Source organism: Cololabis saira, chromosome 23 (assembly GCF_033807715.1).
Source record: "Cololabis saira isolate AMF1-May2022 chromosome 23, fColSai1.1, whole genome shotgun sequence".
NCBI lineage: Eukaryota > Metazoa > Chordata > Actinopteri > Beloniformes > Belonidae > Cololabis > Cololabis saira.
In genome coordinates this window covers 34,415,590-34,487,678 of record NC_084609.1, presented here as the reverse complement: position 1 = coordinate 34,487,678, position 72,089 = coordinate 34,415,590, and the positions used below count along the sequence as shown (strand labels likewise).

Sequence of the window (72,089 nt, the reverse complement as noted above, 5' to 3'; positions counted from 1 at the left end):
AAACTCGATGGAATCTGGAGGTAACGGAGTCGGGTCAAATGTGTGTTGTAAAGGCACAATATACAGGGTGCTTTTCCCTGTCCCCGTAACACTGCGAATCAGGGTCCCAGTGTATCCGTCTGAATCAGGAGGAATCGTCGTCAGTCTCCTTTTACCCTGACCACCTGTAAATGCAACATTGTTTAGACAATTTCAGTTGTGTTTGTTTGGGCAAGTTATTTGAAAAGCAGTGCATTACAATGGATGTTATATTACAAGTTTTCTCCACCTGTAGCCTTGTACAGTAGCCATCCTCCTGTCACCTCCTGCATCTTGGGATACTCATGTTTTAGGAGTGTGAAGAACTAAGGAAACAGTAACATAGGTGATGGTGGACTAGGTGATGTCTACATGTTTAAAGAAAAGACTAATACAAAGATAAAGTGGGATGCTTCAAATATAAACACTTAGGTGCAATTTGTAACTAATGTGTTTTCCTTTATGCAATACCTCTTCATGGCTCACATCCTTGGACAAGTTCAGATAGCGTTTTCCAAGTCCGGCCTGAGCAAGTTCAAATTCTTCAGGGGAGGTTGGGGTCATCTCTGAATTGATATTCAAAAGGTACACATAGAAGCTAAAAGGCCTCCAGGCTTTTCTAGATCCTGTGCCACATGTGTTCAGACCCTGATTCTTTCTTTTTCCAATTTGGCTTTTCTTCGTAAAAAACCCAGGGAAAGATCTGCATAATTAAAAAAAAAAATCCTATATTTGTTTAAAACATGATATTAAATATACATATTAAACATAAACAGTCAAATTACATTTAAATGAACATGAAAATAAAACTCCATAAAATATATAACCTGGCCATCTCCTGTTCAACAGAAGACGATCCCTGCTCCTGCTTCCTTTCTGGCACTTGCTGTCCCTGAGTCCTGTTCTGTGTGAGCACATTTATAAGGCTCTGTGCAGCTGCAGCCACTGTCCAGTTATGGTCGACATTCTGGCAAACAAACACAGATATTAATAACAAAGACAATACACATTAGAGACAAATACCCGAGCTGTACACTGTAAGGAGTGTAAAACTCATAACCACTAGCGATTAACATAAGGCTAGTTAATGCTAGCTGTAACTGTCTGTGAGACAGAGTTCGTTGTTTAGAATTCATTTTATAACATTTTACATGATATAAAAAACACAAATATATCCAAGTTCATAAAGTGTTTAAATTGATTAATAAGAGAGTTTAGGATATATTATTTTGAAAGGGTGTGGTCGCTTCCCCTGGTCTGTCGTGAGGGTCAACTGAGGGATTGGGGGTCAATAGAAAAACGCGGGACCACAGACAATGGAGGCAGGAAGGCGCGACACGGGATGAGAATAATTACACTGCGCTCAAGAGGCGCAAACGTTTTCACGCTGTTCTATGATTTTGCGGAGGAAAAGGAGAATAAAAGAACGTAAATCAAGACATCAGTTTGAATCGTGGCCTTTGTTGAACCGGTGTAGCTACACTAGCCCTATGTTTAATCTCCAGCTTTCAGAATCAGAAAAGGCTTTATTGCCAAGTCAGACATAAGTCAGACGAGAGAACTTGTTCACACCCATGGCATCATTAATACGGATGCTATACATATATATATATATATATATATATATATATATATATATATATATATATATATTATAACTTACATCATTCTAATTTTTAAGATATTTCCCCAGAGCATCTATTGAAAAAGTAACATTTCTTACCTGAGTGCTGGGGCCCGCGGCTTGTCCTGGCGGAACGGACGACATCGCAAACGATACTGAAATAGTATCGTAGTATGTGGAAGCAGAGATCTTTTAGAAATTGTATATACACTGTATACTGTATTTAAACTGTATAAAATGTATAACCCATGGATCTATTAATAAAATCGGTATAACCTGTATAGCTGAGGTGTAAGTTCTTCTTCTTCTTCTCTGTTTTATTGACGGATCACAAACAACTTTAAAGTTCATACCGCCACCTACTGTACAAGAGTGTGTAAAATCATTTCATTTAGCCTGTTTTAAATTCTATTTATCAGCCTAGTGTCTTTAAGAAATGAATGAGTGCCTTTCTGGTGATTCCAACCCCCTCTCCCTCTGTTCCCAGTATCTCCCTTTAATTCCACTCTGGTTCTGCCTCTCTCACTTTTTCCTGTAGCCTTTCTCTTTCTATTTCATCTGTTGCAATACATTAGAATATGTTCACTGTTTTCTTTTACTCCACAGTTCTCACACTTATCACCATCCCTTTTTCCCATAACATACAAAGTGCTATTTAATCCTGTGTGGTCCAGTCTGAGTCTTGGTATGACTATTTCATCCCTTATGTTCCTTTCTGTATAATCCTTTGTTATGATAGACTTCTGTATTTTGTGATATCCCTGTCCTTTCTGATCTTCCTCCCACCTTTTCTGCCATTTCCATTCCTTTCTTCTTTATTACTGCTTTACCTTCTCCTTTTCCTAGTACAACTGGTATTGTTATTTCCCTTTGCAGTGCCATTTTTGCTAGTTTATCAGCTCCTCGTTCCCTGTTACTCCCTCATGTGCTGGTACCAACAGAACTGTATGTCTATGCCACATCTCTGTATTCTTAATAAACTATGATAAATATCTATGAGTAAGTCTTCTCTGCACGTTTTTGTTGATTGTATACTTTCCAATACAGCTATTGAATCTGTGCAACCACCACCTTATCAGGACTAACGTCTTCCACCCACTGTAAACCAATATAGACTGCCACCATTTCTGCTGTGTATACTGATAACTGATTAAATAATCTTTTGGAGATATTTACATCAAACTCAGGGATAGATACACCTATTCCCGCATGATCCTTTAGATTTTTTGACCCATCTGTGCATATTTTCAGGTAATTGTAATAACTATTTCTCAAGTATACACTCGCTTTGACTCCTACTTCATTCATTCTCTATTCTTTTTTCTGTTCCAGTATGTTCATGTCTATCTTTGCTTCTGGGAAGAGCCAAGGGGGTATATTACTCATCAGTGTGTACTTATTGAACTCTAATGTCTCCATTCCATATTCCATATTCTCAGTCTTTCATCCCTTGACCACCCAAACCCATGTCTCTGGAATTTAGAGTATTCCCAACAGTCCTTTATTGTCATTGTTGCAAGGTTTTCTTCCCCACTCCCTTTTAATCTTACCCAGTATGTAAGTGTCAGTAGAAGTCCACTGGTAGGCTATCTCTCCTGCTTCTACTAATATTGCGTTAGTGGGGGTTGACCTAATAGCTCCTATGCATATTCTCAATGCTCTATACCGCAGTCTGTCTACTTTTTGTAATGATGTCTTTGCTGCTGCTCCATATACTATACAACCATAGTCTATTGTTGACCTCATAATTGCCTGTATATGTCAATTAATGATTTTTTATCTGCCCCCCAGTCACAGCCTGCCACAGCCCGTAGTAGATTTATAACCTTTTTGCACTTAGTTTCCAAATGTTCAATGTGTGCTTTCCATGTATATTTGTGATCTAGCCATAGACCCAGGTATTTAAACTCATTCACCCTCTCCATCGGCTGACCATATAGTGTTAGCTTCTCAATGTCAATCTTGCACTTATTTGTAAAAATCATGTAACATGACTTGCTTGTTGACACATTTTTTCCCCTTATCCATATGGCCCATCATCTGCGTACAGCGCTGATTTGATGCATCCATCTAAATTTGTAAAGATGTCATTGATCATTACATTGAACAATACAGGAAGTATGTGGAAGTGGGAAATGTCAAACTTTAAAGTGTGGCTGTTGAACTGTACAGTCTGGCATAGTTTATTGCTTTTATACTGCGATTGGTGCCAAGTACGGTCTAAAACAGCCTTTCAAACAGAAATGTGTCACTAATATCAGTTTTTTCCACTGCCAATCACGTGAATATGGTGTATATACAGTGTTGATTCAAACTTCTACTGATAACTTCTGCAACCTACGTTTCCTGAAGGCAACATGACTGAGGAACGTCCCCCGCCTTCTCTGTTATGCTGTCACTCATGATGCCACGCCCCTCTCAGTTGATGCCACGCCCCTTTCAGTTGATGCCACGCCCCTCTCAGTTGATGCCACGCCCCCCACGCCAGATCGGGGCCAAAAGTCTGAACCTGAAAAAAAAATTTGAAACTGAAAAAAAAGACGAGAAACTGAAAAAAAAAGATTTGAAACTGAAAAAAAGATTTGAAACTGAAATAAAAAGATTTGAAACTAAAAAAAAAGATCTGATACTGAAAAAAATAAAACTGAAACTGTAAAAAAGAATTTTCAGGTTCAAATTTTATTTTCAAATTAGCAAAACTTTTGGCCCTGATTTGGCTCCATACCGCCGCAGCTATTTTACATGTACTTTTGATTTATTTATTTTGGCTCACCGGCATTTGTGGGTTGTTTTTAAGAATTGTGTGTATGATACATGATTCAGGTTGGGCATTATTACTGTGTGTGTGTGTGTGTGAGAGAGCGCAGCAGTGTTTGTTTAGTGAGGTGCTCAGCACTAAAGATACTAAGCTACAAGCTAACACCAGCTACGGCTGTTGCCATGGTAACGCAAGACCGAGTTCAAAGCCAAAAGTTCAAGCTATCGGTCAGCTATGTATTTTCATTTGTGTTAATGTTGTATAACGTGAGTCAGTGACTGCAATAATTATTATTCTGTTATGTTAAGTGAACACTTAATTTACTTGATGTACTTTAGGTACAAAAATACTCTTTCAGTAAGAGACAGAAAAGTTTGTACATGATGGCTCAGATTACATGATTAGTGATGTGTGTTTGAGAAAAGAGTGTACAGTACATGATTGATGAGATTACATGATTAGTTATAGACATTTGTGCATGATTACAAAGAAAAATGTTTCTTTGGTTTAATGCAAAGGATATTGGTTATTTTGTTGTTTATTTCTGAAAGAAAAACATAAGATATACATTTCCTGGAAATGTGTCATATGGTTGATACCAATGCATCAGTATACAGAGAAAATTAATTGTTGCAGTGAACAGTTAAAGAAAATATGTGAATAAATATAATCCGTTGGACTGGAGAATGAGCAGAGGTGGTCCGGTGTCACTAATTTTATTTGTGTGTTTCCAGTACTCCGGTTCCAGGATTATCTTCTCTGCTAGCGGCCCAGCCGGGACCCGCTACAGATACCTGTGGGCTCGTCCTTGGATACTTGGGTGCAATTCTACTGGACCGGAAGCCGAGTGGTGATGACAACGCTGACCAGCAACAGGGTGTGAGGGCCACAGCAGCCAGCCAATTAGGGGTGGGTATTGGGAAGGACCTCACGATACGATACGCATCATGATACTTGAGCCACGATACGATACACATTGCGATATCCCAATTATGCAATATATCCCGATATATCGCAATATTCTCAGGGGTGATAGCGCTCCGGCGTCACGCCGGATTTCCGGCATACCGAGGTGTTTGCGAGAAAAAAAAAAATAAAATCAGGTTTGCCGTTTATTTTTCTTATGATATGAATTTTTCATATACCGTAATACCGGTGAGTAGCGCACACAACGTTGGGAACGCGGCGCGGCGGAACGTAGCGCCGCTGGACACCGTTTGTGATGGGACTGTTTAGCGAGTGAGCAGAGCCGGCAGGGAAAAGTCAACAGTGCTGCGTGTCCGGTTGTAACCTAAATCTAACATGGCCTCAGCGTTAGGGCTCGGCCAAGTGAGGCTTTATTAATATATAGGTTTTATAAAGTTATTAAATATATCAGCGCGGAGTCGGCGAGGAGTACAAGCCGGGCGCTGTGAAGCCTGATTTATGGTTCCGCGTTAAATCGACGCAGAGCTTTCGCCGTAGGGTACGCCGTAGTTCGCGTAACCCACGGCGTATGGCCTGCGTTGGTGTAACGCGGAACCATAAATCAGCCTTAAACCACAGCTGCAGCCCGTGGTTAGAGGTTAAAACAGCAGGGCTGCGAGTTGTTCATTGCTGGTTCGTTTTGTTAACTCTGAGAGCTTTGTTGGTTTGTTTGTTAGCTTGCTGGTGGTTTTTTTTTTCTCTCTGGGATTTTTGAGTTATTTATGAAGAAGTTCTGAGTTCCGTGTGAGCAGTATTCGAGTTGAGGGGGGATGAGGGGTCATGTGATGGCACCCCCCCCTGAAAATAGAACGGTCCAAATTTCCCCCCCCTGAAATAAAAACGGTCCAAATCATCCCCCCTGAAATAAAAACGGTCCAAATCATCCCCCCCCTGAAATAAAAACGGTCCAAATCATCCCCCCCTGAAATAAAAACGGTCCAAATCATCCCCCCCCTGAAATAAAAACGGTCCAAATCATCCCCCCCTGAAATAAAAACGGTCCAAATCATCCCCCCCCTGAAATAAAAACGGTCTAAATCATCCCCCCCCTGAAATAAAAACGGTCCAAATCATCCCCCCCTGAAATAGAAACGGTCTAAATCATCCCCCCCCTGAAATAAAAACGGTCCAAATCATCCCCCCTGAAATAAAAACGGTCCAAATCATCCCCCCTGAAATAAAAACGGTCCAAATCATCCCCCCCTGAAATAAAAACGGTCCAAATCATCCCCCCTGTCAAACTGCAATCCCTCCTTTCCATCCCTTATGTCATTTCATCAATGACTGTGGTTTTACTGCTATTTCAACATTTAGAGTCATCACCAGAAAAATAACTTATTTGACAATTTTCTGTTTCAAGTAAATTTTCACTTGAAATAAGTAGAAAAATCCGAGTTTTTGCTTCCGCGACCGCCCGAGCCGCAGTCCGCTTGGCCTGCCGGTACCCGTCAGCTGCCTCGGGAGTCCGCCGAGCTAGCCAGGCTCGGTAGGACTCCTTCTTCAGCTTGACGGCATCCCTTACTTCCGGTGTCCACCACCGGGTTCGGGGATTGCCGCCGCGACAGGCGCCGGAGACCTTACGGCCGCAGCTCTGGACGGCCGCGTCAACAATGGAAGTGGAGAACATGGTCCATTCGGACTCAATGTCTCCGGCCTCCCTCGGAATCCGGTCAAAGCTCTCCCGGAGGTGGGAGTTGAAAACCTCCCTGACAGGGGAATCTGCCAGACGTTCCCAGCAGACCCTCACGATACGCTTGTGTCTTCCAGGTCTGACCAGCTTCCTCCCCTGCCAGCGGATCCAACTCACCACCAGGTGGTGATCAGTTGACAGCTCAGCCCCTCTCTTCACCCGAGTGTCCAAGACATACGGCCGGAGGTCAGATGACACGACTACAAAGTCTATCATTGACCTCCGGCCTAGGGTGTCATGGATATTAAATCGTAATATTGAGGAAAAAAATCGCAATTAGATTATTTTCAAAAATCGTTCAGCCCTACATTAGAATCATAAGTGCTGCCACCTCATTGTAAACGGCATCATTTTGTGAGGCCATGCAAACCTGTATTTATACTAGTGTGGACATTAATGTTTTTCTACAATATTTCCTCCTCATGACAGTAAAATAGGGAACCATAAATCAACGCACACGTGGATGGCGGAGCCGCAGCTCCGCTTCCTCCCGGCTCCCGGCACCGAGGCTCGGCGTGTTCCTCCGCGGTACTGCGGTAACAGTCCTGGGGCCTCATCTATAAAGCTTGCTTGCGCAGAAAAAGCGTCTGAAAGTTGCGGAAGTCGCCATCTAGGCAAAGCCTCGGATCTAAAAAGAAAAAACTAACCGAAAAATCTGCGTATCCCTACGGCAACCCCGACCCTCCCGTAAGAATTTACTTAAGACATGGGGAACTGGCGACGCAGGCTGTGAGGTGGTGAAATGAAGCCAGATTCATGTCATACTCTTAATAATGTCATCACATATCACAACATATATCAGACTTATAATAAAATAGTGCTGATAACGGAGCAGGTGACGGTGGGGGGGGAGATGGCTGCCGCTCTGAGCCCACTACTCCACGCCGAAGAGGAAAAAAGAAAGTGTTCTGATTAAAATAAGGAAAGTTGGACTATATAACAATTGCGTTCATAAGGATAAAGTTTAAAAAAAAAAAAAAATTAAAGACATTGTCTCTTCTCCCCGTGTGTGTCTGCCTGTCATGCACGGGTACTTGCACGCATGCTGTTTACTTTTAAGCCGGAATTATGGTTCTGCGTCACACCAACGCAGAGCCTTCAAAGTAGGGTCTGGCGTAGGGTGCGCGTCGCTGCGAACACTACGCCGTAGGCTGTGCGTCGGTGCGACGCGGAACCATAAATCAACGCACAGGTGGATGCCGGCGCCGGTGAGTATTTTCACCAGACATTTTGACCGGAGAGATTATAAAATACCGGACTTCGGCATATTTTGGTTTCCGGCAATTACCGGACAACGGAAACCCTGATCCTGCCCCCTGATGGTTGAAATGACTACATTTAAACCACCGGGGGGGGAAGTCTGAAAACTTTCCGTCCTGGGATTTTCTTTTGCTTTAATCCCTGGGTATAGATAATGGATGGATGGATGTTAAAGGGGAAATATTCTGAAAACCAGGTTTTCTCTTGCTTTAACATTTATAAAGTGGTCTCCCCTCAGCCTGACAACTCAGAGAAGGAGGAATCAACCAGATTCTGCAGTGTCTGTACAGCCGCCCGGATGATCCGTTCAGTGTGATGTGACTTTTACGAGCCGTTCAGATTTTGCTGCCGTCGTTACGTAACGACAGGAGCAGAGGTTTGCTGCCACTTTATTGAGGTTTTTGTAGTGAAATGAGGAGGAATCATAGAGATAACTTCTCATTTCAACTAGCTTGATCAGCCGTTCCTCATCATGACCGTTTCCTTCAGCGCTTTCAACCGGGTTCAACGCGAGCGGCAGGAAGAAAATAGAAACAGGAAGTCCGACAAATGTTCAGCTCAAAACGGCCAGTTAGGACAGTCCAATAGAAAATAAAGCAGTGGAATTGATTTTTTCGCTTACGCTCGCTCGCATCGCATGCAGTTATGACGCGGTGTAAAGGCTGATTTATGGTTCTGCGTTTCAACAACGCAGAACCTACAGCATAGGGTCTGCATCGATTTAACACGGAACCGTAATTCAGGCTTAACTCCGCCGGCCGGAGCCTCCTCCATTTTATCGTAGCGGTGTATGGCGTCATTCAGGCAGCCAATCAGCACAGAGCCTCATTATCATAGCCCCGCCCACTCAGAATCCTGCATAGATAATGAGGTCAGAAACGGTAAAGGTAAAGACATGGCTCAGAGGCTGAATTTCTAATTCATTTAGCAAAAACAATCAAAAGCTTGTTTTTCAGACATTCAATACCAGTATCGGTATCGGGGCATCCCTACTTTAATCTTTTCCAGATAAATCAGATGTTATAATAATAAATTTTATTGAGCTTGTTAAAGTTTGTTTTTCAGACATTCAAGGCCTGTTTAAAATAGGTTTTAGATTCAATAATAGGTCCCCTTTAACTTCATTAATACGCCCCCTAACTTTAACTTTTATTTTGTTCTTTGCCTACCCGCCTTGGGATCGTTGCCGTGGCGATGGCCCTGGTCTGTGTGACTGGGGGGTCGTTGCCGTGGCGATGGCCCTGGTCTAGGTGACTGGGGGGTCGTTGCCGTGGCGATGGCCCTGGTCTAGGTGACTGGGGGGTCGTTGCCGTGGCGATGGCCCTGGTCTAGGTGACTGGGGGATCGTTGCCGTGGCGATGTTCCTGGTCTAGGTGACTGGGGGGTCGTTGCCGTGGCGATGTTCCTGGTCTGTGTGACTGGGGGGTCGTTGCCGTGGCGATGGCCCTGGTCTAGGTGACTGGGGGGTCGTTGCCGTGGCGATGGCCCTGGTCTAGGTGACTGGGGGATCGTTGCCGTGGCGATGGCCCTGGTTGGGGTGACTGGGGGTCGTTGCCGTGGCGATGGCCCTGGTCTAGGTGACTGGGGGTCGTTGCCGTGGCGATGTTCCTGGTCTAGGTGACTGGGGATCGTTGCCGTGGCGATGTTCCTGGTCTAGGTGACTGGGGGGTCGTTGCCGTGGCGATGTTCCTGGTCTAGGTGACTGGGGGGTCGTTGCCGTGGCGATGGCCCTGGTCTAGGTGACTGGGGGTCGTTGTAGTTTGTCTCCATGAACCCTCCAAGAGTAAATGCAGGTGTAATCAGTGTTTCCCCAGTTACTTTCAATCTGGATCTTCACGTGACTGAAAACAGTGTTGTCTGCATTATTCAGTTGGAAGAACTGGAATTCCCTACCGCCTCCATCATACTCCATCCTTCCCAGAAATGTACCTTTCCCATCAGCCGTCTCCATTCCATAGACAGAGAAGGTCCTGGGTGCACTTTCCATCCGTCCATAGAGGGCTTGACTTTCCAGGATGTGTCCAAGTGTCAGGTGAGTGATGGAAACAGGGTGAGACAGAGAGACGACTAAATGTCCACGGTTTCCTGGGAGACACCAGCAATCACCTGCCTGGAGTGTGGAACGCTCCTTGATGACTATTCCCTTTCTATTCTCTGAAACTGGAAAAATCCAGTGGAATAATCTCCACAACACAGAGTTTTTCTGTCGTGGGGGCAAATATGTGTCGGAGGACAAGTGTTTGATAACTCTGGCTCCAAGATAGGCAGAGGCAAAATTTGGTTTTGCGATCATCTGACCGTATTGTGGAAAACTGTCCATCTCCTTTTTTAATGATTGCACTTCCTCATTGACGTTTGTTAAACGATAAAACGTGAATGCATTTCCAAGACCCAGAACAAGGAAAAAGAGAAACCACATAATGGTCTTTAGCCATGACATTTTTTGTCCTCCAGTCCTCCTGGTTTTCCTACCTTTTCTCAATTCTTGCTGTGTATTTTTATTAACACATCTGGAGTAGGGGCCAGGATTATTTAAGAAGCTGCCGGGGTTCATATCGTCTTCCACACTTGTATCAATGTGAGGATCTTGCTGACGTCTTCCATATTTCCTATTGTCTTTATAGGAGAAAATTGGCTTTCCCTCTTCATTATAATAACCCGCTTCCTGCAGGCGCAAACCTCTTCTCAGTCGGGAACTTTGGGATCCTGTTGACATTTTTTGTTGTTTTCAGTTGATTCAAAGTCCAGAACTTAAGTTCACTGTGATCTTTCTCTTTTGGAATGAGCAACAAGTGGGTGGAATGCAGAATTTATAGACTCTGACTGGCTTTAGCCCCGCCCACAAGCTACTGATGTCATGAATGTGATGACATCATAACGGAATGTGTGATGATGCAATCAAACATGTTCTTTGATCTTCCTGAAGATCAGAGAATATGTTTGATTGCATCATGGGACATTCCGTTTTCAGTTTGGTTGCTAGAATTCCTCCACTTTCTTACTGGCTGGGCCTTCCTTTATCGTGGTTTAATATTTGTATGATTTGAATGAGAGTAGCGCAGATTTATTTTACTCTCAGTTCAGAAATCTAATCTGAAGTTTCTCTGAATTTATACTGAGATTTTAACAGTTATGTAGCGGGCCAAGTGCTGAGGTTACAAAGAAGTGTCTTTTCTGATTTCTGACACCGGTTTCTCCACTTGCAACTTTTTTAAGTATTTACAAATTCGTAGCATTACTCATTCACTCATTCAAAAAAAATAAATTACGACTTGGGTTATCGGAAATTGAAGAAACGTTGTTATTTTCAGACACAATAAAAGGAAAGATCAGTGAAGTCTACAACATCTCATCAGGGAAAGGTCGATCCACTTTTCAGTTATTAAAAAATATTTGGGAGAAGGAATTAGGCACAACCTTACAACAAAAAGCCTGGCTAAATATCTGTGAAACATTTCCCATTTACAAGCAATAAAATGAAGGGAGCTAATTTTAAATTCATCCACAAATTCTACTTAACTCCAATAAAAATGCATAAAATATCAAAGGATATTTCATCAAAGTGTCCAAGATGTAAAAAGATGGAGGGGACATTCATACAGATGTTCTGGGAATGTGACCGCTTACAAAATTATTGGAAATCAATTCACTCCCTAACACAACTAATCCTGGACAAAACATTTGATTTAAGCAGCAGTTTATTATTATTAAATGACACATATAATTTACAACTACATAACAAAAAATGCAGGATATTAATTTTGATAACTTACTTTGCAAGAAAATGTATACTTTAATTTTGGAAGAATGATTCCCCTCCATGTTTTAAGACTTTCATTGACCAAATCACAGCATTTCTACCATTAGAAAAGCTAACATTGGAAAAATATAACCGTGGCTTCATCTTTTTCAAGAATTTTGTTCCCATTATTTTCTGGCTTAGAGCTTCATTCATTTTAAACTTCATGGTACGCTGATTGCTGTTTTATTGCTGTCATTTACTTTATTTATCCTATGTATCTGTAGGTATTTGAGTTTTGATGTTACTGTTACTTTTTTTTTTTTTTTACAGTTTATTTATTTTTTATTTATTCCGTGTGTATGTTTTTGTGTTCTTTTGGGGGGGTGGTGGGAGGGGTGGGTTGTAGGCGAGATTTGGCTTGTGTGCACAAAAGAAAATTGTAAGACCTACTGTTATTTAGGATGTTTGTGATTGCCTTTCTTTTGTGAAATAAAAATATATTGAAAAAAAAAAGAAATCTAGTCTGAAGTTTCTCTGAATTTATACTGGGATTTTAACAGTTATGTAGCGGGCCAGGTGCTGAGGTTACAAAGAAGTGTCTTTTCTGATTTCTGACACCGGTTTCTCCTCTGGCTGCTTGTGTCCCAGAAATCCTTCACGCATGAGAAAACCGGAGCAGTTTACTGGTGAAGAGTTGACCAAAATACCAAAATACCTGTGTACAGGTGGAAAGTCTCAGTGAGAGTTACAGCCATCACCTGGTTGTGTAAATAAAGCTGAGGATACTAACTCATCCATCAAGGATAGTTTCATTAGTTTATTTATTTCATATGATTTTGTTGAACTATTAATCAAAATTAATGTCTGTTTTCTTGTCAGTTATTTTGGGATTGTTGCTTTCTCTTTCTTGGATCAAAAGGTAGCAACAAACATGTCCATGTGTGTACATGTAACAAAGAAAAATGAAGTGAAAGGATGTTTTATAACCAGATCTTACCTTTTCCAGGAGCTGTTTGGCAGCTGAATGTGTGTGTGTTAACCAGCATCTTGCAGCAGCTGATTTGATGGACTGAGTGACACATGAATTGGTAAAGGCACGCGGACTGCTCAGATAAAGAAATAGATTATATTTTACAGGACTAGGGTGGTGTGAATTGTTTTATTATATAGGGATTTAAACAGATAATTCCTGTTTACTTAGAGCTGTTAAATGTTAAAATGTTGTTAGACATTAAAATGTGTAAGATGCACTATTTACATTATTTACGGTTTATTTACATTTAGTATTTACAGTTTATTTACAGCTATTTACAGTAAAGTGAACACGAACATAAACGTTAAATGGATTGTATTGAAAATACGCTATTTCCGGTTTCGCTTTTATTTTGAAGTCCACAGGAAATGGTCTATCGTGTTGGTTTTTACCGTCAGCTTTAGACTAACTGACAGGTGAGGATGTCGGAGAAAGATCGTTTTTTTCCCGGTTTTTTTTTGTAAGCAACTTGTTTTGAGGAGAATAAATGTCCGTTTTTAAAGCCACACGTTCTGGTCATTTAACAGTTCCATGATGATTGCTCAGGTCTTCTGTTGCAGAGAAAACCCGTTTGGGTGGGGACTTTTACAGACATACAGATGAATAACATTGAAATAAAGGCCTGCCTTTACTTTGAGGCTGATTCTTTTTTTTTTTTAGTTGACAAGTAACAATTGTATAACTTATGGTAAAAGGGAGAAGCTTTCTACAGTGTCATTAGATGTACAATGTACTATTTCTCCGTTTTTAAACGTTCCTTTTCATGGTTTATGTCCGGGGTGCACCCAAAGGGTCAGGGCGGCATACAAACAGGGAAATAAAAAAGTGCTACAGCTGATACTGTTGTATTGCTCGACGTCATTGTAAATGAGGGCTCGCCCTCAATGATTTTCGAGTTTAAATAAATATATATATATATATATATATATATATATATATATATATATATATATATATATATATGTATATGTATATGTATATGTATATATATATATATATATATATATATATATATATATATATATATATATATATATATATATATATATATGTGTGTGTGTGTGTGTGTGTGTGATACTCACAAAAGTGTTTTTGTAGTAATTATTATTATTGTTATTATTATTGTTTTATCTCTGCTGAAGTCACTTTTTGGTTTATTGCTATCTTTGGTTTTTGTATCTTTTTATTTTATTATTTTATCCTGCTAAAATGAGAACAAGAAGGAAACACACAAGGACTTGTAGTACCAGAAACGGACACAGGGTGGCAGCACCAGCCCCGGCCCGCGCCGCTGGGACTCTTCACAGCGACGAGGACGGGAAGCTCATAATCCGTTGGACTGGAGGATGAGCAGAGGTGGTCCGGTGTCATTGATTTATTTGTGTGTTTTCAGGTTGGTTATTTATGTTTTGCTGTGACTTCAGATGTTTTTAAGTTAATATGAAAACCCCGGACGTAAAGTGGAAAAGTTACGAGTTCAGTTACTTACTTACTAACCCTGAGTACAGTGAATCCAAGCGTACGTGACAACTGAGTATGTGAAGATGGCGGCCGCCGCCGCAGCTATTTTACATGTACTTTTTATTTATTTATTTTGGCTCCCCGGCATTTGTGGGTTGTTTTTAAGAATTGTGTGTATGATACATGATTCAGGTTGGGCATTATTACTGTGTGTGTGTGTGTGTGAGAGAGCGCAGCAGTGTTTGTGTAGTGTCGTGCTCAGCACTAAAGATACTAAGCTACAAGCTAACACCAGCTACGGCTGTTGCCATGGTAACGCAAGACCGAGTTCAAAGCCAAAAGTTCAAGCTATCGGTCAGCTATGTATTTTCTTTTTTTTTTTTTTAACTTTTTATTTAGTATTTTCAGCTTATACAACAAACAGACAAACAACAACAACAACAAAAAAAAAACAGACAAAAACATGGGGGCTCCTATATAGATGATATGTCATGACAATGTCCAATCCAGCTATGTATTTTCATTTGTGTTAATGTTATATAACGTGAGTTAGTGACTCCAATAATTATTATTCTGTTATGTTAAGTGAACACTTAATTTACTTGATGTACTTTAGGTACAAAAATACTCTGATGTGTGTTTGAGAAAAGAGTGTACATGATTGATGAGATTACATGATTAGTTATAGACATTTGTGCATGATTACAAAGAAAAATGTTTCTTTGGTTTAATGCAAAGGATATTGGTTATTTTGTTGTTTATTTCTGAAAGAAAAACATAAGATATACATTTCCTGGAAATGTGTCATATGGTTGATACCAATGCATCAGTATACAGAGATAATTAATTGTTGCAGTGAACAGTTAAAGAAAATATGTGAATAAATTAGGGCTGCAGCTATCGAATATTTTAGTAATCCAGTATTCTACTGAAAATTCCATCGAGTAATCGGATAAAACATATATTTGTTTAGTTAAAGAGCAATTATAAATATACATAAGATGTTAGATGTTAATTGACATTACTAAGACTAAATTAAATAATACAGTAGGTTCATGGCTGTGCATTTAAAAACCCTGAACTTACACCAGTCGACCAAATTCACTGCCTTCACTAAAAAACTAAGGATCTTACCAAGAAATGTTCTTATTTCTAACCTAAAAATGCCATTACACCTGATATCAGACATAACTCAAAATGTTAGGTGTTTTCCCACGTGTTTCAATTGATCTTTCATTTGTGTCAAGCACATTTTAAGTTGTAGTTAAGTTTTAAGTTTGAGTTTTGGCAGTGTTCAAAATAAAATTATGAGACCTGCTGTATTGGAGCACCAGCGCTGCTTGTTTTATCCATGAATGACTACAGACCTAAAATTGAAAACTACCCAGTTAACTTTATTAAGTTTTTATTTTTCTGACATTTTCTGCCTTTTCTTTTAGTTAAAACTGTAGCGGGAACAGAGGTTTATGTACCGGGTAAATGCTGATTTATGGTTCCGCGTTACAACAACGCAGAATGGTGCGCGTCGCTGCGTACCCTACGCCGTACCCTACGGCGTAGCCGTGGCACCGCCAGCCGGACCGCCGGTCTCCGCCCTCGCCGGAGAGCACCGTAGGCTCTGCGTCGATCTAACGTGGAACAATAATTTTGGCTTTAGAGGGGGAACATATAGGAGAACGGACCAGAAGAATATAGCGTGGATTAAAAATAAAAGTTAAGCACTGAACTCCCGTCTGGGCCATTGCAGACTGCCTGAGCACGGCATGTTACTAAAACCAAACATACCCGCCGCCTCTTTCTCCCCCCTTTAACGTGCGCAACGCATGGATGTACGGCGCAGCGTCAGTGCGTTGTGTCGCATTAAATGTGGTCCGGGCGTAATACGAGGCTTTGAGCTGGTGAAATTAAACGAAAAAAAATAATAAATAAATACATTAAACGATTCCTAGAGGCAGAGAAAATTCCTCCATCATTTTTTGTAATCGAATTACTCGAATTATTCAAGGAATCGTTTCAGCCCTAGAATAAATATAATCCATTGGACTGGAGAATGAGCAGAGGTGGTCCGGTGTCACTAATTTTATTTGTGTGTTTCCAGTACTCCGGTTCCAGGATTATCTTCTCTGCTAGCGGCCCAGCCGGGACCCGCTACAGATACCTGGGGGCTCGTCCTTGGATACTTGGGTGCCATTCTACTGGACTGGAAGCCGAGTGGTGATGACAACGCTGACCAGCAACAGGGTGTGAGGGCCACAGCACCCAGCCAATTAGGGGTGGGTATTGGGAAGGACCTCACGATACGATACGCATCACGATACTTGAGCCACGATACGATACACATTGCGATATCCCGATTATGCGATATATCCCGATATATCGCGATATTCTACATAGTTCACCAAAAAATGTAAAAATGCATTACACATCTTAAAATCCAAGCTGTATATATGTACATCAGATGATAGTGATAATGTATTGGACAGACTGAGTCAAAACAATGTAATTCAAACTTTCCATTTTAATTATGCAACATATTTGCATGAAAAAACACACTGAAACACAATGAAAAGTGCAGTGTGTGCATTATTCTTAGTTACAAAATACTCAAAATAAATTGCAGTGTCTCACCCACACTGAAATTGAAATCACAAAAATACAGAACAGCTACTTGCCCCTGACTTAAAATGACAAAAATAAAATGCAGTGTCTCACCCACACTGAAATCACAAAATAAAGTGCAGCTAGGGGTGGGCAAAAATATTGATACGGCAATATATCGCGATACATACATTGAATATCGATATCGTATGAGGAGACTATGTATGGCGATATATTGCCGTATTAATTTTTTTGCCCACCCCTACAGCCGCCAGCCAACAGCCTATCCAGCCGTGGGGACTGCAGCCGTGGAGGAGTGGAGGTCCGTGATCCAGAGCCCAAGGTGCCATCATCAGACGGTGTTGCCAGCCGTGAGGGGAACGAGGAGCCATCATGTGGCACAGTGGGAGGAAAAGCCTGGTGTGGAGCATCAGGAAGAGCTTACTCACCTTGTCAGTTGAAGAGCTTCTTCGGGTCGCCAGTGCGGTGGATTCAACGTGGACCAGACGACCCGTCCGATACTCACATTGATACGAGTGTGGAAGCATTCCACCCACTTGTTGCTCATTCCAAAAGAGAAAGATCACAGTGAACTTAAGTTCTGGACTTTGAATCAACTGAAAACAACTAAAAATGTCAACAGGATCCCAAAGTTCCCGACTGAGAAGATGTTTGCGCCTGCAGGAAGCAGGATATTATAATGAAGAGGGAAAGCCAATTATCTCCTATAAAGACAATAGGAAATATGGAAGACGTCAGCAAGATCCTCACATTGATACAAGTGTGGAAGACGATATCAACCCCGGCAGCTCTTTAAATAATCTGGGCCCCTACTCCAGATGCGTTAATACAAATACATAGCAAGAATTGAGAAAAGGTAGGAGGTGGCCCGGGGGGGGGGTGGGGCCAGGTCCGGGGATCGGGCCTCCCCTGACCGGGGGGTGCAAGGGCGGGCGCGGCGGCGGGGTGGCACCATTCCCAGGTGTCTATGTCTTATGTTGTCAGTATGAATGGGGGGATGTTGGACCGTTTCCCCCTCCGTCTGGGGGCTCCGGCGGTAGAGGTACGGTGGGGCCCTGGCCCGGCTCGGAGGGCCGGTGGTGGAACTTGGGTGTCTTACCAGGGCCGGCTCTGCTGGTCCTGCCTCCTGGCTTCGGCCTCCGCTCCCCTTCCTTCCCCCCCTACACGATTCATACGCACATAGGCGAAGGGGCGGGGGGTCGGGGTCATGGGGGGCATTGTCCCGCGTGGCCCGGCACTCCCCGCCTCAAGGTTTTAACAGCAAAATAGACACTGCACATTCAACACTTAATAAATACATTTGACAAAGACACGTAGTTTGGGAGGGGGGGGGGTCGGTGTCAAATCGATACTTGGCCCTCCCCCTCCCTGTTTTTATGGCATTAATCACATGCACTCAACACCAGGGGCGGGAGGGGGTCCCACATCACCCGCGTTCCCTCGCCGGCCTGGGGTGGGCGGGGCGGGGTACCCGGGCCTGGCGGGGCTCGCCGTGCAGACTGGGGTGCCTTCTGGCGGTGCTGGACCCCCCAGGGGAGGGGGAAACGGGGCGTGATTGTGTGTCTGCGTCGGTGAGAATGCGGTATGGAAGGGTACTGCCATGGAGGATTTGGGCCTCCATTGGCAGGACAACGAAACTTAATAATTTATCAAAATTATATTATACAAAGATGGTTATTATTATTATTATTATTATTATTATTATTATTATTATTATTATTATTATTATTATTATCAGTATTATTAGTATTATTATTATTATTATGTATAATATATCATATTATTATTAATATAGGTATCGGATAGGTGAATGGATGAATGAATGGGATGCCTGGGTCTGGGGCCCTCCGTTGTCGGGCCTGCACGGGTGTCGCCTTGTTGGGGGGTTCCCTCTCTCCGGGCCCCTCTCCGGTCCCCCACGCTGCCGCTGCGGCGGGGAGCCCCTCTGGTCTTGGAGGGCCACTTTCGTGGGGGCGGGTGCGCCTGCCCACGTCGGCGGCCGGGGTGGCTCTGTCTCTCCGGGCAGGCTGGCCCCCTGCCGTGTGGGGGTCGTTGGCCTGAAGGGTGAGGGCCTCCTGGCCGCGTGTCCGGCCCGGACCGGGGGGCCGGGGATCGCCTGGGTCGCGATCCCTGGCTGCTTCTTCCCGCGCCGAGGGGGCCCCTTCGGCCACCGCCGGGGGGGGGGGCCTGAGGAAGTGCAGTCATTACAAAAGGACATGGACAGTTTTTCACAATACGGTCAGATGATCGCAATCACGGTATGATTGTACGTGAACAGAAAACAAAAAACGAACAGATCCTCAGCCTTATCCTGCTGTCCCACTTCAATTAATGGCTCCCCCTGTAAAGTAGATGATTTGGATTTATTACTGTAAATAGTTATATTATATGTTATAGCCTCAAAATGTTCTTTGGTTGGTCTGTTAAGTGCTTATTTTGTTTAACCCGTTATGCTTTAATTTATTATTATTGTTTTATTATTTTAGTTATTATTACTGTAAATAGTTCTATTATATGTTAAGACCTCAAAATGTTCTTTGGTTGGTCTGTTAAGTGCTTATTTTGTTTAACCAGTTATGCTTTATTAATTTATTATTGTTTTATTATTTTAGTTATTATTACTGTAAATAGTTCTCTTTATATAACCAAATTTGCCTCTGCCTATCTTGGAGCCAGAGTTATCAAACACTTGTCCTCCGACACATATTTGCCCCCACGACAGAAAAACTGTTGTGGGGGCAAAACTGTTTTGGAGATTATTCCACTGGATTTTTCCAGTTTCAGACAATAGAAAGGGAATAGTCATCAAGGAGCGTTCCACACTCCAGGCAGGTGATTGCTGGTGTCTCCCAGGAAACCGTGGACATTTAGTCCTCTCTGTCTCACCCCGTTTCCATCACTGGGTCCAGAGGGTCCTGGTGGACTTCTTCTGGGACAGGCTGCACTCTGTCCTGTTCCTGCCGAAGGAGGAGGGTGGACAAGGCCTGGTCCATCTGGCCAGTAGGGGCGCTGCCTTCCGCCTTCAGTTTGTCCAGACACTGCTGACCGGGCCCACGGACCTGCTGTGGAGACCTCTGTCCTGCTGTATCCTGTGGTGGTTTGGTGGACTGGGACTGGGTCTCTCTCTGTTCTCCGTCGACCTGAGGAAGACCAGCACGCCGTCGCTGCCGGCGTTTTACAGCAGCGTCTTCTCTGTGTGGAGCCTTCGTAGGAAGCAGAGGAGAGGAGAGGCCGACTGGCTGCACTGGCTCCTGCAGGAACCCGTGCTGATCGGGGGCCGTCTGGACTGTCCCAGCTGGGGGGGACCCAGCATCTTCCAGCGTCTCCATAGTGCAGGAGTGTCCACTCTGGGACGGGTGGTGGAGCTGGCTGGACCTGGGCTGGACGATCCCGTCAGACTGGTGGGTCTGATGGGGGTGAGGTCCACGCGGGTGATCGGCCGACTCCTGCAGCACTGGTCAGGCCGACTGAGCCGGCGTGAGACCTCTCTCCTGGCAGACTTCTGGTCCGGTGCACTGCTGCCGGACTCTTCAGACCCGTACCCAGCCATCGGACTGTTTCCTGACTTTAAAAACTGTTCCGGTCCGTTACTGGGGCCTGACAGCTCTGACGGCGTTTCCTTGGGGGACGCCTCGGGGAAGACTCTCTACCAGCTCATGGTAAAGACCCTGAATAAGGGAACCCTGAGTGGGCGCAGCGACACGCCGTGGAGGGCTCACCTGAGACTGGACTCTGGATATAAACCTGCATGGCGGTCATTGTACAAACCTCCCCTGACTAAAAAGCACACAGACCTGCAGTGGAGGATTCTCCACGGCAGCATCGCTGTCAACTCCTTTATCTCCGTTTTAAATGAGGACGTGCAGGACAAATGTCTGTTTTGTCACCACAGAGAGACTGTTTTTCATTGTTTTCTCGAGTGTTCCCGTCTCACTGCTCTGTTTTTACTTTTGGAGGATGTTTTTAATGGCTGCGGAGAGATTTTCCTGCAGCATGTTTTTATTTGTGGTTTTAAATACACGCGGCGTCACAGACACAAGTGTCAGCTCCTGAACTTTGTGCTGGGCCAGGCCAAGATGGCCGTTTACGTGAGCCGCAGGAAGAAGGTTGAGGAGGATGTCCATGTTGCCGTTGTGTCTGTTTTTAAAACGATGTTTTTAAAAGGCTGGTCCTGGAATTTGGCTTTTACAAGGCAACCCACGACCTGGAGACATTCCAGGAGGTTTGGGGATACGCTGGCGTTCTCTGCACAGTCACGGAGGGTCAGCTGAGGTTTGGCCTCGTGCTGGGTTGAGTGTTACTTTCCCTGCTAATGTTACTTTACATGTGGAGTTCTGCTGTTGTAACTGTCAGTATTGCTAAAGCACAAATGTACAGTCATGTGGATTTCTGTTAGGATGGATGTCGGTATTACTACAGTATTAATGCACAGTCTCCTGTTTTTCTGGTAGTTTGGGAGTTTCAGTGCGGTGTTACTTCTTTGCTGATGTGACGTAATATGTCCTAATAAACGTGTTTTTTTTTAATCTAAATGTTTCCATCACTCACCTGACACTTGGACACATCCTGGAAAGTCAAGCCCTCCATGGACGGATGGAAAGTGCACCCAGGACCTTCTCTGTCTATGGAATGGAGACGGCTGATGGGAAAGGTACATTTCTGGGAAGGATGGAGTATGATGGAGGCGGTAGGGAATTCCAGTTCTTCCAACTGAATAAAGCAGACAACACTGTTTTCAGTCACGTGAAGATCCAGATTGAAAGTAACTGGGGAAACACTGATTACACCTGCATTTAATGGGCGACCGCCGATTATCGAATTCGATATTCATAATTTTATTAATAAATGGTATCGGGCCCCCCAAAAAAAAATCGAAAATAATTAATAATAAATAATAAATAATTTCGATTTTTTTATTTTTTTTTTAAAGAAAATGACCTGATGACGTCATCTCTGTGCGCGCGTCCCAGACACAGCTCTGTGTACAGCTGGAGTTCCTACTGTTAATTTACTGTTAGTTATTTGAAACATGTCTGAATATTTGTCAAATTCTGAGGTTGTGGACGACGACTTTGAATATGATGGACGTCCTTACCGTTTTGAGCCAGAGTATACGGCTGAAGAGCTCACTGAACGGAGGACAGAGTGCAGCACAGAGATGATGTCATGCAGGTCAGAGGTCTTGTTTACAAACTGATTTATTTGTTACACACACAGCCCCGGATGTAGACAACAGGTCCTGGAAGCAGATCTAGTGATTCATAAAAGAAATGAACGAGTTTCGCGGCAACCATGTGTTATTTAGACGCTGCATCGTCTGTGTCCCGCTGTATGTGGAGAAGTGGCTCGCACAAAACTCCTAATATCTTCCCAAGGACTCCAAATGACACCAAACTTTTCTGGGTGAGTATACGACCATAAAAAATACCAGAAATAAGGTCCAGGTTGTAAAAAACCGAACTTTCCCTTTAACACAGAGGTCGGAAACTTGAGGATTGTTTTGAAGAGAGGCTTAGCAGCTGTTACCCTCACATTTATGATGTGAGATCGCTGCTGCACAGAGACAAACATGCGGATAAAAACAGCGGCGGCAGATCGTGCTCGTTATGTCCGTGCTCGTTATGTCCATGCTCGTCGGAGGAGGCATCTGTGATGATGCTGGTAGGGGTTTTTACCTACCGATCAATCGTCTGAGCAGGATACAGAGGTTCTTCAGTCAACGCTCCACCGACACTGACTTTGCTCCAGATATTTGGGTATTTAATCTCCTGATGACATGTGTGTGCTGCTCCACCTGGCTGCTGCAGCTGGACAGCTCGTCCCCGTCAGGTAGCGCAGGAAGACGACCAGCTCCCTGCTGGCGTCTGTCTGGTTTGGAGCTGAATCAGCAGGACAATCCCATGTAACAAGTTGTCAAACGAAACAGAGGAAATGCAGAAATATCGCCGCCGTTTATCTTCATCCGTTGCTGCATCGGCAGGACTAAGGCCCCGTTTCCATGTAGCAAAAACGGTGGTGTTTTCATGCGTTTTGGCTGTTCGTTCACATGAAAACGAAGCTCAAAGTCTCCAAAAACCATCATTTCTGAAATCTCCAGCCAAAGTGGAGATTTGCTTGTAAACAGAGGAAAACGGATATTTAGGCTTCAAAACGTCACAGGTGATTTACGGTTCCGCGTTACAGCAACGCAGAGCCGGTGCGGGTCGCTGCGCAACCTACGGCGTAGGCTCTGCGTCGATTTAACGCAGAACCATAATTCAGGCTTCATGCAACAGAAACGTCACCAGCATCATGAGTGCGACCTGTGTTTACAATTTGTTTGGCCACCGTCAATATTTTCTTGTATTCTACCTGTTTTATTTTCTAAAGTCCCACTTAAAAGTAACTCCACTTCTCTGTCACTCCAAACCAAAGACTCTGGTTCATCTTGGAAGTAACTGGAAGTTACTCGTGTCATTTGTTGATGTTTTTTTCCAGGATTCTGATTGGCTAGCATGACTTTATCTTCTCCTTACACTGCCCCCTGTAGGTTTGGCTGCTCATAGCACCTTAACAGATATTTATGCAGGTTTGTGTAAATAATGGTATTTTTCAAAACGTAGAGGGGGAAATATCCGTTTTTGTAAATACCCAGCTATGTGGAAACGTGGACTAAGAGCTCTCCAGTTTCCCGACGGCTCTGGTTGAACGGGTCGTCAAACCATCTCCAATGACGCTGTTTTCTTTACCGAGATCACAAGAAAAGCAGAGCAGAGATCTCCTCTTCATCTGTGTTGCCGTCTGGTTTATTTATCTTTATTCCACCAGCTGGTTTATTATACTATTACCAAATATTTTATTACTTTTGTAACTCTGACTCTGCTTACTGCCCCCAACCGGTCTGGTCTAAATGTGCTGAGGTGTTTTACACGTTACTGAAGTTGTAATTGTATCAGAATCAGAATCACTTTATTAATCCCAAAGGGCAATTAATTTATACAGTCGGCCTGTCCATAGCAACAACACACAATACACAAAACGGGCAACATCCACGACCACATCAGCAACAACAACCACAACCAGTGACAGCACAGCAGAGCAGAATGCAAATACTTTATGGTTCACAGTCGTTCATAGCAAGAAAACTTAAGTTTAATTTTGCATTTAGCAGCCTTATGGCAGACGGAACAAAGGAATCCGCATAGCGGTTAGTTTTCCGCACCGGCACATAATACCGCCGACCTGAGGGCATAATTACGAAGCGGTTGGCCAGAGCATGATCAGGGTGGGAGAGTATCCTGTCTGCTTTCTGCACCACCCGTACTTTCCAAAGAGAGCAGAGGTCCTTCAGCTGGACTCCAGTCATTTTTGAGCAAACCCTAACGATCAGTGATACAGTCGGCCTGAAAGGGTTTACTTCAGGTCACTTTTCTGGGTCTGATCTTATAAAACTCTTCTTTGTTTCAGTGTTTAGTCGTGTTTGTGTGTTTAGTCGGTGTTTGTGTGTTTAGTCAATGTTTGTGTGTTTAGTCGGTGTTTGTGTGTTTAGTCGGTGTTTGTGTGTTTAGTCAATGTTTGTGTGTTTAGTCAATGTTTGTGTGTTTAGTCGGCGTTTGTGTGTTTAGTCGTGTTTGTGTGTTTAGTCAATGTTTGTGTGTTTAGTCAATGTTTGTGTGTTTAGTCGGCGTTTGTGTGTTTAGTCGTGTTTGTGTGTTTAGTCGGTGTTTGTGTTTTTAGTCAATGTTTGTGTGTTTAGTCGGTGTTTGTGTTTTTAGTCAATGTTTGTGTGTTTAGTCAATGTTTGTGTGTTTAGTCAATGTTTGTGTGTTTAGTCAATGTTTGTGTGTTTAGTCGGTGTTTGTGTGTTTAGTCGGTTTTTGTGTGTTTAGTCAATGTTTGTGTGTTTAGTCGGTGTTTGTGTGTTTAGTCGTGTTTGTGTGTTTAGTCGGTGTTTGTGTGTTTAGTCGTGTTTGTGTGTTTAGTCGTGTTTGTGTGTTTAGTCGGTTTTTGTGTGTTTAGTCGTGTTTGTGTGTTTAGTCGTGTTTGTGTGTTTAGTCGGTGTTTGTGTGTTTAGTCAATGTTTGTGTGTTTAGTCGGTGTTTGTGTGTTTAGTCGGTGTTTGTGTGTTTAGTCAATGTTTGTGTGTTTAGTCGGTGTTTGTGTGTTTAGTCTCTGTTTGTGTGTTTAGTCGGCGTTTGTGTGTTTAGTCGTGTTTGTGTGTTTAGTCGTGTTTGTGTGTTTAGTCAATGTTTGTGTTTTTAGTCAATGTTTGTGTGTTTAGTCGGTGTTTGTGTGTTTAGTCAATGTTTGTGTGTTTAGTCGGTGTTTGTGTGTTTAGTCAATGTTTGTGTGTTTAGTCGGTGTTTGTGTGTTTAATCTCTGTTTGTGTGTTTAGTCAATGTTTGTGTGTTTAGTCGTGTTTGTGTGTTTAGTCAATGTTTGTGTGTTTAGTCGTGTTTGTGTGTTTAGTCGGTGTTTGTGTGTTTAGTCGTGTTTGTGTGTTTAGTCGTGTTTGTGTGTTTAGTCAATGTTTGTGTTTTTAGTCAATGTTTGTGTGTTTAGTCGGTGCTTGTGTGTTTAGTCGGTGTTTGTGTGTTTAGTCGGTGTTTGTGTGTTTAGTCGGTGTTTGTGTGTTTAGTCGGTGTTTGTGTGTTTAGTCGTGTTTGTGTGTTTAGTCAATGTTTGTGTTTTTAGTCAATGTTTGTGTGTTTAGTCGGTGTTTGTGTGTTTAGTTGGTGTTTGTGTGTTTAGTCGGTGTTTGTGTGTTTAGTCGGTGTTTGTGTGTTTAGTCAATGTTTGTGTGTTTAGTCGGTGTTTGTGTGTTTAGTCAATGTTTGTGTGTTTAGTCGGTGTTTGTGTGTTTAGTCAATGTTTGTGTGTTTAGTCGGTGTTTGTGTGTTTAGTCGGTGTTTGTGTGTTTAGTCAATGTTTGTGTGTTTAGTCGGTGTTTGTGTGTTTAGTCGGTGTTTGTGTGTTTAGTCAATGTTTGTGTGTTTAGTCGTGTTTGTGTGTTTAGTCGTGTTTGTGTGTTTAGTCGGTGTTTGTGTGTTTAGTCGGTGTTTGTGTGTTTAGTCAATGTTTGTGTGTTTAGTCGGTGTTTGTGTGTTTAGTCGGTGTTTGTGTGTTTAGTCGGTGTTTGTGTGTTTAGTCGGTGTTTGTGTTTTTAGTCAATGTTTGTGTGTTTAGTCGGTGTTTGTGTGTTTAGTCGGTGTTTGTGTGTTTAGTCAGTTTTTGTGTGTTTAGTCAATGTTTGTGTGTTTAGTCGGTGTTTGTGTGTTTAGTCGGTGTTTGTGTGTTTAGTCGGTGTTTGTGTGTTTAGTCAGTGTTTGTGTGTTTAGTCGGTGTTTGTGTGTTTAGTCGGTGTTTGTGTGTTTAGTCAATGTTTGTGTGTTTAGTCGGTGTTTGTGTGTTTAGTCGGTGTTTGTGTGTTTAGTCGTGTTTGTGTGTTTAGTCGGTGTTTGTGTGTTTAGTCAATGTTTGTGTGTTTAGTCGGTGTTTGTGTGTTTAGTCAATGTTTGTGTGTTTAGTCGGTGTTTGTGTGTTTAGTCGGTGTTTGTGTGTTTAGTCGGTGTTTGTGTGTTTAGTCAATGTTTGTGTGTTTAGTCGTGTTTGTGTGTTTAGTCGGTGTTTGTGTGTTTAGTCGGTGTTTGTGTGTTTAGTCGTGTTTGTGTGTTTAGTCGGTGTTTGTGTGTTTAGTCGGTGTTTGTGTGTTTAGTCAATGTTTGTGTGTTTAGTCAATGTTTGTGTGTTTAGTCGGTGTTTGTGTGTTTAGTCGGTGTTTGTGTGTTTAGTCAATGTTTGTGTGTTTAGTCGGTGTTTGTGTGTTTAGTCGGTGTTTGTGTGTTTAATCGGTGTTTGTGTGTTTAGTCGGTGTTTGTGTGTTTAGTCGGTGTTTGTGTGTTTAGTCGTGTTTGTGTGTTTAGTCGGTGTTTGTGTGTTTAGTCAGTTTTTGTGTGCACAAAGGCACTTACAAAGACAATCTAAAGATTTAAATTCCCCTTCTGGGTGTGTGAAAATCTATCAGATGATCAGATCATCAAGACTCTAGACCAGGGGTCGGCAACCCAAAATGTTTTAGAGCCATATTGGACCAAAATCACAAAAAACAAATATGTCCGCAAAAAATTAAAAGTCTTGTATCAGAATTAGAATGAACACATGCTGCATGTTTCTATATTAGTTATAACTGGGGAAAGATTTTTTTTTTCATTATGTACTTCGAGAAATGTCGAAATGTCGAGAAAAAAGTCGAAATGTCGAGAAAAAAGTCAAAATGTCGAGAAAAAATTCAAAATTTTGAGAAAAAAGTCAGAATGTCGAGATTAATGTTGAAGTACAATCTCGAGGAAAAAGTTGAAATGTCGAGAAAAAAGTTGAAATGTTGAGAAAAAAGTTGAAATGTCGAGAAAAAAGCCGAAATGTCGAGAAAAAAGTCAAAATGTCGAGAAAAAACTCAAATTTTTGAAAAAAAAGTCAGAATGTCGAGATTAATGTTGAAGTAAAATCTCGAGAAAAAAGTTGAAATGTTGAGAAAAAAGTCGAAAGGTCGAGAAAGTCAAAATTTTGAGATTGAAAAGGAAAGGAAAAAGGAAGAAAAAAAAGAGAAAAAAAGAAAAAAGAGAAAAAAAGAGAAAAAAAATAAAAAAGAAGAAAAAAAGGAAGCAAATTTAAAGAAAAAGAAAAAGAGAAAAAAAAGGAGAAAAAGAGAAAAAAAAGAAAAAAAGAAGAAAAAGAAGAAAAAAAGGAAAAAAAGGTCAAACATTTTTGAAAAAGCTCCAGGAGCCACTACGGCGGCGCTAAAGAGCCGCATGCGGCTCTAGAGCCGCGGGTTGCCGACCCCTGATCTAGACTGACTCGTCTCACGTAGACTTATCTAATATTATATTTACTGAAACCTGATAATGCTGCTGAACGTGTGTGTGTGTGTGTGTGTGTGTGTGTGTGTGTGTGTGTGTGTGTGTGTGTGTGTGTGTGTGTGTGTGTGTGTGTGTGTGTGTGTGTGTGTGTGTGTTATTCATGGATACATGACTGAAATCACGACACAGCTGTCAGTACTACCTACCAGGGTACAAAGGTACCTTCTCTTTCTCTACCTGACTTCACGCGTTACGGGAAGTGTGTCTTATGAGTCACTGGTTCAGCATCTCCCATAAGCCCTGCCCTTGTTTGCTAAAGCTCCCTACCACCTGACCCTGCGCTGACCCCGCCAGCACCTATTGTGTCCTTCTGCACGAGAGGCGTGCCAACATTAGTATCACTCTTTCACCAAAACATACCAAAAACCGTCAGCTGGTGGTGGCTCTTGATAAAGAAATACTGCCCCACGCAGCAACTACTTAGAACTTATTTTACCATGGCTTTATTAAAGAAAAATAAAACATCAACAACACAACGTGGGCACTGCTTCAGCGGGATCTAAGAGCGGAAACTGCAGCCTGCTTTTAAAAGCTGGGATGTGGGCAATTTGCAGCATTCAGGTCAGGTGTGTGTTAACACAATTCAGACAGAAAAGGATATAAGCACTTGTCTTAGAGAAGCAGTCCTGGACTCAGCCTGGAAATAAGACAATTTCCAAACAATTTGGAGTTAAAGGTTCTACAGGGAGAACGATAACTGACAAGTGGAAAACATTCAAGAAAGCTGGATGGGTAGACATCAAGGCCACGTTTACACGTAGCCGGGTATTTACAAAAACGGATATTTTCCCCTCTACGTTTTCAAAAATATCCTCGTTTACACGGACCCGCATAAATAGGCTGTTAACGTCATGCCAGCCAATCAGAATCCTGGAAAAACATCAACAAATGACACGTGTAACTTCCAGTTAAGGCTGATTTATGGTTCCGCGTTACACCAACGCAGAGCCTACGGCGTAGGGTACGCGGCGACGCACACCGTACGGCGCGCATCGCCGCGTACCCTACGCCGTAGGCTCTGCGTCCATTTAACGCGGGACCATAATTCAGGCTTTACTTCCAAGATGAACGAGAGTCTTTGGTTTGGAGTGACAGAGAAGTGGAGTTACTTTTAAGTGGGACTTTAGAATATAAAACAGGTAAAATACAAGAAAATATTGACGGTGGCCAAACTAATTGTAAACACAGGTCGCACTCATGACGCTGGTGACGTTTCTGGTGCATAATGTGACGTTCTGAAGCTTAAATCTCAGTTTTCCTCCGTTTTCCTCCGTTTTCCTCCGTTTTCCTCTGTTTAGACGCAAACGTGAAAACGGAGTTTTTGAAAATCTCCACTTTGGCCGGAGTTTTCAGAAATGATCGTTTTTGGGGGCTTTGACCTCCGTTTTCGTGTAAACCAACGGCCAAAACGCATGAAAACGCCTCCGTTTTTGCTCCTTGTAAACGGGGCCCAAGATAGATGTCTGGGCTGATAAACACTCCCAGAGGTTTATCACACCAAAGAATACCAATTTCCATGATACGATTAGTGGCCAGATTAAAAAGATAAAATAAAAAAATCTTTTTTTCTGTTGATTGAATTGAACTTTCTTATTCTGGTCACACTTTTAAGCAATAAATTGATGATTTTTGCAGAAAGAAACAGGGACTTTATTGTTTGCTTTGAACCACCACGCAGAACATGTCAAGCATTATAACCTCTGGTCATCTGTAAATGTAATGACACAAACAGATTTGTAAAATGACTGAGTACAAGCAAAGTTCCCCCATAAGAATACAAGCACCAATAAAGTTGCTTCCTGGGTGATATCAGCTTGTAAAAACGGTTTTACAGCTATCTTCTGAGCATGTGCTGAGGTTTATCATCCTGAGGGACTTTGTGGCAACATGTACAGCTAACATGTACAGCTAATATGTACAGCTAACATGTACAGCTAACATGTACAGCTAATGTATAGCTAACATGTACAGCTAACATGTACAGCTAACATGTACAGCTAACATGTACAGCTAACATGTACAGCTAACATGTACAGCTAACATGTACAGCTAATGTATAGCTAACATGTACAGCTAACATGTACAGCTAACATGTACTGCTAATATGTACAGCTAACATGTACTGCTAATGTACAGCTAACATGTACTGCTAACATGTACAGCTAACATGTACAGCTAACATGTACAGCTAACATGTACCCTGCTGTAATTCAATTCAATTCAATTCAATTCAATTTTATTTATATAGCATCTAACACAACAAAAGTTGTCTCTAGACGCTTTCCAGAGACCCAGAACATAAACCCCCGAGCAATTATTACATAAACAATGGCAGGTAAAAACTCCCCTAGTGGGAGAAAAACCTTAAGCCAAACAGTGGCAAGGATTTCTTAGAACTACAGATGGAAAACAACATATTACCTATTTCATGCACCCGTTCTCGTTTATAGTGAGATACAGACTTATGTAAAGCTATCCTCTAAAACAGACTGCAGCTAAACACATCATGGGTGAAAGTGTACTTAATTTCATTAATAAGTGCATCCTGCAAGGTTGTGCAATTAAATGTACAAAAGGAGCTGAGCTGGAGAAAGTCTTAAAACTTGCCATGAGGTCCAAAAGCAAGAACCAGAATAAAGCGATGATAGGTTTTATATTCTGAGATTAAATACTAATTTCTTAATTATTTCACAACCGAGCCATAAGCAAATGAAAAGGACAGCGTGAGAGGCCAAACACGGCCGGCACCTGGCCCTGTCTGTCCTCTGCCGCCATCTAGTGGGGACAGGACCCTACAGCAAATACAAACAAGACTAAAAGCTAGGAAAACATGCAATGTGTATAGTTTTAGCATTTAACTCGTTATTTGGTTCATGAGTTGTATCTCTAGAACATAGTGCAAATGTAATACAGCGTTCAGTAATTTACTGATAATGGGGTAAGTTACACAGTTCTGGCTCCTTTAAAACAATGCTCACGGATTGAGAGCAGAGGCCTGCTGTCACTACGGTTCAAATGCTGTTTTGATTTTAATACAGCTCCATTAAAATAAATAAAGCTCCATTCCGACTGTAAACAGTGGATAAATGACCCACCGTGTCTGCCCTCTGTTTTTCTCGAGGAGGAAACGAGGCCGGTTTTAGGGGGGGCAGGGGTGGGCTGTGCCCACACAAACGTGCGTCCTGCCCACCCAATCAAAGTTATGGGGATCCTTCATTTTTTTACAATTTTATTTTTTATAAATAGAAAAAAATATATAAATATAAAAAAAAAAATATCTGTACCGTTTCTGATTGGGTCGGCACTGCGCATCATTTTTAGACACAACAATGAACACATACCGCAAAAGTTGTCTCGGCGGAGGGACCCGGTGTTCAGAAAAGCACACACTGAAGGCTGATTTATGGTTCCGCGTTAACCAACGCAGAATGGTGCGCGTCGCCGCGTACCCTACGCCGTAGCCTACGGCGTAGCCGTGGCTCCAGAGCCTGCACGGCACCGCAGCACCGCCAGCCGCACCGGCGCTCTCCGCCCTCGCCGGGATGGAGACGCCTCTCTCTATTCATCAGTGGTTTTATGATCAAAGTTGGTCTGTTGTTTATTCGTTGTCCCTGAAGACGAAACGAGGGCTTGGACCTCTCAATTTTCCTCCATCTGAACCGTCATGGTTGGAGGGGTTTAACTAAAGTGCATAACACCGTAAATACATAACATTTATAACAACAATGGATCTATTCATGGAGGCTCGTGAATGTTTTTGAATATGGTGGAAATCCAACAATCGACCAATGAGAGAGGAGAAAAGTTGCCAGTTTGGACGCATTTGGGTTTTTTTGTTTTATTGAAAGTTTGCAATATACTAACATGCATCGTCAACAAGAAAATTAGAAAAATAAACAAATAAATAAAATTAAATAAATAAGAAGAACAAAATAACAAATAATAATAAGAAAACCTTGGTGTGATAGACTTTATAATATTTCGCATAAAATGAAAATTATATTTGTGACAGCTTAATGATTGAAAATCTCAGAATGGATATCCATCCATCCATCCTTCCATCCATCCATCCATCCATCCATCCATCCATTTTCCGCCGCTTATCCGGAACCGGGTCGCAGGGGGCAGCAGTCTCAGCAGAGATGCACAGACTTCCTTCACCCCAGACACTTCCTCCAGCTCTTCCTCCAGCTCTTCCTCCATCTCTTCCTCCATCTCTTCCTCCAGCTCTTCCTCCAGCTCTTCCTCCAGCTCTTCCTCCATCTCTTCCGAGGGGAGTCCCAGGCGTTCCCAGGCCAGCCGAGAGACATAGTCTCTCCAGCGTGTCCTGGGTCCACCCTCGAAGATAAAATAGGGGGACTTTGTCCTCAATAAACTGTCGATTCTTGCCAAGTTCTTTTTTCACACATGCAAATGGGGAAACAGAAAACCAAACTTTTCAGCTTTTAAAAGATACCTGATAAACAACCATCTCAAGCCTTAAGACTGATTAAAAACAAACATGGTAAACAACTCCTTAACGCCTATATAGATCTGAAGATACTTGAAGATGACCAATGCCCCTGCTTTTCACCATTTTTATCATATTCTATTATTATAAGTTATTTGTTTATCTGTAGTTGTTATTTACTTTTTTTTTTAACTTTTGTTTATGTCCTTGCTTTAGATCTTATCTGTTACATTTACTTTGCAGTCTTACAATGATGCAGAAGGTGTTGTGTGCCTTATTCATCTACAAGCTGTTTTATTTGTTTTATATGCCTCAAGGATTTGTACAGTATTCAAGTGTTCAATAAAAAAAAAAAAAAAAAATGTATATATATATATATATATATATATATATATATATATATATATATATATATATATATATATATATATATATATATTATGGCATGCCGTTCAGGAAATTAATATTTGAATATATTGAATGAAACTCTGAATATATTGAATGAACCTTGAATATATTGAATGAAACCCCGAATATATTGAATGAAACTCTGAATATATTGAATGAACCTTGAATATATTGAATGAACTTTGAATATATTGAATGAAACCCCGAATATATTGAATGAAACTCCGAATATATTGAATGAACCTTGAATATATTGAATGAACTTTGAATATATTGAATGAAACCCCGAATATATTGAATGAAACTCTGAATATATTGAATGAACCTTGAATATATTGAATGAACTTTGAATATATTGAATGAAACCCTGAATATATTGAATGAAACTCCGAATATATTGAATGAACCTTGAATATATTGAATGAAACCCTGAATATATTGAATGAACCTTGAATATATTGAATGAAACCCCGAATATATTGAATGAAACTCTGAATATATTGAATGAACCTTGAATATATTGAATGAACTTTGAATATATTGAATGAAACCCCGAATATATTGAATGAAACTCCGAATATATTGAATGAACCTTGAATATATTGAATGAAACTCTGAATATATTGAATGAACCTTGAATATATGGAATGAACGAACCTTGAATATATTGAATGAACTTTGAATATATATATACCTTGACTGACGTCATCATTAACGCCATCTTGGACATCATATTTGCTGCTGCTGCAAATATGAGCCAGTCAGCTCCAATCTAGCCACAGAAACCAGAGAAAAAAATATCAGTATCATGTTATAACATGAAACGTTTATTGTTAGAACAGTAAACGTTTCACGTTTATGTACTATTAATCACGTGATAGTGTGTTGTGGCTGGAGTCGGGCCGGGCTGAGTCTCATGTGTTCCGGTTGTGAACTGGCATCACCACGACCCAAAACATGGATAAAGTTACTCCACTGTTGAGCTTTCTACGAAATCGCGGTGTACCAGAAGAGTTCCTCTCACGCATGGAACAAGAACATGTAAGTGTATAAAACTTCTTGTGAAAACTTTATTTCACTGCTGTCAAGGCTCAGTCATGCAGCTAGTATAACCTAACTTAGTCAGCCAGCCAGGGTTACCGGGTAACACCGGTACTATGCACAGTTTTGCATCCCTGCCGCGAATTACCATGTGATTTCTATCAAACTTTGATTTTAAAGTGTCATTACTGAGTGTTAAGGGGTTGAGTTGCCGCGCGGTGACGCAATTCTAGCAGGGATGCAAAACTCAGCATAACACCGGTGCAGTTACAACAATTACCAGGAGAAAGAGATGCTGCTGCTTCAGGTCCTCTGTATGAACCGAACTGAACCTACATTCAACCAGAATGACCCAATTTATACAAGAAACCACATTTAACGTTACGTCAAAACAATCAACAGTTATTGGGCTACTTATAAACTGTTTATCCCATACATACACTCCAACATCTGCCAAGTAATCTGTATTACATCTACATCTGTATTACAAAGTGCACAGATTTAAGCTTCAGGCCCCAGTATAGTTGTGTATAGTTGTGTGTGTGTGTGTGTGTGTGTGTGTGTGTGTGTGTGTGTGTGTGTGTGTGTGTGTGTGTGTGTGTGTGTGTGTGTGTGTGTGTGTGTGTGTCCATAAGAGGGCATATCTGCATGTATCATATTGACTCATTACATTAATCTTTGTTCTTACTGGTATTTTCTTCTACAGGAAGAGCTACAGCAAGGTGCGCATTTATGGAATACCCACATTATCCGCAACAGCAGAAATGCAGTAGCTCCTAGTGGAAGTCCAATTCCTATGTACACCATCCCTCGTCTATTTGGAGGACAAGATCACCTGAAAGAGGTCTCTCAGGAAGCAGTGGAGGCTTGTAAACAAGAATGCCAACAAAGAGGACCTTACCCTTGTGATGAAACTATATTCAGCTTGTGTTGCCTTATAATGGCAGAGAAATTCTTACACCCTTCCTGAGAACATACATACTTAAAGCCTTATAAATTTGTCTGGAAATGTACTGGTTGTGCGGGAGCGTGTCTACATGTTCCCACAGCTCTATGTTCCCACAGCCCTATATTCTATATATCCTATATTAATTTTTTAAAGACATCTGTTTCTGCACCATCAATCACAGTGCAATAAACACCACTGGTAATGAAAAAGACACAAATTCCAGTTAAATTCAAAGAAATTATCAACCTTAAATAACCATGGACATTTGTTTGTTTACAAATATTTGCATTAAGTAGGAAAAAATAATAATTGGGTGACAACACATTTGCTGTCATATGCAACAACTTGCTGATAAACAGTTTGGCAGATGGAAAATGTATAAGACCAGTTTGCACGTCTTAATCTGTGCAGAAAAAGAGAATATCTAAATGGGTTTAACAAAATATTTTGCCTGCACTGCACATCTGCTCACTTAAAACTATCAAGAAGGGGCCAGGCTCCTGAGTCCCACGTGGCAGTAGAGTTCATCCAGAGCTGTGTCCTGCTCATCATGAGAAGAGGTTCTTCCTGCCCAAACTCTGAGACTGTTGTGTTGTTTGTATCCCTTTATTTTTGTTTTCATGATATAAAACAGACATTTTTTCACTGTTGATACCAAAAACATTTGTCAACCTTCATGTTTCCAATGTGGATTTGTTTTAAATCTTATTTGGATGAAAATAACCAGTGAAACTACTAACACTCACTGACAGATTTCTGTCAAATGCCAAAATATGAAAAATGTCAAAATCATTTAAGAATAAATAAAACATGTTATAGATCAAGTACATTTGTCATGCACTTGTCATTATTTTCGTTCATATAGAACGAGAGAGGTCTTAATTTGATATGGTTTCTATGAATACACATAAGAGAAAAAAATGAAATTTTATGAAAGACCAAAAATGACAGTGAACATTCACTTTGAAAGCTGAAACTATTCATTTATTTTCATTTAAGCATTGTAGCAACATGCATCTTATATCATATATAATATCACAAAATGACGTGTCTAAAACCATAGACTTAACCATATTGATTAATTCCGCCATTCTTAGTACCGTGCACAGTTCCCCAACTGTGATATTTTCATCAAATACAGCTTCCTCCTGATAGTTTAATATGTCATGACTTAATGTCTCAAATTTTCCAAATTTCTTTTTTCCGTGTGGGGAAAAAAGGTCTTTAGCATACTGTAACATGTCAGCTTTTATTGATTCTTTGGGTACATCAATGGCCCTTGTTCCGCCTCTTTTACATTTCCTCACTTGTTTACCTTCATGAATCCACCCTAACTCAACTTTTCTGGTCTTTCTTTTCAGCTGATCTGTTGTTTTTTCGATAACGTATTTTCTGCTTTGGAGAAGAAGTCTCCTCCTGATCAGATTTCTTATCATTCTTCCCATCAATGCCCATCTTTTTCTTTAGTTTTTCAAGCAGTGAATGTTTTTTTGGTTCTCTTGCACTTGCACCTTTGATTTTCCATACAGAAGCGTCTTCCTGATATCTGATCTCCATATGTTGGGATGTTCCAGCCAGAGTGTCATCATCCATACAGTCAATGACTGTGGCATCAATCTGTCAAGACAGATATAATTATTACAACTCAAGGACAAGACAACATCCTCCCACCACAGTTCCCACAGTTTTATCAATTAATTTGCTAAACTTTTCCATAATATTTGATGCCATTTCCATGATGTGATGGGGAGAGGAGGAGGAGGAGAGGAAGAGAAGAAGAGAAGGAGTGATGGGGAGAGGAGGAGGAGGAGGAGAGGAAGAGAAGAAGAGAAGGAGTGATGGGGAGAGGAGGAGGAGGAGGAGAGGAAGAGAAGAAGAGAAGGAGTGATGGGGAGAGGAGGAAGAGGAGGAGGAGAGGAAGAGAAGAAGAGAAGGAGTGATGGGGAGAGGAGGAGGAGGAGGAGAGGAAGAGAAGAAGAGAAGGAGTGATGGGGAGAGGAGGAAGAGGAGGAGGAGAGGAAGAGAAGGAGTGATGGGGAGGAGGAGGAGGAGCAAGAGAGTACAAGGAGAGGAGGAGAAAATGAGGGGACACTGTGGGAACCCTGCCATGTGCATGCTCTCTCACACACACACACACACAACTATACACAACTATACTGGGGCCTGAAGCTTAAATCTGTGCACTTTGTAATACAGATGTAGATGTAATACAGATTACTTGGCAGATGTTGGAGTGTATGTATGGGATAAACAGTTTATAAGTAGCCCAATAACTGTTGATTGTTTTGACGTAACGTTAAATGTGGTTTCTTGTATAAATTGGGTCATTCTGGTTGAATGTAGGTTCAGTTCGGTTCATACAGAGGACCTGAAGCAGCAGCATCTCTTTCTCCTGGTAATTGTTGTAACTGCACCGGTGTTATGCTGAGTTTTGCATCCCTGCTAGAATTGCGTCACCGCGCGGCAACTCAACCCCTTAACACTCAGTAATGACACTTTAAAATCAAAGTTTGATAGAAATCACATGGTAATTCGCGGCAGGGATGCAAAACTGTGCATAGTACCGGTGTTACCCGGTAACCCTGGCTGGCTGACTAAGTTAGGTTATACTAGCTGCATGACTGAGCCTTGACAGCAGTGAAATAAAGTTTTCACAAGAAGTTTTATACACTTACATGTTCTTGTTCCATGCGTGAGAGGAACTCTTCTGGTACACCGCGATTTCGTAGAAAGCTCAACAGTGGAGTAACTTTATCCATGTTTTGGGTCGTGGTGATGCCAGTTCACAACCGGAACACATGAGACTCAGCCCGGCCCGACTCCAGCCACAACACACTATCACGTGATTAATAGTACATAAACGTGAAACGTTTACTGTTCTAACAATAAACGTTTCATGTTATAACATGATACTGATATTTTTTTCTCTGGTTTCTGTGGCTAGATTGGAGCTGACTGGCTCATATTTGCAGCAGCAGCAAATATGATGTCCAAGATGGCGTTAATGATGACGTCAGTCAAGGTATATATATATTCAAAGTTCATTCAATATATTCAAGGTTCGTTCATTCCATATATTCAAGGTTCATTCAATATATTCAGAGTTTCATTCAATATATTCAAGGTTCATTCAATATATTCAAGGTTCATTCAATATATTCGGGGTTTCATTCAATATATTCAAGGTTCATTCAATATATTCAGGGTTTCATTCAATATATTCAATGTTCATTCAATATATTCGAGGTTTCATTCAATATATACAAATATTAATTTCCTGAACGGCATGCCATAATATATATATATATATATATATATATATATATATATATATATATATATATATATATATATATCCAATATGGCGGTCGCGGTGACGTATCACACACAGCAACGAGCCTCCCTGCTCAATGAGGCGTCTTCGTTTATATGTCTATGGTGGTGAGTGTCCATTCTGTCACCTGGTGGTGACATGTAGTAACTGCACAAAGTGTAAAGTTAGAAGAATTACATTACAAAATGACTTCCTGTTACTTCTTTCAAAATAAAATAAAATACAAGAGCACGACGCTAACGAGTCTCTTTCTAGTGGAACTAGTGCAAAAACAGTCTTCATCTGTCCTCCTCGGTCATTAATATATGTAATTGTCTGTAATTGTCTGTAATTGATGAATACTTCTGTTATTAAGATGAGTTACACACTGTGATAAAATGGAACAAACGTAGTGTCTAGTGTCACCACAAGGGGTCTTTTCTCATCATCACACCAGTCATCAAACTGTCTGTAGAAAAATAAACAAAAGCTACAAAATGGTTTCTGTTTTGTTTTATTTAATCTTATTTGTAATAATATTATACCTGCTGCCCAAGTTTGAACAAGATTCCAGAATATATAACTGGATAACAGTCTGCTGTGAAGGGCAGTGTATATTATGGTTTCTTCACTTTACTATTTTATTATGTTATTTTACTTCTGTTATTTTTATTACTCAATCTACCTATAAGCTACACCAAGACCTGAATCTAACTTTCCTTTATCCTGTAAATGGGTCAAATGATAATGAAGAAGTCTGAGTCTGAGTTTTGATAACAACGTTTTAATGGCTGAACACCACATGTAAATAAAAATCACAAGAAAAGTTACAAGTTGGTTTGATCTATTAAACAGAAGAATGAAGAAGATAATCGGGAAATATAAAACGTTAAACTGTCACCAAAGGAGGATCTTCCAGATTTGCCGCCGTCCTTGGCTACCTGAGACCCCGGTCAGTGTCATGTGACTGACGGACCATGATTTGATTGGCTGGAAGCCGGTTTGACGTCATCATGGTTGATTAGTTATCCTAGTGGCCTGGATGTTAAAAGTGATTTTCTAACCTCTGAATTCTGAATGACTTTGACAATCTGAATTATTTTACTTTGAATTTCTCATCTTCAATTCTTGAAATTTAAAACACTGAAAAAATAGCAGAGAAAATAAAGTGTTGAAAAATTGAGGTGTTTAATTCAGATGCAGAAAAATTCACATGTATTAATTTGCTGTGTGAAATTCAAAGGAAAGACTTTAGATTCACCGGCTACGTCACATCCAGCGCTGCCAGAGACGTGCAAATGTAGAAAAAAAATTAGCTGACAAACCACTTCCAGGAAGCGTAAAAAGGTTTATTGGATATTCTGGAGGTTTTTGAATTAGTGCCGTCTCCATTACAGGATTTCTGTTTGGATATCTGGGTTTTCTCCTGAATTTCAAGATGAAAGAAACAAGCCTGACTGGCATCCTGCAGTTGTGGTCAGCAGCAAAAAGAGGTGAAGACACAAAAGTGGTTTCAAAAATCTCTAGTAAAAGATAACTGCACAAAGAGATGTATTATTTTGTTATTTAAGCTTTAAAATGGTATGATTATGATCTGTTAACTGCAGGTCTGGATCTGGACCCTAGTGGTCAGCAGAAGAACGGCTGGTCTGGATCTGGACCCTAGTGGTCAACAGAAGAACGGCTGGTCTGGATCTGGACCCTAGTGGTCAACAGAAGAACTGCAGGTCTGGATCTGGACCCTAGTGGTCAACAGAAGAACTGCATGTCTGGATCTGGACCCTAGTGGTCAACAGAAGAACGGTTGGTCTGGATCTGGATCCTAGTGGTCAACAGAAGAACTGCAGGTCTGGATCTGGGCCCTAGTGGTCAACAGAAGAACTGCAGGTCTGGATCTGCCTGTTTCCAACATTTATTTGGTCATAAATATGTTACAGTCAAGTTGTACATAGGCTGACACCAGGACTTGTTCCCCTTTTGCATCTTTGGACAGTAGTTGGCATCGATGTTGATGGTTGATTTGTACGGACAAGATGGCAGCAACCAGAATGACATTTATCTAAGCGACTTAAAGACAAACCAACACTCATGTGATGACATCATAAACACTTTAATATTGTTCAGTAATCCACTAAACTACCTCCCGGAGCTGCAGTCTGCACTCTAGATGCTGAAATAGCTTTTGATAGAGGAAAACAGCTGATTATATTTGGTATCTACAGAAATATAGATTTGGTATCAATCTGATCCAGTGGACGATGGAACATAAAATCTGTGGTTGCCTTGACTCACTGAATCATTAGGTGAGAAAATGAGAGCTGAAAACAACGTTACAGATGACATCATGGAGGGGTTGTCCAGTTCTTCTTCTACAGTCTAGGAACCATAGAAGAACATTATTATTGTTGATTTCTCCTTCTACTGACAAATGTACATAAAAATCATCATAGTACATTTAAAATCAACAAGGTCGACCCCTGGGACCCTGAACATGAAGAAGCAGTTCTAGATAATGGATGGATCATCTTATTCATCTTGGTGAGAGCTCACATATAAACAAACACTTTACCATGACAGAGACCTGACAGTCCAGTAGGTATGTCATGGCTGGAACAGGAAGTGGTGTGAATAAAGACCAGGATGAACCCTGGCTGCACAGCAACCTTGTGCTCAGATCTGACAGTAGGTTAACTATCAACTGAATGTCAACAAGACCATAGAGGTCATCATGGACCCCAGAAAGAACCAGCCTACACACACCCCTCTCCTCATAGGTGGAGCTGCTGTGGAGATCACCCAGAGAACAAAGTTTCTGGGCATTCACATTTCCAGTGACTTGTCCTGGTCCACACTGTCAAAGAAAGCCAACCAGAGGCTGCACTTCCTACGTCGGCTGAGGAGAGCACACCTACCACCGCCCATCCTCACCCACCACCAGGGACACAATCGAAACCATACCGACCAACTGCATCTCCATCTGGCATGAAAGCTGTACGGCAGCCGATCGAAAGGCCCTGCAGAGAGTGGTGGATGCTACAGCCAAACTCACCGGCATGTCCCCTCACATCCATCAAGGACATCGCACACAGTCGTTGCCTATCAAGGGCAAACAAAAGGTTTCTGAGCGACAGGTGCAGAACAGCCAGGCTCCATGACAGTTTTTTCTCCCACTCCATAAGACTTTTAAATAAACAGTACCCATTTCCTGTTTCCCCTTAACAACAACTGTCTACAGTATTTAGTTTTAGTTTTTAGCCTAGTGTTCTTATCCTTTAGTGTTTAGAGTTTTTAGTGTTTTAATTGTTTCCAGTGGCAACAAAATGTCGTTCTACTTGTACTTGGACTTTTAGTATGACAATAAAGTGAACCTTGAACCTTGAGGTTGTAACTTCATCTTGGCTGATTGCAGCTCAGTGATTCCTCTCTGACATCACAGTTGGTCACATGCGCAGCAAACTACCTGCAGCTGAAATGCACTGGATGATCTCAGCTGAACTGAGCTGCAGTGAAACAACATGCTGCTGTTCACTGTGAAGCTCTGACTGGAAACAGACAGAAGAACAACATGTGGATCCTGGAATACCGGCAGCTTCCACCTTTAAAGGACTGGAAGAGGAAGAAGTTTCTGAGGAATCATTCAGAACAGTTTCAGCAACATATGATTCAGGTGTTCTGATGGAAACAGAGACAGACATGTACAGACTCAACTATCTGTTCAACAGAGACAGTTTCTCTGACAGGAGGAAACTCTTGAGACTGGACTCAACACAGAGACACTGAAGAACCAGAACCAGACCAGAACATGAACCCAGGATAAAGAGGTTCAGTGAATGTGGTGTTGAAGGTGTGGAGGTGGATCAGTCTGTCAGAGGAGACGCTGTAGAAGGACAGAGTTCCAGCAGGAACGTCCACATACACTGCTACTCTGTCAGAGACTGAGGAAGAGGAGGAGGAAGATGTTACTCTGTCATTGTGACAGACAGAGTACCAACCATCACCAGAACATTCCAGACTCCAGGAATGATCGTTCCTTCCAAACACACAGTCACCAGAGAATCCTTTCCTGCTGATTCTTCTGTAACTCACTGATACAGAAACTCCTCCTCTCCTCTGGAACTCCCAGTAACAGCGACCCTTCAGAACTTCTCTACACAGCAGCTGAGGACAAGAATCGAACCTGTCTGGATGATCAGGATATGACTGATCCTCCCCCACACACATCATCTTCCTGTTGTTGTCAGACAGTTTGATGTGTTTGTTGACTGTGTTTGTGTCGATGGTGAGTTGACAGCAATCTGATGGAGACAACAAACAACCCAGCTGCAGTTATTATTGATCTGTCATTGATCATTGATGGACTCATGAATGAGTGATGTGTCAGTGTGAAGATGGTTGAATGGGTGAATGAAATAAAAACACACTTACACTTCCTCAGACCTGGTGTCAACCATCGTTGTCCAGCAGGCTCCACCCTGAAAGGAGGAGGGGGGTCAGACCAGCACAGTCTCTTTCAGCAAACATGGACATTACATGGCTCTCACACACTGATGAAGGAACAGTCCAACACTGGGGCCGATGCACTTGAATGCAGCATCTCTGAAGTCCTGTCTTGTGGTCGTCACCTTCCAGCACAGTTTCAACACATTCTTTTCATCTGATTTCATCTCTGCTGAATCAGCAGCAGGAGGAGACCGTGTCATGGATGAATGAAGGTGCAGCTGTTATTGTGCTGTGAGGGGCCTGAAAACCACACTGCTGTGGTTCTGGGATGTTTACTGGGTCAAGAACGGCTCAGAGTTGTGAACTGCATCTATCAGCTCTGCTGCAGCACCAGATGAGCTGCAGCAGCTCCATCTGCTCAAAGATCTCTGCTCAAAGCCAGAGAGCCACAAAGATGATGTCCACAACACCACGAAGAGTCCAGCACACTGATGTCCTTCTGTCTTCCTACCTGAGAGTGTCCAGTCTCCAGCGGGGATCCTCCAGTCTAGACAGAAGCTTCCCTGCTGACTCTCCTGGATGGTTGTAGCTCAGGTCCAGCTCTCTCAGGTGGAAGGGGTTGGAGCTCAGAGCTGAGACCAGAGAAGCACAGCCTTCCTCTGAGATCAGACAGCCTGACAGCCTGCAGACACACAACACAACACACATGCAGAGACTCTGAGAGAACTGCTCTGAGACTAAAGCTGACTCTGTCCTCGTGTTCACCTGATGATGGAGCTGAAGGACAAGTCAGAGGATCAGCAGAAGCACTGGAATTCACCCTGAATCCAACAAATGTTGCTGAGACGTTTCAGCCTGAACTAAACTTGTGGATGAACATCAACATACAAAGAGTCCCACTGCTGCTGAGGCTGACAGCATCCAGATGTGGAGAGAGACGTGTGAAGAGCATCATGTGACCTGAACATGTGACATCACACTCCATGACTGACGTGTCTGTCCTCAACACTTCAGTGAGTTTTACAACCAGATAAGTCAGCTGTGTTTAAAGATCACCTTAATGAGCTTCATATGAGCTGAATAAACATTTGACTTTCTGACTCTTTTCTCAACCAAACAGCGTTTGTATTTCCAGGGACGTCGTTTGGTCTGAAATGTTCTGACGTCTCCAGAAAAAATCTGCTGGTTTTTATTTAAGGTCAGATGATCAGAAATGGATCAATGACAGAATATTTATCAGTACAGCACCTTGTGAACATCCAGACACAGACTGAGTCGAGGTTAGAAGAACAGACACTGCTGCTGCTGAGGTCGTAACCATTTGACAGTTATTGGTGCTCCAGTTTGATCATTTTATGGAAACTAATTCGATATTAAATAGGAAACATTTCAAAGTGTCACATAAAAGTCTTATTTGAGAACTTTAATTGATAAAGAAGAGATCAGATTAGAGAGGGGAGCTTAAAGATTGTACACATGTGGACAAACTTGTTGTTACTATTCAATTAAAGGAAGAAAAAAAACACACCCCGATCACTGAAATAACCTGAAACTGACTAAACTACAAACAGACGTTCATGTGGACTTGGTGGAGCTCTTCTCCTCGATCATCATCCTCACACAGTTCTGACCGATCTGTCTGTAGAGCTTCAACCAAATCTGGACCCAGTTACAGTTATTAAAACTACCATCAACAATCCTTCAATATAAACCACAGTTGTAACGGTCCACAGTTGAACACTTGGTGGATTCTGACCTGAGAGACTCCAGGTGACAGTGTGGACTCTCGAGTCCAGGACACAGATTCTTCAGTCCTGAATCCTGCAGGTGGTTGTTACTCAGGTCCAGTTCTGTCAGACTGGAGGACTGAGAGCTGAGAACTGAGGACAGATCTGCACAGATGTCCTCTGAGAGATTACAAACATTCAACCTGCAGAGGAGATTAAAGAGAGATCATGAGGTTATTCAGGGAAGTTTATTCTTTTAACATTTCATGAACAAGACAACTCAAACTCGGCAGGTGGTTTTCTGTTGCCTCCATGTAGAAGTAACTTAAAACAGAAGACACTGAATCCCAGAGCGATGGTGGCGAGGAATGAATTACCAGACGTTTGTATTGGAGATAATAATATGTTAAGCTTTAAGAAGAAGCTCAAGTAATTTCTGTTTACTCAGGGAGAATAAAATACACCGTTGAGAAGTGAGCTATTGTTTGTTTTTTCTGAATATCTTGTTTGAGAGTGTGATGAGAAAATGTAATTCCTGAGTTTAAACAAAGGGAATGTATCGTCATAATGCCATCGTGCTGATTATAATGTTGTTGTTTTTGTACTTTGAGCAGGTGTCCTAGTGTCTGTTGTCTCTGATTTGTGAGCATGATGTTTATGTATTTTAATTAATGATAATGTTGTAGTTTAGCTGATGATTCTGAGGAAACCCCAGAGATACTGCTGTGAAAGGTCTGCAGCTAACGGGGATCTAACAAAACAACCAAACAAACAGTTCTAACGGTCCACAGTTGAACACTTGGTGGATTCTGACCTGAGAGACTCCAGGTGACAGTGTGGACTCTCCAGTCCAGGGGCCTCATTTAAAATGGAGTGCGTAGAATTCATACTAAAAGTGCACGTACTCTCAAAAGCCGAAAATGCCGGGCGCAAAAAAAAATCCGGATCAATAAAACCATGTGCACGCAGACTTCCACGCAGTCCAGCTGGAAGGTTGCGTAGCTGAATCCGCCTCCTATCACGCCCAGAAATGCATATGGATGAGCCTGCTGAGCATGCGCAGTGGCTTTCTGCAGCCTGTTTGGCGCAGATCCATAGTTTGGCGTCAGAATGAATGAGAAGTAGCAGCCACCGTGACACTGACTTTCACGGAGACCTAGATATGATGTGGAGGACAGGAAAACCACATTATTTGGTGGTCACAGTAAAAGTTAGAATAAGTATATAAATAGTAGGCTATACAATAAAATAAAGCGAGTGAGTGGCAGCACGCCGTTGCTGCGCTAAACGCCGTGAGTTCCCCGGCGCAACAGGGGGGACATGTCCCCCCGTCTTTTCAAAATGATGTATTTGTCCCCCCCACTTTTTACAGTTTAAAAACTAACGGTAGGATCAGCAAATCATCAAGACACTCGGGACGGCGGCCCGGCGGCCCTTCTCCCCCTCCTCCCTCCCGTCTCCCCTCAGAGCTGCTCTAGGCTGATTTATGGTTCCGCGTTACACCAACGCAGAGCCTACGGCGTAGGGTACGCGGCGACGCGCACCCTACGCCGGACCCTACGGCGTAGGCTCTGCGTTGGTGTGACGCAGAACCATAATTCCGGCTGTAACAACATGTGCGCACGTACCCGTGCATGACAGGCAGATACACACGGGGAGAAGAGACTATTTCTTTAATTTTTATTTTTTTTTTAACTTTATCCTTATGAACGCAATTGTTATATAGTCCAACTTTCCTTATTTTAATCAGAACACTTTCTTTTTTCCTCTTCGGCGTGAAGTAGTGGGCTCGGAGCGGCAGCCCCCCCCCCCCCCCCCCCGCCGCCCGCTCCGTTATCAGCACTATTTTATTATAAGTCTGATATATTTTGTGATATGTGATGACATTATTAAGAGTATGACATGAATCTGGCTTCATTTCACTACCTCACAGCCTGCGTCGCCAGTTCCCCGTGTCTTAAGTAAATTCTTACGGGAGGGTCCTGGTTGCCGTAAAGATACGCAGATTTTTCGGTTAGTTTTTTCTTTTTAGATCCGAGACTTTGCGTAGAAGGTGGCTTCCGCAACTTTCAGGCGCTTTTTCTGCGCAAGCAAGCTTTATAGATGAGGCCCCAGGACACAGCTTCTTCAGTCCTGAATCCTGCAGGTGGTTGTTACTCAGGTCCAGTTCTGTCAGACTGGAGGACTGAGAGCTGAGAACTGAGGACAGATCTGCACAGATGACCTTTGAGAGATTACAACCACTCAACCTGCAGAGGAGATTAAAGAGAGATCATGAGGTTATTCAGGAAAGTTTATTTGTTTAACATTTCATGAACAAGACAACTCCACATGTCCTCTGCCAGATTGTCTAGTGCAGTGTTTCCCAACCCTGGTCCTCAAGGCCCACTGTCCTGCATGTTTTAGATGTTACCCTGCTTCAGCACACCGTGATGCAAATGGCTGTGTCATCAACAGAATTGTGCTGACCTTGATGACAAGCTAATTAGGACCATTAATTAGAATCAGGTGTGATGATGAAGGGAAACATCTAAAACATGCAGGACAGTGGGCCCTGAGGACCGATGTTGGGAAACACTGGTCTAGTGTGTTTGCCCAGCTCTCCAGTACTTCCCAGCCTACTGACACTGCCTGCCTGATATCAAGCCTGTTTCACCGGTTTTGGTTCAGAAAACTTTATTTAAATTCTGCAAGGTAGTTGTTATTAACTATTCAAGCAACAACAACACAGAAAGGTATCATTAGCTGCTACACCCATCTCCCTCATGGTGCACCAGCAACCAGAGCATCACCTGGGAAAACTACTGCAACTGGGAGACCAAACAATAAAAATAAATAAAAAACAGTAAAATCACACATATAAAACACACAAAAGCAGTTAGTGAAGGAAACCTCCAAAGGAATATGGCATCCCATAAATCCCTGCACCATCCCAGCTGACAGACCCCTGCATGGACAGCTGCCACTACAATAATATGTGGATTGTATTGCTTGCTGCACAATTAAAGCGGTTGAGATTAATAACTAAACATTTATCATAGCAAATAAGGAGATTAAGTAGCCAAACATATTAAATTAGATGTTTGATTTATCGCTCCGCTGTCCTTGCTGGAAGCCATGTTGAACTGACTGAAATGCACATGCATATTGTAGTTTGAAAGACTTAATGTGATTGGCTGATGAGTATGGTGGTGTGATGCGTTCTTATGATTGGCTGAAAAAAGCAAGATATCTAATTGGTTGCAGATCATTCCATATTTTAAAAAAGACATTTGTGGATTGAGGCAAGTCAGGGGAGTCTCAAAATCACACAGAAATGCAGCAAAGTCCACAGACAAAAACCGTTTGTAAATCAGGTTTTATCTGTGTGTGCATCAGAAATACATCTGTGTATCTTGTCCTACGCAGGTGTGAATTGTCCTGTGCATTTGTTACTATTGAAACTGTTCGAGCTTGTTTTCACTGGATGGGATGGAATCTCGTCCACCATTGTGATTCTGATGAGACCCCAGAGAAACTGCTGTGAAAGGTCAGCAGCTAACGGGGATCTAACAAAACAACCAAACAAACAGTTCCATCGGTCCACAGTTGAACACTTGGTGGATTCTGACCTGAGAGACTCCAGGTGACAGTGTGGACTCTCCAGTCCAGGAAACAGTTTCTTCAGTCCTGAATCCTGCAGGTGGTTGTTACTCAGGTCCAGTTCTGTCAGACTGGAGGACTGAGAGCTGAGAACTGAGGACAGATCTGCACAGATCTTCTTTGAGAGGTTACACTCACTCAACCTGCAGAGGAGATTAAAGAGAGATCATGAGGTTATTCAGGGAAGTTTATTCTTTTAACATTTCATGAACAACACAACTCAATCTCGGCAGGTGGTTTTCTGTTGCCTCCATGTAGAAGTAACTTAAAACAGAAGACAATGAATCCCAGAGCGATGGTGGCGAGGAATGAATTACCAGACGTTTGTATTGGAGATAATAATATGTTAAGCTTCAAGAAGAAGCTCAAGTAATTTCTGTTTGCTCAGGGAGAATAAAATACACCGTTGAGAAGTGAGCTATTGTTTGTTTTTTCTGAATATCTTGTTTGAGAGTGTGATGAGAAAATGTAATTCCTGAGTTTAAACAAAGGGAATGTATCGTCATAATGCCATCGTGCTGATTATAATGTTGTTGTTTTTGTACTTTGAGCAGGTGTCCTAGTGTCTGTTGTCTCTGATTTGTGAGCATGATGTTTATGTATTTTAATTAATGATAATGTTGTAGTTTAGCTGATGATTCTGATGAGACCCCAGAGAAACTGCTGTGAAAGGTCTGCAGCTAACGGGGATGTAACAAAACAACCAAACAAACAGTTCTAACGGTCCACAGTTGAACACTTGGTGGATTCTGACCTGAGAGACTCCAGGTGACAGTGTGGACTCTCCAGTCCAGGACACAGCTTCTTCAGTCCTGAATCCTGCAGGTGGTTGTTACTCAGGTCCAGTTCTGTCAGACTGGAGGACTGAGAGCTGAGAACTGAGGACAGATCTGCACAGATCTTCTTTGAGAGGTTACACTCACTCAACCTGCAGAGGAGATTAAAGAGAGATCATGAGGTTATTCAGGAAAGTTTATTTGTTTAACATTTCATGAACAAGACAACTCCACATGTCCTCTGCCAGATTGTCTAGTGCAGTGTTTCCCAACCCTGGTCCTCAAGGCCCACTGTCCTGCATGTTTTAGATGTTACCCTGCTTCAGCACACCGTGATGCAAATGGCTGTGTCATCAACAGAATTGTGCTGACCTTGATGACAAGCTAATTAGGACCATTAATTAGAATCAGGTGTGATGATGAAGGGAAACATCTAAAACATGCAGGACAGTGGGCCCTGAGGACCGATGTTGGGAAACACTGGTCTAGTGTGTTTGCCCAGCTCTCCAGTACTTCCCAGCCTACTGACACTGCCTGCCTGATATCAAGCCTGTTTCACCGGTTTTGGTTCAGAAAACTTTATTTAAATTCTGCAAGGTAGTTGTTATTAACTATTCAAGCAACAACAACACAGAAAGGTATCATTAGCTGCTACACCCATCTCCCTCATGGTGCACCAGCAACCAGAGCATCACCTGGGAAAACTACTGCAACTGGGAGACCAAACAATAAAAATGAATAAAAAACAGTAAAATCACACATATAAAACACACAAAAGCAGTTAGTGAAGGAAACCTCCAAAGGAATATGGCATCCAATAAATCCCTGCACCATCCCTGCTGACAGACCCCTGCATGGACAGCTGCCACTACAATAATATGTGGATTGTATTGGTACCTGCACAATTAAAGCGGTTGAGATTAATAACTAAACATTTATCATAGCAAATAAGGAGATTAAGTAGCCAAACATATTAAATTAGATGTTTGATTTATCGCTCCGCTGTCCTTGCTGGAAGCCATGTTGAACTGACTGAAATGCACATGCATATTGTAGTTTGAAAGACTTAATGTGATTGGCTGATGAGTATGGTGGTGTGATGCGTTCTTATGATTGGCTGAAAAAAGGAAGATATCTAATTGGTTGCAGATCATTCCATATTTAAAAAAAGACATTTGTGGATTGAGGCAAGTCAGGGGAGTCTCAAAATCACACAGAAATGCAGCAAAGTCCACAGACAAAAACCGTTTGTAAATCAGGTTTTATCTGTGTGTGCATCAGAAATACATCTGTGTATCTTGTCCTACGCAGGTGTGGATTGTCCTGTGCATTTGTTACTATTGAAACTGTTCGAGCTTGTTTTCACTGGATGGGATGGAATCTCGTCCACCATTGTGATTCTGATGAGACCCCAGAGAAACTGCTGTGAAAGGTCTGCAGCTAACGGGGATCTAACAAAACAACCAAACAAACAGTTCTAACAGTCCACAGTTGAACACTTGGTGGATTCTGACCTGAGAGACTCCAGGTGACAGTGTGGACTCTCCAGTCCAGGACACAGCTTTTTCAGTCCTGAATCCTGCAGGTGGTTGTTACTCAGGTCCAGTTCTGTCAGACTGGAGGACTGAGAGCTGAGAACTGAGGACAGATCTGCACAGATGTTCTCTGAGAGGTTACAGTCACTCAACCTGCAGAGGAGATTAAAGAGAGATCATGAGGTTATTCAGGAAAGTTTATTTGTTTAACATTTCATGAACAAGACAACTCCACATGTCCTCTGCCAGATTGTCTAGTGCAGTGTTTCCCAACCCTGGTCCTCAAGGCCCACTGTCCTGCATGTTTTAGATGTTACCCTGCTTCAGCACACCGTGATACAAATGGCTGTGTCATCAACAGAATTGTGCTGACCTTGATGACAAGCTAATTAAGGACCATTAATTAGAATCAGGTGTGATGATGAAGGGAAACATCTAAAACATGCAGGACAGTGGGCCCTGAGGACCGATGTTGGGAAACACTGGTCTAGTGTGTTTGCCCAGCTCTCCAGTACTTCCCAGCCTACTGACACTGCCTGCCTGATATCAAGCCTGTTTCACCGGTTTTGGTTCAGAAAGCTTTATTTAAAGGTAGTTGTTATTAACTATTCAAGCAACAACAACACACAAAGGTATCATTAGCTGCTACACCCATCTCCCTCATGGTGCACCAGCAACCAGAGCATCACCTGGGAAAACTACCGCAACTGGGAGACCAAACAATAAAAAATAAAAAAAAATAAAAACAGTAAAACCACACACATAAAACACACAAAAGCAGTTAGTGAAGGAAACCTCCAAAGGAATATGGCATCCAATAAATCCCTGCACCATCCCAGCTGACAGACCCCTACATGGACAGCTGCCACTACAATAATATGTGGATTGTATTGGTACCTGCACAATTAAAGCGGTTGAGATTAAAAACTAAACATTTCTCATAGCAAATAAGGAGATTAAGTAGCCAAACATATTAAATTAGATGTTTGATTTATCGCTCCGCTGTCCTTGCTGGAAGCCATGTTGAACTGACTGAAATGCACATGCATATTGTAGTTTGAAAGACTTAATGTGATTGGCTGATGAGTATGGTGGTGTGGTGCGTTCTTATGATTGGCTGAAAAAAGGAAGATATCTAATTGGTTGCAGATCATTCCATATTTAAAAAAAGACATTTGTGGATTGAGGCAAGTCAGGGGAGTCTCAAAATCACACAGAAATGCAGCAAAGTCCACAGACAAAAACCGTTTGTAAATCAGGTTTTATCTGTGTGTGCATCAGAAATACATCTGTGTATCTTGTCCTACGCAGGTGTGGATTGTCCTGTGCATTTGTTACTATTGAAACTGTTCGAGCTTGTTTTCACTGGATGGGATGGAATCTCGTCCACCATTGTGATTCTGATGAGACCCCAGAGAAACTGCTGTGAAAGGTCTGCAGCTAACGGGGATCTAACAAAACAACCAAACAAACAGTTCTAACAGTCCACAGTTGAACACTTGGTGGATTCTGACCTGAGAGACTCCAGGTGACAGTGTGGACTCTGCAGTCCAGGACACTTCTTTTAACATTTCATGAACAAGACAACTCAAACTCGGCAGGTGGTTTTCTGTTGCCTCCATGTAGAAGTAACTTAAAACAGAAGACACTGAATCCCAGAGCGATGGTGGCGAGGAATGAATTACCAGACGTTTGTATTGGAGATAATAATATGTTAAGCTTCAAAAAGAAGCTCAAGTAATTTCTGTTTACTCAGGGAGAATAAAATACACCGCTGAGAAGTGAGCTATTGTTTGTTTTTTCTGAATATCTTGTTTGAGAGTGTGATGAGAAAATGTAATTCCTGAGTTTAAACAAAGGGAATGTATCGTCATAATGCCATCGTGCTGATTATAATGTTGTTGTTTTTGTACTTTGAGCAGGTGTCCTAGTGTCTGTTGTCTCTGATTTGTGAGCATGATGTTTATGTATTTTAATTAATGATAATGTTGTAGTTTAGCTGATGATTCTGAGGAGACCCCAGACAAACTGCTGTGAAAGGTCTGCAGCTAACGGGGATGTAACAAAACAACCAAACAAACAGTTCTAACGGTCCACAGTTGAACACTTGGTGGATTCTGACCTGAGAGACTCCAGGTGACAGTGTGGACTCTCCAGTCCAGGACACAGCTTCTTCAGTCCTGAATCCTGCAGGTGGTTGTTACTCAGGTCCAGTTCTGTCAGACTGGAGGACTGAGAGCTGAGAACTGAGGACAGATCTGCACAGATGTTCTCTGAGAGGTTACAGTCCCTCAACCTGCAGAGGAGATAAAAGAGAAATAATCATGTAATTTACTCATTGATTATTTAATTCAAGAAATACATTGAATCATAGAATTTAAATGAATACTGATCAATTCAATTGTTAATAAATAAGTGTTGTTGCACTACAGTCTTGATCAAAGCTGCATTTCACTTCTCTGTATGTAATGTTTCCTAAGATTAATCATTGAGGATAGCTGGTCCCACATGAACCTGAACTTAGTTGAACAGTGAATTGAACTTGTTTCCTCCAAGAACACAACATGTGATTGTAACTAAAACAGATGTGTCCGTGTTCGTTCTTACACAGCTTTCTTGGAGGCTTTGACCACCGGCAGCAGCCTCCGTAGAACCTCCTCTGAAGCTGAGTATTTCTTCAGGTCAAACACCTCCAGATCTTCTGATGACAGTAAGATGAAGCCCAGAGCCGACCACTGAGCAGGAGACAGTTCATCTGTGGAGAGAAGTCCTGACCTAAGGGACAGTTGGACCTCCTCCACCAGAGAACCATCGTTCAGTTCATTCAGACAGTGGAACAGGTTGACGCTTTTCTCTGCAGACAGATCCTCACTGATCTTCTTCTTGATGTATTTAACTGTTTGCTGATTGCTCTGTGATCTTCTTAGTTTTGGCTCAAACAGACCTCGTAGGAGAGTCGGATTGGTCTCAAGTTTGAGACCCAGGAGGAAGCGGAGGAACAAGTCCAGGTGTCCGTTTGGACTCTGTAAGGCCTTGTCCACAGCACTCTGATAGAGGTCAGTCTCTGCTCTTATTTTAAACCTCCTGGAGGTGTTTCTTTGTTCCTCCAGCAGGTTGACTCCAGAGTTGATGAAGGTCAGATGGACATGAAGAGCAGCCAGAAACTCCTGAACACTCAGATGGATGAAGCAGAAGACCTGGTCCTGGTACAGGCTGCTCTCCTCTCTAAAGATCTGGGTGAACACTCCTGAGTACACTGAAGCCTCTCTGACATCGATGCCACACTCTCTCAGGTCTGGTTCATAGAAGATCAGGTTTCCTTTCTGCAGCTGCTCAAAAGCCAGTTTTCCAAGAGACTCCACCATCGTCCTGCTCTCTGGACTCCAGTGTTGATCCGTCTCAGCTCCTCCATCATACTTGACCTTCTTGAGTTTGGCCTGGACCACCAGGAAGTGGATGTACATCTCAGTCAGGGTCTTGGGCAGCGTCCCTCCCTCTCTGGTTTCCAGGACTTTCTCCAGGACCGTAGCAGTGATCCAGCAGAAGACTGGGATGTGGCACATGATGTGGAGACTCCGTGATGTCTTGATGTGGGAGATGATCCTGCTGGTCTGCTCCTCTTCTCTGAACCTCTTCCTGAAGTATTCCTCCTTCTGTGGGTCAGTGAACCCTCTGACCTCTGTCACCATGGAGATACACTCAGGAGGGATCTGATTGGCTGCTGCGGGTCGTGTGGTGATCCAGAGACGAGCAAAAGGAAGCAGGTTCCCCCTGATGAGGTTTGTCAGCAGCACATCCACTGAGGTGGACTCTGTAACATCAGTCAGGACCTCATTGTTCTGGAAGTCCAGAGGAAGTCGACTCTCATCCAGACCGTCAAAGATGAACACGACCTGGAACTCTTCAAAGCTGCACATTTCTCTGGTTTCAGTGAAGAAGTGATGAACAAGTTCCACCAAGCTGAACTTTCTCTCTCTCAGCACATTCAGCTCTCTGAAGGTGAATGGAAGCAGGAACTGGATGTCCTGGTTGGTTCTGCCTTCAGCCCAGTCCTGACTGAACTTCTGTGTTAGGACTGTTTTCCCGATGCCGGCCACTCCCTTCGTCATCACTGTTCTGATTGGTTCATCTCTTCCAGGTGGGGGTTTAAAGATGTCTTCCTGTCTGATGGTTGTTTCTGCTCCGTCTGGTTTCCTGGAAGCTGCTTCAATCTGTCTGACTTCATGTTCATTGTTGACCTCTCCAGTCCCTCCCTCTGTGATGTAGAGCTCTGTGTAGATCTGCTTCAAAAGGGTTGGGTTTCCTGCTTTAATAATCCCCTCAAACACACACTGGTACTTCTTCTTCAGCTTAGACTTCAGATGCTTTTTACAAACTGCAGCAGAAACATCTGAATACACATGGAAAAAAACAATTAGTGTTTTGTAAAGTTCAACTTAATTCTCCTAAAGAATCAGGATGTAAACCAACAATGATCAACTCTAATGTTATGAAGATCTGTCCAATATTGTGTAGAATCACTTTTACCACAAAAACACCACTGAACACTCAGGACGCGGAAGTGACAAGAACATCTGGGGGTTCTGGAGTTTCTAGTACCAGGATGTTAGCAGTACAGCCCTGATGGGTTGTGGGTTTGTGGGTTGTTGTGTTCTTGTTATTATTGTGGTGTCTGTGAAGTGGATTTTCCAGGTTTAGGATTGGAAACACCAGCAGATGATCTGATTCAATAATCTGCAGAACCATCATTGTTCTTTACAGCAGGTTTCAGTAAGACCCGAACTCGAGGTGTATTCTCCTTTTCTGATGAAAGGGTTTGTTTCCCTGTCAGATGGAAGTCCAAAAGTTCCGGTGACCATCTTGAGGGATAGTGCAACCTCACAGTCTGTACTTCTTGAGGGGGTTTTGCCGTTATCTGAGGAGTCCTCTGTAAATACGCGCACGTGGGTGCGTGGTTTTGGGATGCAGTGGGTAGGTGTGCTGCTTCACTCCGTTCAGCTGGACTGTGACCTGGTTAAAGGTTGTGTTGTGGTGGGTGTGAGTCCCCAGTTTCCCATTGATGGTGTGACACTTATTTTGGGAAACGATCTAGCTGGGGGTAAGGTACTGCTTAATCCCGAGGTGACAGCCATTCCACTCCCTGAGCCATCAGGTGATTTACAGAGAGAGGAGATAAAGGAAACTAAATCTGCAGCTTCCCACAAAAATGTTGCCACATCAGTCATGGTTCCTGCAGATCCATCTGTTGTGCAACCAGGAAGCCTTTGCCCGTCTCTTTGGGTGGGAAATGTGACGACTGACTTAACAGAGAAACACCTGTGGGACCTTTTTAAAATGCATGGTGAGATAGAGAGCATCCGCGTGCTCCACGAGAGGTTCTGTGCCTTTGTCAACTTCAAGAATGCAAACATGGCATCCCGTGCCATGGAGAAACTGAATGGCTATTGCATCGAGAACACTCGCTTGGTGGTTCGCTATCCTGACCGCCGCACTCAGAGGGTCCTTCCCTTTCCACTGAAGACCTTTCCTCCTGTCACACAGCGGACAGGAGCAGCTGCTGGTCCTCGGAGACGTGGCCCAATAAACGGCGATGAATGTTACTTCTGGAGAACCACTGGTTGCCACTTTGGGGACAAATGTCGCTACAAACACATTCCTGAACAGAAGGGCAGTCTTACTCCAGGATGGAGAAGATGGTGTGGATCACCCTGTTTCCTATTTCTCTAAGAAATTTAATATTTTTCTGATTATAGACTGATGCGTTGGGCATTGCTTCTACAGTTTTTTTTAACATTATAGTTCGTCACATTAAAGGCACTAAAAATGTTCTGGCCGACACCCTGTCCCGTGGTTTTATTGATGTGTGAATAACCTTATCCCATTATTGACCATCTTAGGGTGGGGGTGTTATGTGTGGCCAAGTATTGGTTGCTCCACACCTAGGAGTGTGTGTGTTGTTGCTGCTGTCTTCCCCCCCTCTCCTTCCTCTTCGTTCCCTCCTCCACAGGCTGGCAGTCAGTTAGCAATCAGGAGGTAGGGTATAAGGAGAAGGAGGAGGGAGGCCTTGTTCACTCTGGGGCAGCAGTAGAAGGGGAAGACTTGTTTTGTTTCATTTTTGGGAACAAAGGTAACCCTTATTTTTCCTCTGGCCATAATGGCAGAGTTTTCTTATTTTAGTTTGTTATTTTAGTTTGAGTTGGAGATTGCCGGTAGTCCTGTTATCGGTTTTTGTTTGGTTATAGGTTTACCTGGGTTTTCTTATTTAGTGGGGAAAGTGCGTAGTCCGACGGCCCATTCTGTGGCTGGCCCTGTGCTTACCCCTCTTTTGTTCTTTTTGGCCAGGATCTCCATCTCCTTTTGGTTCATTACTTTTGGGTTAAGCTTTTCCCTTGTTTTTCTCCCCAGTATTTGAAAACAATAATTCAATAAACTTTTGTTTTCAAACTTGAAATCTTTGTGTGGTGTCCTATTAATGTTGTGGTCTCATTGAGCCTAATTTCTTTACTTTTATGAGGCCGTAAAAACACACTGGTACTTCTTCTTCAGCTTAGACTTCAGATGCTTTTTACAAACTGCAGCAGAAACATCTGAATACACATGGAAAAAAACAATTAGTGTTTTGTAAAGTTCAACTTAATTCTCCTAAAGAATGAGATGTAAACTGACAATGATCAACTCTAATGTTACGAAGATCTGTCCAATATTGTGTAGAATCACTTTTACCACCAAAACACCTCTGAACACTCAGGACGTGGAAGTGACAAGAACATCTGGGGGTCCTGGAGTTTCTAGTACCAGGATGTTAGCAGTACAGCCCTGATGGGTTGTGGGTTGTTGTGTTCTTGTTATTATTGTGGTGTCTGTGAAGTGGATTTTCCAGGTTTAGGATTGGAAACACCAGCAGATGAACCGATTCAATAATCTGCAGAACCATCATTGTTCTTTACAGCAGGTTTCAGTAAGACCCGAACTCGAGGTGTATTCTCCTTTTCTGATGAAAGGGTTTGTTTCCCTGTCAGATGGAAGTCCAAAAGTTCCGGTGACCATCTTGAGGGATAGTGCAACCTCACAGTCTGTACTTCTTGAGGGGTTTTTGCCGTTATCTGAGGAGTCCTCTGTAAATACGCGCACGTGGGTGCGTGGTTTTGGGATGCAGTGGGTAGGTGTGCCGCTTCACTCCGTTCAGCTGGACTGTGACCTGGTTAAAGGTTGTGTTGTGGTGGGTGTGAGTCCCCAGTTTCCAGTACAGCCCTGATGGGTTGTGGGTTTGTGGGTTGTTGTGTTCTTGTTATTATTGTGGTGTCTGTGAAGTGGATTTTCCAGGTTTAGGATTGGAAACACCAGCAGATGATCTGATTCAATAATCTGCAGAACCATCAAGACAATCTGGAGTTCAGCAGGATTCCTGGAAGAGGAAAACCAGGACTAAAATCTTCCAGTTATCTTGTGGTGTTGGTCGGTTAAACATGTTTATTGAGGTCCACTGCTGTCCTGTACAGGGAGGGTGCTACTGTATGGGGGTGCTGGGGCCATGTGGGGCGACTGGTCTGCAGAAATGTTTAGCAGGGTGTCAACGGTCAAAATAACCTTCATGTGGATCAAGAATGCAGATCTGATTCCAGCAGAACATTGTTGGAACAATATGAGCAGAGTTCCTCCCTTCATCTTTCAGTGGATTTAATGTTGTGGCTGATCTGTGAATGTTGTTCATCTCCTGAGGCATTCTGGGTAATTTATCCAGCAGCTTAAATGTTCAGAGAAATCCTCTTACTGTTCTGCAGACGCTCAGCCAGCTCCTCCTGCTTCATTCTCCTCAGGAAGTTCACTGTGATCTTCACAAACGCCTCTCTGCTGCTCCTCCTCTGCTCTTCATCCTCCCCCTGCAACACATGCTCTAGGGATTCGGGGTAATCTGGACTCAGACCCCTCTGGATCTTCTTCAGCTCGTTCTTCACAAACATGACAATGTTGTCCTCCAGCAGCTGGAACAGAAGACCACATGAAGGACACAATCAGACTGAAACCACAGAGACAAACATCAGACTCATGTTGGACAGACTGACAGTCCACTGGTCTCCAGAGACCAGCATGGAGACAAACATCAGGTCCATGATGGACAGACTGACAGTCCGCTGGTCTCCAGAGACCAGCATGGAGACAAACATCAGACCCATGTTCGACAGACTGACAGTCCACTGGTCTCCAGAGACCAGCATGGAGACAAACATCAGGTCCATGATGGACAGACTGACAGTCCACTGGTCTCCAGAGACCAGCATGGAGACAAACATCAGGTCCATGATGGACAGACTGACAGTCCACTGGTGTCCAGAGACCAGCATGGAGACAAACATCAGACCCATGATGGACAGACTGACAGTCCACTGGTGTCCAGAGACCAGCATGGAGACAAACATCAGACCCATGATGGACAGACTGACAGTCCACTGGTCTCCAGAGACCAGCATGGAGACAAACATCAACAGAACAGAAGGAGAAGCAGTTGTTGTTCATGTACAGACCTGAAAGATGGAGTCCAGCTGGGTCTGATGCTGCTGGACAGACGGACCGCTGGGGGACTCTGAGACCTGCTGGTCCACTCTGTGGAGGAACCAGGAAGAATTAGCTCACATCATGTCTGTCCTCACAGAGACAAACACCAGCTGAAGGTCCATAAAGTCCTGTTTGGATGAGGACAGTCCATCAGAGGACTGGTGGTGCTGAAGGTTTACTAGTCCTGCTGATCCATGAGAACATGTGACCTCAGTGAAAAGTTACAACAAGATCAGGAAAATGGACAACTGATGGAGACATGAAGCAGCTGAGGAACTCTGGACCATCATCAGGATCAGTAAGAGGAACTCTGGATCATCATCAGGATCAGTAAGAGGAACTCTGGATCATCATCAGGATCAGTAAGAGGAACTCTGGATCATCATCAGGATCAGTCCTCTGGAAGGTAAAACCTCCAGATGTGTCAACCAGAGGAAAAAGCTTCTGGTCAGGAGATGAAGATCTATGAGGAGGAAGCTCAGTTCACCATCAGGTGATGGAGGACCACAGGGGTCCAGGACAACATGATCTACTCAGGAAGAAACATGTGGACATTTCCTAACATGAGGACTGATTTAAATACATTTAATGTGTTTAAATACATCTCACCTCTCTGAAGAAGAATGTTGGTCTCCTTTAAAGTTAATCAATCTATCATTTGACTTGTCGCTCTTCAAGGACAAACAGCTGGGTTCATGTTCAAGAGAGTCTCTTTTCTGATGGACCCTGACAGAAGACAAAAGTTTAAAATGTAAATATTCTATTTATATGGAAAATAAGTTATACAGATAAAAATATTCTGTCTATTTAAAAAGTATTAAACATAAATCATTGGCAGCGTTTGGATACACTCACGTCTTTACAGAAGAATGTTGGTCTCCTGTAAAGGTAATAATCCTGCCAATTGACCGGTCGCTCTTCAAGGACACACAGCTGGGTCCAGGTCCAGGTTCAGTTCCAGGTCCCGGTCCAGGTCCAGGTCCAGGTCCAGGTCCAGGTTGATTCCTGTAATAATGATGTTTGGTGATGTAAGTCTTGAGCTCTGACATGCAGAAGAGTCAGGGACAGTTAGAGATGCTCATCCCACCTCTGAGCTTTGCTCCGACTCTCATGTTCCCCACACAGAGAGGTTTTAGAGGGAGGGACTCCCTCCTCTCTGTCCTCACACTGATCCATTCTGCTGAATTTACGTCCACATCAGCTCACACACACACCTTCATCTGCAGAGGAAACACAAATCACTGGTGTTGTACAGAGATCAGGGGCCTCATGTACAAAGACTTGCGTGGATTTCCTACTGAAACATGGCTTACGCTTAAATCCAGAAAATGTCCTACGCACAAAAAAATCCAGATGCATGAAACTGTGCGTAGACATGAATCCAAGCACATTTCCTTTGTACATCCCAATCAACGTGGAATTGAGCGCACATGTAGGAGTACTAGACTCCTCCCGTTCCACGCCCCCATTTAAATATGCACATTTATTTAAATAGGCCCTGCAGGTGAGATTCCCCTTTCTGCGCGATCAGAGAAACAAAACAAACGATGAGTAAGACTGGAAAGAAAAGGAATTTCACTGAATGTGAGGTGGAGACGCTCCTCAGTGAGGTAGAGGCGAGGAAGAGAGTCCTTTTTGGCACGCTGTCCTCGGGCATAACTAGTAAACGCAAGAGGAGTGAGTGGGACAAGGTGTGTGAGGCGGTCAATGCTGTGGGGTCGGAGCAGCGGACACACGCAGAACTAAAAAAAAAGTGGTCAGACATTAAGGTGGAGGTGAAGCGGAGGAAGTAGGTAAATTATGTGCAAAATGTATGTACAGTTTCCATTTGTTAATTTTATACACCACTTACATGGATCACACACTATTGCTGTAAATTAATGCAGAAGTGCGCCGGGGAAAAGGTGAGGCTGATAGTCATTTCAAACTTTACGCATGTGTCTCAAACTTTACGCATGTGTTTATTGACATAAGTAGCCTACTTTACACACAGAGACAATCAGGGGCTTGTTAGAAAGCTCCGAAGCTGTAGTTTAACCATCAAAACACAGCAAGTCACTAACTTGAACCACTGACTAGTAATGATGCTGTGAAGACAGGATGATATTTGGGGGCGCACATGCTCAATGCGCATCTGGGGGATTAATATTAGGACAATTAAACGGATGAATTATTTACTCACCAAGAAGCCACCCATCACGCACGGTGCCAGCTTGTAGTCTGTTCCCAACCATGCTGTTAGTTAGAATTAATGAATTGTGCGTTGAACCAGGCCACCTCGCCACAATGTTTGTTAATTGCATTTGCGCATCACATATAATCTGTACATTAATGGAAGGAAAATGCTTCCTGTTAACATATTCATCCAGTGATGGAGCTCCGATTACATTAGGAAAACCGGCTCTCGCTGCAAATTGCGCTTTAATGTTGGCCTGTTCAACTGCATTGTATGGGAATTTGATATTACTGGCTGACATGCGGATAATTCCGTCCCACACAGCTGTTATGGCTCGGCTCAGGGTCGACTGGCACAGTCCCGATCGGTCGGCCAGCTCCCTCTGGAATGTCCCTGTTGCTAGGAACCCCAGTGTGGTCAGCACCTGTGTGGGTACCGGCAATGCATGGCTCATCGCCGTGCCGCGCTCCAAGACCGGCCACAGCTCCGCGCACAGTTCCAAGAGGATCGCCCTCGGGAACCTAAATCGGCTGATGAGCCAGTCGTCATCGTTTGCCAGTAAATCCTCTCGCTCTCTAAATATTCTTTCTCTTCTTACGGCGCCATTTGCGATATCTTCTAACACTGCCAAAGCTGCCATTGTTGTTAACGGTATTTCTGCACCATTTTGCTTTTATATCCACTCGTGTAATTGCAGACAGGTGAATGTGTTAATTGTTCATCAGTCTGTCTCTGATGTGCACATCACTCTGAGGGCTAATTGTTTTCACATTATTAACAGTTTCCCAGCATCACCACTAAGTGTCGCTAACGGACCAATAGCTGTGGAAACGTGCGTACGCCAGCCATGAAGTTGGCGTCGGGGACCGCACATTTCCACGGTCATTTCACTCTTGATACATCTGAACGTTTGCGTGGAAAAGGGCCTACGCCACGTTTTTGTGCGTACGTACGTACGTATGTTTTTGTCCCTTTGTACATGAGGCCCCAGCTGATCCTGCACTGGTTTGCTCCTCTCTTTAGTGTTAATGTCACTGGAATGCAGTCAGAAACCAGTGGGAGGTGGAGGAAGTCACTGATACAGCCGTATTCACTGATCCGAGCTGCTCTGGAGCAGTTTTTTTCTCAGTTGCTCCCTTTTTCAAACATGCACAACATTGTAGAACCTTTTCAGTCTGGTTTTAGAGCCCTTCACAGGACCAAAACACCCTCACTTACGGCGACTAATGATCAGCTGCACTTTAGATCCAGGGGAAAATGCAACCCTGATCTAATTATATCTTAGTGCTGCATTCACCACTGTGGATCATAACATTCTTCTCACTCACCTTGAACAGTGGGTAGGCATTAAGGGGACAGCCCTGGACTAGTTCAATTCCTATCTTAAACATAGGACATTATCTGTGTCCATTGACCGGTTCTCCTCATCTATTGCCTCTGCCTCCTATGGGGCCCCTCAGGGGTCCATACTAGGCCCATTGCTCTTCTGCCTCTACATGCTTCCCCTTGGTGACATCATCAGAAAATACAATATCTCTTTTCATTTATATGCAGATGACTCTCAACTGTACCTCCCACTAAAATCCCCTAACTCTGTACAGTCTCTCCCGGACTGTTTGAAGATATCAAAGTCTGGATGTCCAACAACTATCTCCAGTTTAAAACAGAGTCATCATCTTTGGTCCTCCTAAATCAACAAACACTGTTGCAAGTAAACTAGCTCACCTCACCCCGCATGTTAAATCCCACGCCAGAATCCTGGGGGTTATACTGGATTCAGGGCTCAGTCTTGACAAACAGATAAGCTCTGTTGTTAAAAACAGTTTTTATCAGCTACGTAACGTCTCCCACCTTAAATCATTTTGAACCTATAATGACTTGGAAAAAGTAATCCGCGCATTCATAACATCTCCCTTTGATTACTGCAATTGCCTCTACCTTGGCCTCCCCCAGTCTTTATTAACACTCCTTCAGTTGGTCCACAATGCTGCAGCAAGACTGCAGACTGGTACAAGGAACTGTGGACATGTCACCCCTGCCTTGGCTTCCCCACATCGGCTCCCCATATATTTTAGAATTAAGTTTAAAGTTTTACTCATGGATTTTAAGGCTCTAAATGGCCAGGCCCCTGCTTATATCACTGACCTTCTTCAGTTCCAGTCAGCCACCAGTCCCTGAGCTCCTCTAGTCAAAGAAAACTACCTGTGTGGTCACGGCTGAAGCTGAAAGGTGATGGGGCCGTTGCTGTGGAACCAGTTACCCTCAGACATCCGATGTGCCCCCACTATCTCCACCTTTAAGATTAAAAACTCACCTCTATTCACTAGCTTTCCCAGTCCCCTAATCCTGTCGTTTCTTGCATCTGTGTTTTTAGGTCAAATTTGTGATTTATTTGTTGTCACTGAATGTTCTTTCTATCTTTTTTTGAAACTATTATTATCATGTACAGCACTTTGGTCACTAATATCTCTGTTTTAAATGTGCTTTATAAATACACTTTACTTACACTTACTAACTCTCAGTACTTTCCTCATTTTCTGTATATCTGTTTCTGAGATTAAAAACATTAAATTGTGTGATCAACAGAGTTTTACTGCACAAACAGGAAGTTGAATATCTTGAACAAGCAGAAAGACACTCGGCCTCTACGTGAGTCTGGTTCCTGTACATGTGAGGAAGCTCAGAGGTGAAACTGTCCTGCAGAGACACGTGTCCTGCAGAGACAAGTGTCCTGCAGAGACAAGTGTCCTGCAGAGACACGTGTCCTGCAGAGACAAGTGTCCTGCAGAGACAAGTGTCCTGCAGAGACACGTGTCCTGCAGAGACAAGTGTCCTGCAGAGACACGTGTCCTGCAGAGACAAGTGTCCTGCAGAGACAAGTGTCCTGCAGAGACACGTGTCCTGCAGAGACACGTGTCCTCCTCCTGCACAGCCTCATCACACAACAGTTACACAGGCAGCAAACAACTTCCTCCAGGAACCACGCTTTATTTTGAAAGGCTCCACAGGAGGGGGGTCTGGGGCGCGGGCCTCTGGTGGCCCCTGGGGGGCGGTGGGGGGGGCCGCGGGGCCCTGTCCCTAGCCGGTGGGGGCCTTGGGGGCCTGTGGGGGGGGTTACCTCATGGCGGTGGGGGGGGGTGGCTGGGGAGGGCTCGGGCGGGGGGCTGTGGCTGGGGCGTCTCCGGGCCTCCCGGGGGGGGGCGGGGCCGTGGACGTGGGGGTCCCACCCGGAGGGCCCGGCCCTGCCTGGGTGGGGGGTGGCTGTCTGCGCTGGGGGGGCATTGCTGCCTTGGTCCTCCGTCGCTGGGCGGGGGCCAAGTGCCCCTGCGGATGTGGGGACTCCGGGACCCTTGGGGTGTCCGCCGGGGTGGCCTCGGGGGGGGGTGGGGCCGGGTCCGGGGAGCGGGCCTCCCCTGACCGGGGGGTGCACGGGCGGGCGCGACGGCGGGGTGGCACCATTCCCAGGTATCTATGTCTTATGTTGTCAGTATGAATGGGAGGATGTTGGACCGTTTCCCCCTCCGTCTGGGGGCTCCGGCGGCGCCGGGGGCGCCCTTGGAGGTGCGGTGGGGCCCTTGCCCGGCTCGGGGGGCCGGCCCCCGTCTACTGGACGGCCGGTGGGGGGACGCGGGTGTCTTATCAGGGCCGGCTTTGCTGGTCCTGCTTCCTGGCTTCGGCCTCCGCTCCCCCTCTTGCCCCCCCTACACGATTCATACGCACATAGGCGAAAGGCGGGGGGTCCGGGTCGTGTGGGGCACTGTCCCGCGGGGCCTGGCACTCCCCGCCTCACGGTTTTAACAGCAAAATAGACACTGCACATTCAACACTTAATAAATACATTTGACAAGGACACGTAGTTCGGGAGGGGGGGGGGTCTGTGTCAATCGATACTTGGCCCTCCCTCCTCCCTGTTTTTATGGCATTAATCACATGCACTCAACACAAGGGGCGGGGGGGGGTCCCACATCACCCGCGTTCCCTCACCGGCCTGGGCCTGGGACGGGTGGGTCGGGTTACCCGGGCCTGGCGGGGCCCGCCGTGCAGCCTGGGGTGCCTTCTGGCGGTGCTGGATCCCCCCGGGGAGGGGGAAACGGTGCGTGATTGTATGTCTGTGTCGGTGAGAATGCGGTATGGAAGGGTCCTGCCATGGAGGATTTGAGCCTCCATTGGCAGGACATCAAAAACTTAATAATTTATCAATATTATATTATACAAAGATGGTTATTATTATTATTATTATTAGTAGTATTATTATTAGTATTATTATTATTATTATGTATAGTATATTATATTATTATTAGTATAGGTATCGGATAGGTGAATGGATGAATGAATGGGATGCCTGGGTCTGGGGCCCTCCGTTGTCGGGCCTGCGCGGGTGTCGCCTTGTTGGGGGGTTCCCTCTCTCCGGGCCCGTCTCCGGTCCCCCCCGCTGCCTCTACGGCGGGGCGCCCCTCTGGTCTTGGAGGGCCACTTTCGTGGGGGACGGGTGCGCCTGCCCGGAGAGACAGAGCCGCCCCGGCCGCCGACGCGGGCAGGCTGGCCCCCTGCCGGGTGGGGGTCGTTGGCCTGAAGGGTGAGGGCCTCCTGGCCGCGTGTCCGGCCCGGACCGGGTGGCCGGGGATTGCCTGGGTCGCGGTCCGCCGCCGCGGGATCCCTGGCTGCTTCTTTCCGCGCCGTGGGGGCCCCGCCCGCGGGCCCCCTCGGCCGCCGCCGGGTGGGGGGGGGGGCCTCGCAGGCGGTGGGTTGCCTCCCTCCTACTTCTCCCCTCTGTGGGGTTGCCGGTGGCCTGGGTTCCGGGCTCTTCCTTGTCGGCCTCTGGTCTCACGGGTGGCGGGGTTGCTCCCCCCCCTCCCCCACTATAGATACACTTCAGGTGGAGCTTTGTTTGGTTTATTACACACACACACACACACACACACACACACACACACACACACACACACACACACACACACACACACACACACACACACACACACACACACATATAGTCATTTAGTCACATGCATACACACACACACACACACACACACACACACACACACACACACACACACACACACACACACACACACACACACACACATGCATGATCATATACATACACACACACACATAGACATACACACTGGCTTGTTCACCTGCATGCTGGCTCTCTAGTTTTTGGGTTTAGGTAGCGGTAGCGATAGCTTAGCTCAGACTGCGATCAGATCTCAAGATTTAGGTCGATTGCTGTTCGTGTTTTGGATGGCTCCGTGCCGGTTTCGTGCTTTTTTTGTGGTTTTTTTTGTTGCAGATTTCCAGTGCTTGACGTGTGTCTCCGTGTGTTCCTGCTTCCTGGATTGGCAGTGGATGTCGTCACCACCCCCCCCCCACCCCCCCCACCCCCCCCACCCCCCCAAAAAAAAAAAAAAAAAAAAAAAAAAACACTGGGTTTGTATGTGTATATTTATGTATGTGTACGCATATGTGTGCGTACATATATATGTATATATTACATATAGTAATAATGCACATATATACACTTTTGGTTTCTACCGTCATGGTATCAATCAATAATATGTGTGCAGACAAGGTAGGAGAAAAAAAAAAAAAAAAAAAAAAAAAAAAAAAAAAATAAAAAAAAAAAAGAAAGGCTCCACAGGAAACAGCAGTCTGACTTTAATGCTGGCAAAGACAGCTTCATTCCAGGAAATAAAAACGCCAAAGTTTGATCAATGAAGAAAACTAATCATCGGCTGATCATCACGGTGTTTCTGATCAATAATAAAACCAATAAAAATGTCATTAACAACCATGTAGATTTGTCTTCAGACACAAGAATGATCAAAGTTTGCAGGTAAAGCAGAAGTGAGAATAAGTTCCTACCTTCACCTGTTTGAGTAGAAAGACAAAGTTCAGAAGTGAAATAAACTTTTAAGTATTGATCCGGTTATCAGCAGTTGTTCTCCGTCCTCAGGTCACCTCACCGGGTGCGTTTAACGCCTGTTCTTCCAAATGTGCGATGGCAGATTTACTTTTCAAAGGAAAAGTAAATGTGAGTTCGGTTGCGTCCACAGCCAGCTGCCTTGTGAGCGTTTCCTGGTTCAGTGCGATCAGGAGTGACGGTTAGGGGTGTGAAAACGCGTTTAACAGGACGAGGGAGAAAAGAAGTTAAGAGGAAGGACGTATGGAAAACAGGTTTAATCACTCAGATGGAATCTGACTCGGTCACTGTGGCGTAAACGTCTGATCCTGATTTTTGCTCAAGTTATGGTGGGTGTGAAACAAAAAGCAGGAAACTTCTGAGATGTAAGATGTAAGCAGTGAAAATCCAGCCTAACCTCGGCTTTACTGGCATGTTCTCACAAGAATGCACATGTATGTGTTGAGCGTCTGTATGTTTACCACCTGTGAGGACACAAGGCCTTCAGCAGAGTCTGGCGGATCTCAAACACGGCCTCCTCTTGGGCCGTCTTCTGTCCTGCCTCCATGTCTGCTAACGAGACCCTTTACACTAAAACTACGTTTCCCATGAACTCAGCAACACACCTTTAGAGAAATGCTTTAAGTCATTAAATCATGTTATATATATATACATCAATATTTGATGTATCTATGTTTGCATGAGATTTAGAATGTTAAAATGAAAAGTGATCAAAGGTATGGGTTACCCTGCTGATGATGTAACATTACCTGGGGAAGTAATACATAAAAGAAATGTATAAACTGAAATAAAACACAACAGTCAAAGTGAAGTGAAAATAATATAATAATGTAATATAGTCAAGAAGGGGAAAAGGAGAATTTGTGAAAATAAATTGAAAATGACCTCATCTGGAAGTTCAAATGGGCCCAAAAGGGCCTCCGAATGGCCCAGAAAGGTTTTGAAACGTTCTCAGGACTTCAGTGTTTCTAAAACTGGATAGAAGAAATTAGGTCACCTTATTCAGACTAATAGAACATATTTAATCCAGTCAACTAGTACATGTATATGGAGGATTTTTTGTGCCAAAATTAAATAAATAAATACATCATTAATTAATTAAAATGGGAATGAAATATATCATTAATTAATTAAATGTGTCATTAATTAATTAAAATTAAAATGAAATATGTCATTAATTCATTAAAATACAATTCATTTTAAGTAGAAATATATATTTATTATTTCAGCATTCATTTAATTAATGACACATTTAATTAATGATTTCGTGTTGTGTGTGAATCATGAAATGTAAAACTGCATTTAATTAATTAATGACACATTTAATTAATGATTTTGTGTTGCTGAATCATGAAATGTAAATGTAAAACCGTCAGTTTCACTCGTCAAACTCAGTGGGCGGATTCCAAACACCTCATTGGTTCATTGGTTGACTCACAGGTGTCATGTTTAGAAAGGCTTCCTCTTCTACCTCCAGTTTCAGACAAAGCAGTGGATTCCACTAGATTTGCGTTAGCTCCGCCCACTGAGTTTGACGAGTGAAACTGACAGTTTTACATTTACATTTCATGATTCAGCAACACGAAATCCTTAATTGAATGTGTCATTAATTAATTAAATGCAGTTTTACATTTCATGATTCACACGCAACACGAAATCATTAATTAAATGTGTCATTAATTAATTAAATGCTGAAATAATAAATATATATTTTTACTTAAAATTAATTGTATTTTAACTAATTAATGACACATTTAATTAATTAATGATATATTTCATTCCCAATTTAATTAATTAATGATGTATTTATTTATTTAATTTGGGCACAAAAAAATCCTCCATACATGTAACATAAAAAATTATTTTAAAGTAGAGTTGGCTATTCAGTTATTTTCTCCCCGTTTTTCATAATCTCTGCAAGTAAAATTCACATTTATTGACAAGTAACTTCTTAATGTGTTGGTTTTTTGGTGAGAAACATTAAAATACACAGTCTTAACGTCCCTACAGCACTCCTTGTCTGAAGAGCGCATCCGTGAGTCAGTGAGTTCACACCAGCCTGAAACAGGCAGCTCAAATAGTTCCAATTATCAGACAGGTTGAAACCTGCTGATTTGTAAACTTAAGCATATAGAGTTTCATTAGGGCCCGAGCACTTACAGTGCAAAGGCCCTATTGTATTTGTATTTATTTTTATTTTGCACCTGTCTGGGTCACCTGAACATCTGTCTGGACCACCTGAACATCTGTCTGGACCACCTGAACATCTGTGTGGACCACCTTAACATCTGTCTGGACCACCTTAACATCTGTGTGGACCACCTGAACATCTGTCTGGATCACCTGAACATCTGTCTGGACCACCTTAACATCTGTGTGGACCACCTGAACATCTGTCTGGATCAACTGAACATCTGTCTGGACCACCTGAACATCTGTCTGGATCACCTGAACATCTGTCTGGGTCACCTGAACATCTGTCTGGATCAACTGAACATCTGTCTGGGTCACCTGAACATCTGTCTGGATCAACTGAACATCTGTCTGGACCACCTGAACATCTGTCTGGGTCACCTGAACATCTGTCTGGATCACCTGCACATCTGTTTGGATCACCTGAACATCTGTCTGGATCACCTTAACATCTGGATCACCTGAACATCTGTCTGGATCACCTGAACATCTGTCTGGGTCACCTGAACATCTGGCTGGGTCACCTGAACATCTGGATCACCTGAACATCTGCCTGGACCATCTGAACATCTGTCTGGATCACCTGAACATCTGTCTGGACCATCTGAACATCTGTCTGGATCACCTGAACATCTGTCTGGATCACCTGAACATCTGTCTGGGTCACCTGAACATCTGTCTGGATCACGACATCCACTGCCAATCCAGGAAGCAGGAACACACGGAGACACACGTCAAGCACTGGAAATCTGCAACAAAAAACCACAAACAAAGCACGAAACCGGCACGGAGCCAACCAAAACACGAACAGCAATCGACCTAAATCTTGAGATCTGATTGCAGTCTGAGCTAAGCTATCGCTACCGCTACCTAAACCCAAAAACTAGAGAGCCAGCATGCAGGTGAACAAGCCAGTGTGTATGTCTATGTGTGTGTGTGTGTATGTATATGATCATGCGTGTGTGTGTGTGTGTGTGTGTGTGTGTGTGTGTGTGTGTGTGTGTGTGTGTGTGTGTGTGTGTGTGTGTGAGTGTGCATGTGACTAAATGACTATATGTGTGTATGTGTGTGTGTGTGTGTGTGTGTGTGTGTGTGTGTGTGTGTGTGTGTGTGTGTGTGTGTGTGTGTGTGTGTGTGTGTAATAAACCAAACAAAGCTCCACCTGAAGTGTATCTATAGTGGGGGAGGGGGGGGAGCGACCCCGCCACCCGTGAGACCAGAGGCCGACAAGGAAGAGCCCGGAACCCAGGCCACCGGCAAACCCCACAGAGGGGAGAAGTAGGAGGGAGGCAACCCACCGCCTGCGAGGCCCCCCCCCCACCCGGCGGCGGCCGAGGGGGCCCGCGGGCGGGGCCCCCACGGCGCGGAAAGAAGCAGCCAGGGATCCCGCGGCGGCGGGCCGCGACCCAGTCAATCCCCGGCCACCCGGTCCGGGCCGGACACGCGGCCAGGAGGCCCTCACCCTTCAGGCCAACGACCCCCACCCGGCAGGGGGCCAGCCTGCCCGGAGAGACAGAGCCGCCCCGGCCGCCGACGCGGGCAGGCGCACCCGTCCCCCACGAAAGTGGCCCTCCAAGACCAGAGGGGGGCCCCGCCGTAGAGGCAGCGGGGGGGACCGGAGACGGGCCCGGAGAGAGGGAACCCCCCAACAAGGCGACACCCGCGCAGGCCCGACAACGGAGGGCCCCAGACCCAGGCATCCCATTCATTCATCCATTCACCTATCCGATACCTATACTAATAATAATATAATATACTATACATAATAATAATAATAATAATACTAATAATAATAATAATAATAATAATAACCATCTTTGTATAATATAATATTGATAAATTATTAAGTTTTTGATGTCCTGCCAATGGAGGCTCAAATCCTCCATGGCAGGACCCTTCCATACCGCATTCTCACCGACACAGACATACAATCACGCACCGTTTCCCCCTCCCCGGGGGGGTCCAGCACCGCCAGAAGGCACCCCAGGCAGCACGGCGGGCCCCGCCAGGCCCGGGTAACCCGACCCACCCGTCCGAGGCCCAGGCCGGTGAGGGAACGCGGGTGATGTGGGACCCCCTCCCGCCCCTTGTGTTGAGTGCATGTGATTAATGCCATAAAAACAGGGAGGAGGGAGGGCCAAGTATCGATTGACACCGACCCCCCCCCCTCCCGAACTACGTGTCCTTGTCAAGTGTATTTATAAAGTGTTGAATGTGCAGTGTCTAGTTTGCTGTTAAAACCGTGAGGCGGGGAGTGCCGGGCCACGCGGGACAGTGCCCCCCACGACCCGGACCCCCCGCCTTTCGCCTATGTGCGTATGAATCGTGTAGGGGGGGCAAGAGGGGGAGCGGAGGCCGAAGCCAGGAGGCAGGACCAGCAAAGCCGGCCCTGATAAGACACCCGCGTCCCCCCACCGGCCATCCAGTAGACGGGGGCCGGCCCCCCGAGCCGGGCCAGGGCCCCACCGTACCTCCACGGGCGCCCCCGGAGCCGCCGGAGCCCCCAGACGGAGGGGGAAACGGTCCAACATCCTCCCATTCATACTGACAACATAAGACATAGATACCTGGGAATGGCGCCACCCCCGCCGCCGCGCCCGCCCGCGCACCCCCCGGTCAGGGGAGGCCCGATCTCCGGACCCGGCCCCACCCCCCCCCGAGGCCACCCCGGCGGACACCCCAAGGGTCACGGAGTCCCCACATCCGCAGGGGCACTTGGCCCCCGCCCAGCGACGGAGGACCAAGGCAGCAATGCCCCCCCAGCGCAGACAGCCACCCCCCACCCAGGCAGGACCGGGCCCTCCGGGTGGGACCCCCACGTCCACGGCCCAGCCCCCCCCAGGAGGCCCGGAGACGCCCAAGCCACCGCCCCCCGCCCGAGCCCTCCCCAG

The 72,089-nt window shown here is 43.7% G+C and overlaps 2 protein-coding genes across 8 annotated transcripts in view; both read right to left on the bottom strand.

Moving 5' to 3' along the window:
- LOC133424185 (uncharacterized) overlaps window positions 1-1,786 on the bottom strand; it is a 19,875-nt gene extending 18,089 nt beyond the window's left edge. Inside the window, exons 1-5 of the mRNA XM_061714634.1 lie at window positions 1,742-1,786; window positions 846-985; window positions 490-721; window positions 269-344; window positions 1-164 (exon numbers count right to left, since the gene is read on the bottom strand). The exon at window positions 1-164 is cut by the window's left edge and continues 108 nt beyond it. Coding sequence (XP_061570618.1) covers window positions 1-164; window positions 269-344; window positions 490-721; window positions 846-985; window positions 1,742-1,786 — 657 coding nt within the window. The remainder of the gene's footprint in view (window positions 165-268; window positions 345-489; window positions 722-845; window positions 986-1,741) is intronic.
- A 37,235-nt stretch (window positions 1,787-39,021) lies between these two features.
- LOC133424329 (NACHT, LRR and PYD domains-containing protein 3-like) lies at window positions 39,022-67,135 on the bottom strand. Of its 7 annotated transcripts, XM_061714859.1 has the most exons (14): window positions 66,948-67,135; window positions 59,988-60,120; window positions 59,756-59,905; window positions 59,510-59,626; window positions 58,870-58,948; window positions 58,119-58,329; window positions 52,955-54,737; window positions 52,470-52,643; window positions 50,327-50,500; window positions 48,791-48,964; window positions 43,179-43,349; window positions 42,653-42,699; window positions 42,405-42,522; window positions 39,022-41,323 (listed from the first exon to the last, which is right to left on the bottom strand). In XM_061714859.1, exons 2-14 carry the CDS (start codon window positions 60,074-60,076, stop codon window positions 41,152-41,154), a joined length of 3,459 nt encoding a protein of 1,152 aa, XP_061570843.1. In that variant the 5' UTR covers window positions 60,077-60,120; window positions 66,948-67,135; the 3' UTR covers window positions 39,022-41,151. The 7 variants fall into 7 exon arrangements, 6 of the variants coding, with proteins under 6 accessions (XP_061570843.1, XP_061570840.1, XP_061570842.1 ...); XM_061714856.1 differs by having other exon boundaries at window positions 41,187-42,522; XM_061714861.1 differs by lacking the exons at window positions 39,022-41,323; window positions 42,405-42,522; window positions 42,653-42,699; window positions 43,179-43,349 and adding exons at window positions 44,540-44,597; window positions 46,368-46,643; window positions 48,006-48,179.
- Between the last annotated feature and the right edge of the window lie 4,954 nt (window positions 67,136-72,089).

Bases quoted from the DNA above. Each gene is read 5' to 3' on its own strand.
- LOC133424329 (XM_061714856.1), bottom strand. From the start codon at position 60,076: ATGGATCAGTGTGAGGACAGAGAGGAGGGAGTCCCTCCCTCTAAAACC. The intron at 58,949-59,509 runs GTGAGATGTATT...GTTCCTCCACAG, and splicing joins CAACATTCTTCTTCAGAGAG to AGTGGACCAGCAGGTCTCAG. The intron at 42,523-42,652 runs GTAAGTGTGTTT...TGTCTCCATCAG, and splicing joins GACACCAGGTCTGAGGAAGT to ATTGCTGTCAACTCACCATC.